At 39.5% G+C, this 72,089-nt stretch overlaps 1 protein-coding gene, 2 non-coding genes and 1 pseudogene across 5 annotated transcripts; 1 reads left to right on the forward strand and 3 right to left on the reverse strand.

Annotated features, from left to right (window-relative positions):
• Window positions 1-36,514: 36,514 nt before the first annotated feature.
• Window positions 36,515-39,807, forward strand: LOC145114601 (Cation efflux family protein). Of its 3 annotated transcripts, none has more exons than XM_079050648.1 (13): window positions 36,515-36,642; window positions 36,745-37,175; window positions 37,445-37,514; window positions 37,737-37,834; window positions 37,906-38,036; window positions 38,125-38,240; window positions 38,308-38,404; window positions 38,474-38,558; window positions 38,658-38,720; window positions 38,796-38,901; window positions 38,972-39,084; window positions 39,285-39,376; window positions 39,472-39,807. In XM_079050648.1, the coding sequence occupies exons 2-13, from the start codon at window positions 36,831-36,833 to the stop codon at window positions 39,611-39,613; spliced, it is 1,458 nt and encodes a 485-aa protein (XP_078906774.1). In that variant the 5' UTR covers window positions 36,515-36,642; window positions 36,745-36,830; the 3' UTR covers window positions 39,614-39,807. The 3 variants fall into 3 exon arrangements, with proteins under 3 accessions (XP_078906774.1, XP_078906773.1, XP_078906772.1); XM_079050647.1 differs by having other exon boundaries at window positions 36,767-37,175; XM_079050646.1 differs by lacking the exon at window positions 36,515-36,642 and having other exon boundaries at window positions 36,727-37,175.
• A 249-nt stretch (window positions 39,808-40,056) lies between these two features.
• On the reverse strand, window positions 40,057-40,164 carry LOC145118147 (small nucleolar RNA Z103; annotated as a pseudogene).
• A 187-nt stretch (window positions 40,165-40,351) lies between these two features.
• Window positions 40,352-40,453, reverse strand: LOC145118144 (small nucleolar RNA Z103). Its single transcript, XR_013713123.1, has one exon. It is a non-coding gene; the product is annotated as a small nucleolar RNA Z103 (small nucleolar RNA).
• Window positions 40,454-40,738: 285 nt separating this feature from the next.
• Window positions 40,739-40,833, reverse strand: LOC145118150 (small nucleolar RNA R41). Its single transcript, XR_013713127.1, has one exon. It is a non-coding gene; the product is annotated as a small nucleolar RNA R41 (small nucleolar RNA).
• Between the last annotated feature and the right edge of the window lie 31,256 nt (window positions 40,834-72,089).

Here is a 72,089-nt window from a genome sequence, read left to right on the forward strand (position 1 = left end):
TCCTTGTCCCGTAGAATTTTCTTCTTCCTTTCTAAAACAGCCACAGGCCTCTCCACATAGTTCAGGCGCTCATCGACCTGAATGTCATCCAACGATACCACTGCCTCCTGGTCCATGATGCATTTCCGCAATTGCGAAACATGAAATGTGCTGTGGATCCGGCTAAGTTCCTCCGGAAGCTCTAGCCTATAAGCCACCCTGCCAACCCTGGCAACAATCCTGAACGGCCCGATGTAACGGGGACCCAATTTTCCCCTCTTCCTGAAGCGGATCACTCCCTTCCAGGGTGAGACCTTCAGGAGAACCATGTCACCCACCTGAAATTCCAGCTCAGATCGGCGTCGGTCAGCATAACTTTTCTGCCGACTCTGAGCGGTCTGCAGTCGCTGTCTAATCTGCTGTATCATCTCGGTAGTTTGCAGAACTACCTCTGTCCGACCCATCACCCTGTGCCCAACCTCGCCCCAGTAGACTGGGGTCCTACACTTCCGCCCATACAACAGCTCGAAAGGCGGGGCGCCAATACTGGAATGATAGCTGTTGTTGTAGGCGAACTCTACAAGCGGTAGGTGGGAATCCCAACTCCCACCGAAATCAATGACGCACGCCCTCAACATATCCTCGAGGGTCTGGATGGTCCGCTCACTCTGCCCATCATTCTGCGGATGGAACGCTGTACTAAAATGCAGCCTCGTACCCAGTTCCTCGTGGAACTTCTGCCAAAAACGGGAAGTAAATCGGACGTCCCGATCGGAAACAATGGAAACTGGAACCCCGTGGCGAGAGACAATCTCGCGGACGTACAGGTCGGCCAACTTCTCTGTCGACGAACTCTCCCGTATGGCTAGGAAATGGGCACTCTTGGTCAATCGATCCACGATGACCCATATCGCATCGAACCCCTTTGCCGTCTTTGGCAACTTCGTGATGAAATCCATCGCGATCCGTTCCCATTTCCACATGGGAATCTCCAAAGGCTGCAGCTTACCATGCGGCCTCTGATGCTCAGCCTTGACCATCCTACATGTCAAGCACCTCTCAACATACCAAGCGATATTTCGCTTCATGCCAGGCCACCAATAACTCGAACTCAAATCACGGTACATCTTGGTGGCTCCAGGGTGAATAGAAAAACGAGACTTATGAGCCTCCTCCATCACTGTCTGCCGGACCCCTCCGGACATTGGAACCCAAACCCGACCGTAACGGGTTAAAAATCCGCGGCTATCCTGAAAAAACCGGGCGCTTTCGCCCTTAATCTTCTCCAACTTCCAGTTTTCCGGTCTCATACCCTCAATCTGAGCATCCCTGACCAAACCCACCAGCGGGGAATCCACCGCTATCCTCATACACCTGGCTGGGGTCGAGGACCCAGCCGACTTGCGGCTCAGAGCATCCGCAACCACGTTCGCTTTACCAGGATGGTAAAGGATCTCACAATCATAGTCCTTGAATACATCCAGCCACCTGCGCTGCCTCATATTCAGGTTTGGCTGATCCATAATGTGTCTCAAACTCTTGTGATCCGTGTATATGGTACAACGGACCCCGTACAGATAGTGCCTCCAAATCTTGAGAGCGAAGAGCACCTCTCCCAACTCAAGATCGTGCGTGGGGTATCTCGTCTCATGCGGCTTTAGCTGCCGCGATGCATAAGCTATCACTCGTCCCCTCTGCATGAGGACTGCCCCTAAGCCTGTGATGGACGCATCACAAAATACCACAAAATCCTCCACTCCCTCGGGGAGTGTCAACACCGGCGCCTCGCATAAACACTGCCGGAGGTTCTCAAACGCCCTCTGCTGCTCCGGGCCCCACCGAAAATCCACCTCCTTCCTCGTTAGACGGGTGAGGGGTACGGCAGTCTTGGAGAAATCACGAATGAATCTCCGATAATACCCTGCTAAACCCAAGAAACTCCTGATGTCTGAGGGAGATCTCGGAGTCTCCCACTGCATAATCGCCTCCACCTTGGCCGGATCGACCAAAATCCCCTCCTGGTTAACGAGATGTCCGAGGAACTGAACCTCTCGCAACCAAAACTCGCACTTCGAGAACTTGGCATACAGCCGTTCTCATCGCAGTACCTCCAGCAGCTCCCTGAGATGCTCCTCATGCTGCTCTCGGGTCTTGGAATATACCAAGATATCATCTATGAACACAATGACCGAGCGGTCGAGCATCGGTCTGCAGACTCGGTTCATCAGATCCATGAACACTGCTGGCGCGTTGGTGAGCCCAAACGGCATCACCACGAACTCGTAATGACCATAACGAGTCCGAAACGCGGTCTTCTCCACGTCTTCCTCCCTTACCCTGACATGGTGGTATCCTGATCTCAAATCAATCTTGGAAAACCAAGACGCACCCAGCAGCTGATCGAAAAGATCGTCTATCCTTGGAAGCGGATAACGGTTCTTCACCGTTAACTTGTTCAGCTCCCTATAGTCAATGCACATCCTGTGCGAACCGTCCTTCTTCCTGACGAAAAGGATCGGTGCTCCCCAGGGTGAACTACTTGGACAAATAAACTGCTTACCCAGCAGCTCCTGCAATTGAGATGACAACTCCTGCATCTCTGGCGGTGCCAATCGGTACGACGCCTTAGCGATAGGGGCCGCACCCGGCACTAGATCAATCCTAAACTCGACCTGCCTCTCCGGAGGCACTCCGGGCAACTCCTCCGGAAACACGTCAGCAAACTCTCTAACTACTGGGACCTCCGGAACCGAGGGCTGATCCCTAGTCCGCGTATCTACCACATACGCCAAATAACCGGCACACCCGTGCTGTATATACTGTCAAGACTTGGCTGCTGAACAAAACCTTGATCCCAACCTGGTGCCCTTACCATATACTACCAGTTCTCCCCCACTTGGGGTTCGAACCACCACCCGCTGTCCCTCACAGTCAATCATGGCGCCGAAACGACTAAGCCAATCCATCCCTACAATCACGCATACATCCCCCATGGGGATAGGAATCAAATCTATCGGGAAGGACAACCCGAAAATCTCTAACTCGCATTCCCGGTAGACCGAGGAAGCAGAAACCCCGTGCTCGTTGGCGATCGAAACTCGCAACGGACACTCAAGATCATCCATCGGCACACTGAACCCTCCAGAGAAAGTCCGAGATACAAACGACCGACTCGCCCCCGAGTCAAATAATACCAAAGCGGGCAAAGAATTCACTAAAAACGTACCTAACCACATGTACAATCAATAAGCATAACACCAATACAATAACTGAGACAGAGAATAGAAACGTACCAGCAACCACATCCGGTGCTGCCTTGGCCTCCTCGGCCGTGAGCTGGAAGGCGCAACCCTGAGCCTTCGGAGGCTCCACCCTGACTGGCCTCCCATCTCCAATCCTCATAGTGGCTGGCGCGGGACCCTGTGCTGACTTGGCGGCGAGCTGCGGACAGTTGGTATTCACATGACCAACCTGATGACAATGGTAACAAATCCGCATATCTGCTGGAGAGGCGGACTGACGGCAGTCCCTGGCATAGTGCCCCTCCTTGCCACATTTGTGGCACCCACCTCCTGCTCTACAAACTCCCGAGTGAACCCTGCCACACTTTCCACAAGTGCGGCTCTGCTGACCCCCAGACCGTGCATCAGCGGTCTTAGACCGCTTAGGCGCCGGCTGAGACTGTGTCAGTGCCTGATGCTGCTCCTTCAGTTGCAGCTCTATCTCCAACTCACGCCGCCTCGCGGCTTCCTGTAGATCCAGGAGGGTCTCACAACGCTGTGTAGCCACAAACTGTCGTATATCCGTCTTGAGCATACTCAGATAACGAGTCATCTGAGACTGCTCCGACGTAAACTCCAGGCAAAACATAGCCCTCTCAGTGAACATCCGAGTAATCTCCATCACAGACTCCCCATCCTGTATCAATGTCAGAAACTCCTGAGCAAGCCGCTCCCGTTCCACGCGCGGAACGTAGCGGGTGCGAAACATATCCCGGAACTGCTCCCAAGTAACAGCAGCCCGCTGATCATCAGAATATAAGCCTGTCGTCAATCTCCACCAGTCCTTTGCCCCGAGCCTAAGTAGGTTCAGAGCACACCTGACCTTCTGGTCAGCAGGACATGAGCACGTGAAGAAACAGCCCTCCACGTCAGACAACCACCGCATAGCTCTGATCGCATCCTGAGTACCATCAAATGTCGGGGGCTTCGTATTATCGAAGTCCCGATACTGGAAAGCCCTGCCGGCTCCTCCTCCAACCCCTGCCGCAGTTACAACCGAAGTGGCTGCAGCGGCTGCTGTCTCCGCCAGAGCTGTATATCGCTCATCAAAATACTCGACCATCGCGGTTTTGATCGACCCAAACATCTCTGGTAGCTACGCTCGGAAAGTCGCAGCGACCTCATCGTGCAGAATCTCCCGGATCCTGGCATCCAGCTCCTCAGTCCCCATCTGCACCACGGGCTCAGGTGCTACCGGCACCTCTGGCCCTCCGTCCCCTGACCCTGACCCTGATCCGGATCCCGATCCAGACCCAGCAACAAAACGTCTCGTCACCACCATACTGAAAGGTACATTCAAGACATCAGATAAACAACATAATATCGGGAGACCAAAACCCACAAATCCTAGGGGTTGTGACTTCCTTGCTACGCGTATGGGTCCTGTGCTTCCAGTAGTACGGGCCCATACTACCTTCCACACCTACCCATATTTGTCTCAAGTATCACCACAACGCCCTAATACTATACTCAACATAATGTGCGCTCAACCCTCACTACTAGGGGACATCGCCTATCTCACAACTGATCCCACAACTCTGCACAACTCACACCTCCATGGAACTTCCATCAGCCCCTGCAGCGCTAGTGTATGCTAGCCGCACATAACGCTGGACCCGATAGACTTTCGAATATCCAATCCTACCCTAAGGTCGAATCAGACATTCTCAGGCTATAAGATCTTGACTATACACAGCCGTGATGCATATACTAAACATCTACAGTTATGATGTCAATTCCATATACAAGAAACCCTAGGCTAATAGGTATCATATAACTAGGCAAATCTATCATGCGATTCCTGGAGATCCCTAGCCTAGCACTAGCATGTTGTTCTAACATATCAGAATATCAAATAACTGTATGGTATTTTGGGGTTTACTTACAGGCTCCGGCTGATCGTACCCTCCACATCCTCCATCCTTTATTTTGAAAACCACTTTTAAAACTTTCCTTCCGAAAATCCCCTTGATTTGAGACTGGATTCACACGAGTGTTCCTCCAATTCACTCAAACCAAGGCTCTCATACCAACTTGTAACATCCAAAAATTTTACGCCAAATTTAAACTTTTCAACCATAAATAAAAGTCAAATAGTATTGTTTACAAAATGTTTTCAAATCAATATCCATCAGAGTGTCCCATAAACAGATCATAACATAAGGATGAGGAGCGGTACGGTCACGCCTTCGCCTTGCCACGATCTCCTGAAGTACCTGAAACAATAAACTGAAAACTGTAAGCCCAAGGGCTTAGTGAGCTACCCCCAAAATACCAATACCACACTGACAATACCATGTTAGTAACAATCAGTCAATCAATCAATCAACATGCATATTGGGCCATCGGCCTGACTGGACCGCCCTACTGGGCCTACAGTCTATCTGAATCTATCCCGAGCCTTCGGCATAACTGGTCCGCCTTGTGGGCCTGCAGTCTCCCCGGACCGCTCATAGGGTATGTTGGCCTTCAGCAAAAAGCAGGACCGCCTCAACCCAACCAACAAGTAAATAACCATGTTCGCATAGCTATCATATACTGGCATATACAAACATCAAACATATCTGTCACTCTGATCATCAATCATAGAATCCTCTCGTAAGTAGAGTACCGACCTAGCAGGTCACTAACATACCAATCCTTACGGATCATAAAAGCATTACATACTGTCTACCCTGATTCCGATCTAGCAGATCAAATCCATATGTAGCATACCATAACAATAACAACTAAAGGGTCGGCCTTGGTGCCGTAGACCCTATCGATATAGTGAGGATAACTCACCTCGCAGATGTCGACTCGAAAGGATAAACTCCAACTCTCGGATCACTTGACACAGGCTCCACCACCTATGACCATAGTACAATATACCCATAAGTCCTTAACTTTATAAGGTACTCCATAACCCACCAGTCAACCCCTGGTCAAATTCAAAGTCCTCAGTCAAGGTCAACAGTCCATGTTGACCCCAACTCGCCGAGTACCCTCGGCTACTCGCCGAGTTCCTTGAAGCACAATCCAACTCGCCGAGTCATTGGGGTGACTCGTCGAGTTGCTTCGATTCTCGTTCAAACTTTAAGGCCACCCGTCGAGTTCCCTCCTTGCAACTCGACGGATACACCCGCATACACATCCTAGGGAAAACTCATCCGACTCGCCGAGTTGTTCTTCAACTCGTCGAGTCTTATGGTAATCTTCATCGGACTCGCCGAGTTGTTCATCCAACTCGTTGAGTCCACAGCCATCTTCATGCGACTCGTCGAGTCCATTCAGTCCCTTTTCCATACAGACTTGTTTTGAGCCATGCAGCGGCTCCAAATCACAGATCCAGGCTTCTAGGGCATGCTTATCACGTAAAGTTGCAAACTTTACGTGCATGCATGGCTATAAAGGCTCTAAATGCCTATTTTAAGTTCTTAATGGAACTTTATGCTCAAAAGGGACCTCAATCATGACCAAGACTGTAACTTTATGCTTATAGAATCCAAGGAGGGTCCAGATCTGAAGTCACAAACTCAGATCTAGCCCATAACTCATCTTTCCAACTTAATGTCTCACCAAAAACCCTAAAACTCAACCAATAGAAAAGATTCACAAGGAAAAGGTGATTTGGTTACCTCCAGATGATGATAACTAAGATAAGAGTTGATTCCCACACTCCACTTGCTCCAATATCCTTCTCCTCTAAGCCTTCTCCCTCCAAAGATCCTCTCTTCAAGCTTCAATCACACAATGGGCACACACACACGTATTAGGGTTTTAAGGGGCTCTCAAAGACTGTAAAGAGGCCAAAGGAGGCTGAGGTTCCTTTAAATAGGGGTGCAAACCACGGGATTTAGGGTTTCATCTGCTAGCTCATACTCGTCGAGTCCCAATATGGACTCATCGAGTAGGTCACTTAACACGCGATCCCACCCCGCTGCTACTCGACGAGTAGGTCAACCAACTCGTCGAGTAGAGCCAAACCCAAAAATCTTATTTAAACACTACCTAAAAATCGGGGTGTTACAGAATGGGTGTGCTCCTAATTGATGAAGAACATCATTGTGACATCCCCATTTTTACGGCCAGAAAAGACCGATTTTGTTTATGCTTTTTAATAAAAATCAGAGTAACTTCTTAAGAAAAGTATTGCGGAATTTGTTCCCAAAACAAAATATGATATAAATTTTGTCAAAGCATTTCTTAAAGAAATGTATTTTCATTACATTACAAAAACTCGAGATGTCAATCATCGATACAGACCATAAGCATAAACCAAAAAGAAATAAACATCTTAGGCCACAAAACACAATCTGGTCTTAAATCCATAATCTCTCGCAAGTCATCCAACTATGCTTTTGCCACTACCTGTAATACAAGAAAACTAAGTGGGTCAGGCTGGGGAGCCTGGTGAGCATATAGGGTTTTCAACCCACAATAATAAGTTCATTAGACCTATCCTAAGGAATTTCATCGGGATGGACACTACTGCTAAGGGGATTCCTCTGCCATATGTGTCCGTAAGGCAACCATGGGGGGATGGAGTACATCTTCGAAACACCTACAGGTTGCGAGCCTGCTAGCGTTCCACTGGACTGCCTAGAAAAGTCCGTGGTCGTCATCTATACTCCGCTAGACGACTGGATCATCTTAAACATCGTAAACATCGAGGCCTCTCATCATTTTAACGCACATCATTTATTTCATCTACCCATTGTTCTACCCAACATAATTGTAGATATAAAATACATACATGGTCTAGATCTATAAAACAAAGCTTACATCTTTCATCCAACATACTTTCAAAGCATAAAATATTTATACAGTCTAGATCTGAAAAATAATGTTTACATCTTTCATCCAGCTTGACTTTCAAAGCATAAAATATATATACGGTCTAGATCTGAAGAAAAAGTTCAGATCCGAAGGAAAGAAGTTCAGATCTTTCATCTAACATAGATCTCAAAGTACACAGTTTAGATCTGAAGAAAAAAAAGCTTAGATCTGAGGTGATAAATTGTAGATCTGAAAGAAAAGGTCTCAGATCTAACAGAAAAGTCTTAGATCTGAAAGATAAAGTGTAGATCTGAAGGTAAAAGTTTCAGATCTGAAAGAAAGAAGCATAGATCTTTCATTCAGCAACATCTCAAGTAAATAGCTAACATATACCTATACACATAGCATATAAAATACTTCATATCTACGTATAAGATGAAAGTGACTATACACTCACCTGATACGGAGTGATTCGGCCACCACTTCGCTTCCAAAAATAATCTTCTTTGACGAAACTGGGAAGTTTGCTTGAAAATCGGGCTCTGCGCGGGCAAAGTTTCAAACCGAAAAACTCTTTTTCTTGGAGACTCCGGGAGCCTCGGGGCTTCCTTCGGGTGCTAGGGGGTTTACCTAGGCTTTAGGGGGCTTAAGATACGCTAGAGAGAGAAGTGATTTTGGTGCAAGAAAGTCGGCTGCCTTCGCAGGGTATTTATAGCCGCGAGCCTCGGACGTACGCTTGGCATAGTCCTTGGCTACGCGGGGCGTAGTTCGCTTCGGGCTGCCAGATGGCTTCGTACGAGACACGTGTTGGACATCGGCTGGAGCTACGCGGCCATCTTTCGGACCGCACAACACCAAGTAAGCCGGGCGTACCCAACTTCGGACGCGGCGTAATGCGAGGCGACATGTCCTTCATCCAGAGCGAGGCGTGATCAGCAAGCAACGGCTAGGATCTTGCCACGTCATCAATCGAGCAACAGGCTTCGCAAATTCGAGTCTAAACTTTAAAAATTCGTATCTTTCGCATACGAGCTCCGTTTTTGACGTTCTTTATATCCACGCATAGGCGGGAATGTACTCTATAACTTTCGTTTAGACTCCGTCGGCTAATTTTGACTTTATTTTAAAAGTTATATTTTTAACAGACCGGGACAGGATTGGTCCGTTAAAAATTCATAACTTCTTCATCTGACGTCCGTTTTCGTCTGTCCTTTCATCGTTACGCTACTATTAACGAGATCTTCGATTCTCGTTTACGTTGTGTCGGCTAAAAACCGCTCGATCTAATATTCGAACTTCGGGTTGTACACTGCTAAGCCGAAACTTCGAAAAATCATAACTTCCTCATACGAAGTCAGATTTGGGCGTTCTTTTTATGGAAGCTCTCGGTTTAACATATTCTACGACTTTCGTTTAGATCGCTAAGTCTAAAAATTGCTCTATCGTAAATTCACTATTTACGCTTTCCCCGTGTCGTGCCGATTCCGTCGCGAAACTTCGACCGGTCATAACTTCTTCGTTATAACTCGGATTTCGGCGTTCTTTATATCTCCGGAATCCTTGTTTTGATCACTATAACTTTATGTAAAGATATCGGGTTTATCTCACACTTTAATTTTGACGCTTATTTTTATCCTTTATTTATTATACATTTATAAATAAGTAATAAGCACATAAATGCACATAATTCACATAATACTCAAAGAATTCATCTTTATTACTTCAAAAAGTGTTACAATAGTTGACCTAGACTATTACATCGCCTAAAAATGCTTAGCCCCAAAACCCGGACGTTACAATTCTCTCCCCTTAGGATGATTCCGTCCCGGAATCATGCATCAGCAAACAGATGTGGGTAGCGACTCATCATGTCACTTTCTGTTTCCCAATTGAGATTCGGCCCATTCGTATGTTTCCAACGGACTAGCACTAAGTCGACCATCTTGCGTCGTAACTTCTTAGTCTTACGGTCAACGATATCCTCGGGCTCTTCGATTAGCCTCTTATTCTCATCTATCCTTAACTATGAGATTGGAATTATGTCGGGAACTTCTCCCGTGAACTTCCTCAAATAACACACATGGAATGTGTTATGAATACCATTTAGTTCTTCGGGTAATCCGAGCTTGTAAGCTTGGTTCCCAATCTTCTGAAGAACTTTGAACGGTCCAATAAACCTTGGACTCAACTTTCCTCGTTTCCCAAATCTTATAAGTCCCTTCCACGGTGAGAGTTTGAGCAAAACTAAATCCCCAACTTCGAATGTCACCGGTCGCCTCTTCTTATCAGCATAGCTCTTTTGACGATCATGAGCTGCTAACATCCTTTCCCTAATCACCTTTAACTTCTCAGCAGTCTGATGGACTATCTCGGGGCCCATAAACTGCTTCTCTCCGGCTTCAAGCCAACAAGACGGCGTACGACACTTCTGTCCGTACAAGGCTTGATAAGGTGCCATCTTAATACTCGAATGGTAAGTATTGTTGTAGGAAAACTCTACCAGAGGTAAGTGTTCATCCCAGTTACCTTGGAACTCTAGGGTACACACTCTTAGCATATCCTCCAACGTTTGAATCATTCTTTTGCTCTGACCATCGGTTTGCGGATGATAAGCTGTACTTAAACACAATTTCGTACCCAATTCCTCTTGTAGACTCCTCCAAAACCTTGACGTGAAACAACTATCACGATCTGATACAATCGTTAAAGGAACACCGTGAAGTCTTACCACCTCCTTCACGTAAGCATTTGCGAGCTTATCCATAGACCACTTCTCGTTGGCTGCTATGAAGTGTGCACTCTTAGTGAAATGATCCACGACCACCCAAATCATGTCGTGACCGCTCTTCGTCCTGGGCAGTTTAGTCACAAAATCCATGGTGATATCTTCTCATTTACCCATGGGTACAGGTAAAGGTTCTAAACTCCCATACGGTTTCTGATGTTGCGCCTTAACTCTCGCACATGTCACACACTCGGCCACATACTTCGCAACATCGAGCTTCATCGTCGACCACCAGTAATAGGGTTTCAGATCCCTATACATTTTTGTGCTGCCGGGATGAATCAAGTACATGGTCTTGTGAGCTTCTTCCATCAGAAGATCTCTCATTCCTCCCGTTTTAGGTACCCAAATCCTATCTTGGAATACCTTTAATCCTTGACTGTTTGTACCGAACACTAACGTTTTGCCCAAACGTTCCTCCTTTTCGGTCATTTTTCTCTGAAGCTTCTTCCTGAGCTTTCTTGATACTTTCCACAATAGTCGAGACAACTTCTATTCTCAACGCCCTTGGCCTTTTTCTTTCAAGTCTCATTTTTCGGCTCAAAGCATCGGCTACGATATTTGCTTTACCAAGGTGGTAAAGTATCTCGCAATCGTAATCCTTAAGCAACTCTAGCCAGCGTCGTTGCCTCATATTCAACTCTTTTTGATCAAAGAGATACTGAAGACTCTTATGATCGGTGAAAAGCTTGCACTTCGTGCCATAGAGGTAATGCCTCCATATCTTTAAGGCAAAAACTACCGCTGCCAACTCCAAATCATGAGTGGGGTAGTTCTTTTCGTGTTCTTTCAATTGCCTCGATGCATATGCAATCACCTTATCCCTTTGGGTCAGAACGCAACCTAACCCAATTCCAGATGCATCGCTATAAACTGCGAAGTCTTCAACTCCATCGGGCAGAGAAAGAATCGGTGCTTCACACAACTTCTTCTTTAACTTCTCGAATGCTTCTTCGTGCTTCTCACTCCAAGTATAAGTGGCTTCTTTATGGGTCAAAGCTGTCAATGGAGCAGCTATCGAAGAAAATTGTTGGAAAAATCTTCGGTAATATCCGGCTCCCAGAAAGCTTCGAATCTATGTGGGACTTTTCGGTCGTTCCCACTTCATCACAGCTTCGATCTTTGTTGGGTCAACCATTATCCCTTCTTGGTTAACCACATGACCCAAGAACTGGACTTCTCGAATCCAAAAATCACACTTGGAGAACTTTGCGTACAACTTCTCCTTCTTCAAAACTTCTAGCACCTCTCGTAGATGCTTGCCATGCTCCTGCTCACTTTTAGAGTAAACCGGAATGTCATCTATGAACACTATCACGGATTTATCGAGGAACGGTTTACAAACCCTGTTCATCAAATCCATGAACGCTGTTGGAGCATTGGTTAGTCCAAACGACATAACCAAGAATTCATAGTGCCCATATCTTGTTCTGAACGCGGTTTTCTCAATATCTTGCTCTCGCACCTTCAGCTGATGATATCCTGACCTAAGATCGATCTTGGAGAAATAACTCGAACCTTGCAGCTAATCGAACAGGTCATCAATCCTTGGCAATGGGTACTTGTTCTTTACCGTTGCCTTGTTCAGCTCTCGGTAGTCTATACACATTCTCATGCTTCCGTCCTTCTTTTTCAAGAATAACATCGAAGCTCCCCAGGGTGATGAACTAGGTCGAATGAAACCGTTGTCCAACAACTCCTGAAGTTGTGTCATAAGCTCCTTCATCTTCGTCGGTGCTAATCGGTATGGTGGTTTTGCTATTGGTGTTGTTCCTGGTAACAAGTCGATTCGAAACTCCACTTGTCTATCAGGGGGCAATCCAGGAAGATCTTCGGGGAAAGACTTTCGGATAGTCACACACCACTGGTATATTTTGCATCTCCTTTTTCTCCTTCTTAGCATCGATCACAAATGCCAAGTATGACGTGCATCCTTTGGCCAAACATTTTCTGGCTTTCATTAGGGAAATGATTCCAGAATTCACTCTACGTTTGTCTCCATAGACCACAAATGACTCTTTCCCAGGCGGGTTCACTCTTACTATCTTTTTCTTGCACAGTATCTTGGCATCATTGGTGCCAAGCCAATACATTCCCAGTATGGCATCGAAACCGTTTAGCTCAATAGGTAACAGCTCCTCGTGGAATTCGTTTCCGTTCAAGTCGATGACGATATTCCTAATGCAATTGCTAACAGGTATGAATTTGCCACTGGCAACTTCTACAACTAGGGCATCATCTAGTTTTTCTATAGGCAATGCTAGTCTTTCACCAAATTTGTGTGATATAAAGGAGTAATTCGCTCCAGAATCAAACAATATATTGGCATGCAATCCATTTACAAGAAAGGTACCTGAAGCGACGTCCGTTGCTTCCTTTGCGGCTTCCAGGGTCATCTGGAAAGCTCTGGCTTTTGGCTTTGGTGGGACATTGGGCCTTGCCTCCTCCTTCTTCTTCGGGCAATCCTTAGTGATGTGCCCTTCCTCATTACATCCATAGCACACCTTCTTGTTGGATGTGCACTCGTTGGCGTAATGCCCTGTCCTTCACATTTGTAGCAAGTCACCTATTCGCTACATTTCCCTGAGTGTTTCTTTTTACACTTTTCGCACCACTTTGTTTCGTTTCCTCCTCCTCCAGATTTCTTTGAACTAGACTTGTTCCTTTTGTTAGGTTTTGACGACCCCTCAAACTTCCTCTTTTCGCCAACCTCAACCTTGATGACGGCTCTCCCCTTGATCATTTCCTCAACAGACTTGGCGGCCCAGATAGCTGCCTCCAAAGTAGGTGCCTGGCGGACTGGCACAGCGTACTCCCATGGAAGTCCCTTTGCATACTTGTCAACTTTCGTCAGCTCGTCTGGAACGATGCGCAAAGCAAACTCCATTTTTTCAGTGAAGGCATTGGTGTATTCATCAATGGACATGTTTCCCTTCTTCAATGTCAGGAATTTGTTCTCTAGCTCGAGCACATTTTGGGCTGAGCAGTACTTGCGCTTGAAGTGTTCCAAAAATTATGCCCAAGTCAGCTGCAGTGGCTCATTGGGGCTTAGGGTCTTCCCCAAAGTGTTCCACCAGCGAACAGCGCCACCTCTGAACTGACGCACTGCAAATGTGGTATGTAGCTTGCCTTTGCAACCACATGTTATGAAATCCAATTCCATCTCCGATATCCAGTCCATGACTCCAATTGGATCCTCTTTCCCTGTGAAAGTTGATGGCTTACAGGTTGTGAAGTCCTTATACTTGCATTCGTTCCTCTTGTCTCCTTCATCATGGTTGTTCCTCCTAATCACCGGGGGTTCCACCTGACTGACAGTGCGACTGTTATTCCTTTCTTCAGACTCTCCGTTACTTCGCTCTGGTTGTTCAACAGGCATTGAAGGTTCACTTCTGTTATCCAGCAACAGTTGTCTCATTTTTTCCCTCTGTTCCGCCATCATAGCCCGAATCATGGATTGAACTCCAGCCATTGTGACTGGCTCAGGTGCAACTTCGACTATCAGCACCCGCTCAATCACTTCGGGACGAGGCCGCTGGTTCCTGTTTTCATTTGTGTTTCCAGCTCCACTTTGAGTCTTTTCCATTTCGATCTATACACCAAATTAGGTGGATTTAGATCTTTATTCACGATAGACATTTAAATCATCCTTATCTCTCCAAAACGTTACATGCTAGTTCTAATATCGTACTCGTACGCTTAGAATCCTAAACACATAAGGTTTCAAGATCCGGTCGGCAACAGACCATAGATCCGAACAAATAATAGCACATAAGGAAAGCATAAAGCATTTACCACATAAAAGCATTTTAGGCATCTTTCCTAAAATAAACTAGTGTTCATGTCTAAAATATGGAAGACACTCATCTCACGGTCATTGCTTAGCATTCTAAGTTTAAGTCTAGAAATCCTACAAATTCCTAGTTCGCTTAAACTAATGCTCTGATACCAACTGTGACATCCCCATTTTTACGGCCAGAAAAGACCGATTTTGTTTATGCTTTTTAATAAAAATCAGAGTAACTTCTTAAGAAAAGTATTGCGGAATTTGTTCCCAAAACAAAATATGATATAAATTTTGTCAAAGCATTTCTTAAAGAAATGTATGTTCATTACATTACAAAAACTCGGGATGTCAATCATCGATACAGACCATAAGCATAAACCAAAAAGAAATAAACATCTTAGGCCACAAAACACAATCTGGTCTTAAATCCATAATCTCTCGTCAAGTCATCCAACTATGCTTTTGCCACTACCTGTAATACAAGAAAACTGAGTGGGTCAGGCTGGGAAGCCTGGTGAGCATATAGGGTTTTCAACCCACAATAATAAGTTCATTATTTATTTTCATCAAATTACTAACCCGATTACCCGTTCCCGTTATCCTCACTTTACGTCCCTAAAGCATCTATTATAAGGGACCTATCCTAAGGAATTTCATCGGGATGGACACTACTGCTTGTTGGATAAGGTGTCTAAGTCCATAACTATTTCTGGTATGTACTTGACCCGGCTCGGCATGGTCCATTTGGGTTGCATGGCACCATGCAATTGGATAAACTTAAATGAGAGAAATAACACTTATGGTTTATTAATATATTATAAGTTCTAATATATTAATAATATTATTTAATTAGTTTGATCAAGAATTAATTTAGAATTAATTAAGTGATCAAAAGATAACTAATTAAATATATGGGTAGATTATGTAAATCTTCCATATCTTATATAGTGGGCTAAGAGGCTCCATGGATTATCAAGTTGGGTTCCACCCATAGGATGCTCCATGGATGCTCCATGGGAGTTACAAACCCATGGGTCATGGAAATGAAGAGTCATGACAAATTAGGGTTTACATGGTGTAACCCTAGATGTGTCAACACTATATAAGAAACCCATTCGCCACCAAAATAGGCTACACTAAGAAACAAGAGGGCTAGAGCCGATTTTGCAAGTGTAAGATTCTCTCAAAGTTTACTCCTTTGCATTTGGTGTTGTGTGAAGCATTTGAGGCATCACACTTGGGGTGCTAGGCTCACAAGGTTTCAAGGATCATAATCAACAACAAGGTAAGTTATTCTATCTTTCATTCAAGTTAAAAATGTTCCCCATGTATGCTAGATACGAATATAACCTTGGAATTCAACTTTGCATGATTATTAGACAAACATAGATCCAAGGTTATTAGGGTTGCATGTACACTTAGGAAGTGTTAGAATGCTCAAACCCCATCAGTGGTATCAGAGCCAGGTTTGTTTGTTGTTTTTTTTTTGTGTGCAAACAGCTTGAAAAAAAAAATCGTTTTTCTGTTTTCTGCTCGTATGAAAGTTTGCACATTTGTTGCTGGAAATGGACTACAAACATTACCCTAAACTGTTTTGATGTTTTAAAGCTTGTTTTAGATGGTGTAATGTTTATGCTAATCCATTTACAATGACAATTATTAAAATTACAAGTTTTTTTAAGTGTAATTTTTTGATTCTTGAAAGTGTTCATATTCATGTTCTTGAACTTATGAAGATTAGATGATCATAGGAATTGTTTGTAACCTTCATGGTAGTTTAATTCATGATCATAATGTGTTTTAATGGAGTCCATAACTTGTCCTCAAGTTATGGAAAACCAAAAGTCTCACTTTTATTAAAGCCATTAAAAGAACACAAGAGTTATAAAAATGAAGAGTCTTCATTTTTATTACTCAATTAATTCATAAGTTATAAGAAATGAAAAGTTTTGGAAGTTTACAAAACTTGCCCTCAAGTTTTGCAACATGTAAAGTCTTGATTAAAACTTTAGTTCCAACCCTTAGAATTTTAAAAGTTAAAATTCAACCCTTATACTTTATAATATTATAAGTTACTAATATATATATATGTATAACGTCAAGTCGTCTTACCGCTAGTACGCCTCATTCACGAAGCCGGTCTATAAGGGGGGTATAAGGTTGTTGCCTATAAAATGGCAACTTAATGGGTGTCCACTCTCACCCACCGCTTCCTTTATCGGTGGAGGGTCGTTAGTCGAACGGGTAAGACAAGGACTTATAAATTCTCATTAAAAGTATGATGAATATTATAAAGTAACTAAATGCTTTTATTAAATTCTCAATCTTAGTTACTTTAGGAAAATGTGAATAAGGTGCTAATCCATGAAATTACACTTTACACTTTGTTTAAGTCGTTGGTGGAGCGTGTGTGGTTAACCGGCACACTAACTTGGACTTAACAAGGTAGGTAAAGGGTGACTTAAGGTTTACCATAGCATCGGTGGAGCGTGTGTGGTTTACCGGCACATCGATTGAGTGATAAACCTTGAGGGTACCAAGTGATTTGCATGGTTACTTCACACCTCGTTTTGTGATCCTCGGTATCCCAGTCACAAAACTTGGAGGGCACACTCGAGATTGAAACATGTCTTTGAAAAGTTCATTGAATCTCAAAAGAATCTAGGAATTTCTAAGAACCAATTAAAAACCTAATATTTATATTTCGGTTTTCATGGTGGAAATTGGTGAATCGTCATTCACCTACCTTTTAAATATGTTATAACTTGGATTACGGCATACCTCTTCTAAGTTATAATATATTGTGATTGGATCCTAGCCTTAATATTACATTTGGGTGTTTTATTAAGGACTCTCTTAATATCTAAACTAATCTTGTTCTCTTCTTTCAGATGTCTTCAAACAATGCTGCTTCTGGCTCTAATCCTAATGGCTCCTTTACCCTTATGAACTTGTGTGGGAAAGTCACTTTTGATGGATCCAACTTCAATGAATGGATCAGAAACATCAGGATGATTACCCGCTACGAGGACAAAGAATATGTCCTTGACAAGGAGCTTAAGGAGATTGATGAGACCACTGCAACTCCCCAGGAGATCGCTGACTTCCGGGCACATGAAAGGGATGCTACAAAAGTGGCATGCATCATGTTGGCCACCATGACAGCGGAACTCCAAAAGTCCTATGAGGACTTCTACCCTTTTGAAATGCACCAAGATCTGATGGAAAGATACCATCAAAGTGCACGACAAGAGAGGTATGAAATCATATGCTCTATCATAACAACCATGATGAAGGACGGGGAATCCGTCACGAGCCACATGCAGAAAATGCAAAGGTATGTGGATCGGTTGCTGAAGCTTAATGTGAACTTCCCTGAGGAGCTTGCAATAGATATCATTTTGCACTCCTTACCATCGTGCTATGATCAATTCCACATTACATATTACATGAATAAGGAAGAGGTCACACTCAGCAAACTTCAGGGACTCCTCAAGACCGCAGAAACAGGTCTTAAGGGTAAGTCGGTTGTTAACACGCCTACTCCAAACTCCGCCCCGGTTTTGGCAATCGGGAAAGGTAGAGGGAAGAAGAGGAAGAGCTCTTCGAAGGGTACCAAGGCTAGGACCCTTGATGGCTCTTCTTCAATTGGAACCAAGAAAGGTTTTGTCACTCCTTCTTCTAACCCTAAAGAGGCTGAATGCTTCTATTGCCATGAAAAGTCACATTGGAAGCAGAACTGCCCAAAGTACCAGCAAGATGTGAAGGATGGGAAAGTTAAACCCAACCATGCAGGTATTTACACTATCTTATCTAATAACTCACCCCATTCTAACTCTTGGGTCCTTGATACCGGTTGTGGTATTCATATCTGTTCTGATTTGCAGGGACTAAGAAGAAGTGAGAATGTGGAGCATGGAAGAATAAACTTAATCATGGGGAATAGGAAAGCTTTACCTGTCACCAAGATTGGAGTTTATACTTTATCGCTAAGTAGTGGGTTTAGTTTAGATTTGAATAAATGTTGTTATTCGCCAGAAATGGCAAGAAATATTATTTCCTTTCATGCATTGTATAAACAAGGTTTCACCTTTTCATTTGATAATGAAGTTGGTTCGATTAATGCTTTCTTTAATAATGTTCTTTATTTTAAAGAATTACCTTGTGATGGTGTGTATGAAACTGTATCTGTGGTTGATAACTTAGGAAATAATGTATTGTGTATTGATTCTGTTAATGATAATAACTTGGATAAAGCATCATTATGGCATTGTCGTCTTGGACATATAAGCAAGAAATGCATAGGCCAACTCCAAAAGGATGGAGTATTGGAGTCATTTGACCTAAAGTCAGATGATAGTTGCGAATCATGCTTACTTGGAAAAATGACAAAGTCACCCTTCACAGGTTCTTGTGAGAGGGGTGAAGGTTTGTTGGATCTTATACACACGGATGTGTGTGGGCCCTTCAAACATGCCACAAGGGATGCTAATCGTTATTATTTGACTTTTACTGATGATTACAGTAGATATGGATATGTCTACTTAATCGAGCATAAGTCAGAGACTTTTGAGAGGTTTAAAGAGTTTAAACAGGAAGTCGAGAATCAATTGGGCAGGAACATTAAGATGCTTCGATCCGATCGAGGTGGTGAGTATCTTAGTTCAGAGTTCCTCGACTATCTTAGGGAATGTGGGATTGTCTCACAATTGACACCTCCCAGGACACCGCAGTTGAATGGTGTAGCTGAGAGGCGTAATCGAACCTTGTTGGATATGGTTCGTTCCATGATGAGTCGAGCTTCGCTACCAATCTCATTTTGGGGGTATGCCTTAGAGACTGCCGCCCATATCCTTAATCTAGTTTCCACAAAGAAAGTTGCCAAAAATCCTCATGAGATGTGGACTGGTAAAGTACCCAAACTAGACCACATTAAGATTTGGGGTTGCGAGGCTTTCGTGAGACGCGAGACTCATGATAAGCTCGAACCTCGAAGTGAGAGGTGTATTTTCATCGGCTACCCACAGAAATCCTTTGGTTACCTCTTCTACAGACCTAGTGAGAATGTGGTCTTTGTAGCTAGGAGGGCTTTCTTTCGAGAGAGAGAGTTCATAAGCCAAGGAGACAGTGGGAGGCAAGTTGACCTTGAAGAAATTCAAGAGTCAAGTGGTGAAGGAACTTCAAACCCTAGCACTCAACTTGAGGAAGAAACTTCTGTTGAGCTAATTGGCAAGTCTGTACCTCTGAGGCGTTCCACAAGGGTTAGGAATGCACCTGAGCATTACTATGGATTCCATATTACTGCGGAAGGTGATACACTTATCAGTGATGAGACACTGATAGGTCTGGATGAACCTAACAGTTACGCGGAAGCCATGGCAGGCCCTGAGTCAGCCAAGTGGAAAGAGGAAATGGACAGCGAGATACAGTCCATGTATGACAATCAAGTTTGGAATTTGGTTGAGAATGTACCAGGTCGTAAGACTGTAGGGTGCAAATGGATCTTCAAGAAGAAGACCGACATGGATGGTAATGTACACACTTATAAGGCACGACTGGTTGCAAAGGCTTTCTCACAAACTCCAGGAATTGATTATGATGAGACCTTTTCTCCAGTGGCCAAGATTAAGTCTATTAGGGTTCTGTTAGCCATAGCCGCATTTCATGACTATGAAATATGGCAAATGGATGTCAAAACCGCTTTCCTTAATGGAGAGTTGGCTGAGGATGTTTACATGAGTCAGCCAGAGGGTTTTGTCAACACAGAGTACCCTAATAGAGTGTGTAAGCTTGAGAAATCCATTTATGGGTTAAAGCAAGCACCTCGCAGATGGAATCTTTGCTTTGATGAGAAAGTCAAGGAATTTGGCTTTTCTAGGAGTGAAGATGAATCTTGTGTATATGTCAAGGCTAGTGGGAGTATAGTTAGCTTTTTGGTATTGTATGTGGATGACATACTACTCATAGGAAATGACATCCCAACTCTGCAGGAAGTTAAGTCCTGGCTTGGGAAGTGTTTCTCTATGAAGGACCTAGGAGAAGCTGCCTATATTCTAGGGATAAGGATCTTGAGAGACCGGAGTAAAAGACTAATTGGACTTAGTCAGAGTACTTACTTGGATAAGGTGTTGAAGAGATTCGGCATGCAGGACTCCAAGAAAGGAGAGTTACCCATCCAGAGTAACGCCAGATTGAGTAAGACACAAAGCCCTAGTACTGAGGCTGAGATAGCAGAAATGAGTCGAATACCTTATGCTTCGGCTGTAGGATCGATCATGTATGCTATGACGTGTACTCGACCTGGTGTAGCCTTTTCTTTGAGCATGGTTAGCAGGTATCAGGGGAACCATGGCAAGGCACACTGGACTGCGGTAAAGAATATCCTCAAGTACCTACGGAGGACTAAGGACTGGGTCCTTACCCTCGGTGGGAGTGAAGACTTGAGAGTTGTAGGGTATAGTGATGCTAGCTTTCAGACTGATAGAGATAATTCCCGCTCTCAGTCAGGCTGGGTCTTTACCTTAAATGGAGGAGCAATTTCTTGGAAGAGTTCCAAGCAAGAGACAGTGGCTGATTCAACTTGCGAATCAGAGTATATAGCAGCTAGCGAGGCAGCAAAGGAGGCGATATGGCTGAAGAACTTCATTGGAGACCTTGGAGTTGCCAATGGAAATTTTCTGTGATAGTGAAAGTGCAGTTGCCTTAGCCAAGGAACCAAGGGATCACGGGAGATCCAGACACATCGACAGAAAATACCATTTCATCAGACATCGAATAGAAGAAGGACTCCTCGTGGCAAAGAGGGTATCATCGGATGAGAATCCAGCAGATCGCCTCACGAAGGGACTGACTCGGGTTAAGCATCTCCAGCATGCTCGGAGCATAGGGCTGAAGGATGATATTAGATTTAGTAGTTAGATAACCTTGAAATTTGTAAAGTGTAATTGACATTAGATGATGAATAAAAGGTGTTTTATTTATGAGTAAAGTGTTGCTATCTCTTGTCGATCGTTTACTATATTTCTTTTGCATGTTTTGACTTCCAGAATAATTATGTTTGGTATATCATATTATTCGAACCTCCACAGTCGGTCATATGTCGGAAGTAGGTATGAATCAAGACTGTCATGATTGGTTGCAGAGGTCTAAGTTGTTGGACATGGCTACAACACTCATGAGTGCTCATAAGTTCTGAGCATTGGACTCAACCCACGCTCACTGGAATCACTTCATGGAATTTATCTCGAGTGATCGTGAGACAGTAATATCATATAAGTCTTCAAACCTAGAGATATGATTTGTTACTTATGAGTTGGTTATGCATTGATTGTACGTTAACGCATTGGTAACTCGATGTTATAAAACGTGCTTTTGTGTATAATTCAATGAGTGGTAGAACAAACATATGAGTCGAAGTTTATCTGTTCCTTCTTGGATTAGAAGCAGATATCTGGGCCCCTCGATGATTTTGTTTTGACCTATGTACCGGGCCCGGTCAGAACTAAGTTGATGTGTTCAATTAAGTTCTTTGTCAAACAAATCGGAAATCGGGAAACAAACTGCTGGACAATAAGTAAGACACTGTTCCATGTATTTGTCCGGCTGATATCTAGAACAGAGGATTATATGATCACTTATCTTAAATGGCGTATCATCATCTTCTCAGTTCCGAGAGACCTTGAAAGAGCTACGATTGCCGATCGGTTCCTAAAGTATTGCAGTTATAGTTATTAGACTTATCCAAGTGGGAGACTGTTGGATAAGGTGTCTAAGTCCATAACTATTTATGGTATGTACTTGACCCGACCCGGCATGGTCCATTTGGGTTGCATGGCACCATGCAATTGGATAAACTAAAATGAGAGAAATAACACTTATGGTTTATTAATATATTATAAGTTCTAATATATTAATAATATTATTTAATTAGTTTGATCAAGAATTAATTTAGAATTAATTAAGTGATCAAAAGATAACTAATTAAATATATGGGTAGATTATGTAAATCTTCCATATCTTATATAGTGGGCTAAGAGGCTCCATGGATTATCAAGTTGGGTTCCACCCATAGGATGCTCCATGGATGCTCTATGCGAGTTACAAACCCATGGGTCATGGAAATGAAGAGTCATGACAAATTAGGGTTTACATGGTGTAACCCTAGATGTGTCACCACTATATAAGAAACCCATTCTCCACCAAAATAGGCTACACTAAGAAACAAGAGGGCTAGAGCCGATTTTGCAAGTGTAAGATTCTCTCAAAGTTTACTCCTTTGCATTTGGTGTTGTGTGAAGCATTTGAGGCATCACACTTGGGGTGCTAGGCTCACAAGGTTTCAAGGATCATAATCAACAACAAGGTAAGTTATTCTATCTTTCATTCAAGTTAAAAATGTTCCCCATGTAAGCTAGATAGGAATATAACCTTGGAATTCAACTTTGCATGATTATTAGACAAACATAGATCCAAGGTTATTAGGGTTGCATGTACACTTAGGAAGTGTTAGAATGCTCAAAACCCATCACTGCTAAGGGGATTCCTCTGCCATATGTGTCCGTAAGGCAACCATAGGGGGATGGAGTACATCTTTGAAACACCTACAGGTTGCGAGCCTGCTAGCGTTCCACTGGACTGCCTAGAAAAGTCTGTGGTCGTCATCTATACTCCGCTACACGACTGGATCATCTTAAACATCGTAAACATTGAGGCCTCTCATCATTTTAACGCACATCATTTATTTCATCTACCCATTGTTCTACCCAACATAATTGTAGATATAAAATACATACATGGTCCAGATCTATAAAACAAAACTTAAATCTTTCATCCAACATACTTTCAAAGCATAAAATATTTATACAGTCTAGATTTGAAAAATAATGTTTACATCTTTCATCCAGCTTGACTTTCAAAGCATAAAATATATATACGGTCTAGATCTGAAGAAAAAGTTCAGATCCGAAGGAAAGAAGTTCAGATCTTTCATCTAACATAGATCTCAAAGTACACAGTTTAGATCTGAAGAAAAAAAAGCTTAGATCTGAGGTGATAAAGTGTAGATCTGAAAGAAAAGGTCTCAGATCCAAAAGAAAAGTCTTAGATCTGAAAGATAAAGTGTAGATCTGAAGGTAAAAGTTTCAGAGCTGAAAGAAAGAAGCATAGATCTTTCATTCAACAACATCTCAAGTAAATAGCTAACATATACCTATACACATAGCACATAAAATACTTCATATCTACGTGTAACATGAAAGTGACTATACACTCACCTGATACAGAGTGATTCGGACAGCACTTCGCTTCCAAAAATAATCTTCTTTGATGAAACTGGGAAGTTTGCTTGAAAACCGGGCTCTGCGCGAGCAGAGTTTCAAACCGAAAAACTCTTTTTCTTGGAGACTCCGGGAGCCTCGGGGCTTCCTTCGGGTGCTAGGGGGTTTACCTAGGCTTTAGGGGGCTTAAGATAGGCTAGAGAGAGAAAGAAACTAGAGAGAGAAGTGATTTTGGTGCAAGAAAGTCGGCTCCCTTCGCAGGGTATTTATAGTCGTGAGCCTCGGACGTACGTTGGGCGTAGTCCTTGGCTACGCGGGGCGTAGTTCGCTTCGGGATGCCAGATGGCTTCGTACGAGACACTTGTTGGACATCGGCTGGAGCTACGCGACCATCTTTCGGACCGCACAACACCAAGTACGCCGGGCGTACCCAACTTCGGACGCGGGGCGTAATGCGAGGCGACGTGTCCTTCATCCGGAGCGAGGCGTGATCAGCAAGCAACGGCTAGGATCTTGCCACGTCATCAATCGAGCAACAGGCTTCACAAATTCGAGTCTAAACTTTAAAATTCGTATCTTTCGCATACGAGCTCCGTTTTTGACGTTCTTTATATCCAAGCGTAGGCGGGAACGTACTCTACAACTTTCGTTTAGACTCCGTTGGCTAATTTTGACTTTATTTTAAAAGTTATATTTTTAACAGACCGGGACAGGATTGGTCTGTTAAAAATTCATAACTTCTTCATCCGACGTCCGTTTTCGTCTGTCATTTCATCGTTACGCTACTATTAACGAGATCTTCGATTCTCGTTTACGTTGTGTTGGCTAAAAACCGCTCGATCTAATATTCGAACTTCGGGTTGTACACTGCTAAGCCGAAACTTCGAAAAATCATAACTTCCTCATACGAAGTCAGATTTGGGCGTTCTTTTTATGGACGCTATCGGTTTAACATATTCTACGACTTTCGTTTAGATCGCTAAGGCTAAAAATCGCTCTATCGTAAATTCACTATTTACGCTTCCCGGAGCCGTGCCGGTTCCGTCGCGAAACTTCGACGAGTCATAACTTCTTCGTTATAACTCGGATTTCGGCGTTGTTTATATCCCCGGAATCCTTGCTTCGACCACTACAACTTTATGTAAAGATATCGAGTTTATCTCACACTTTAATTTTGACGCTTATTTTTATCCTTTATTTATTATACATTTATAAATAAGTAATAAGCACATAAATGCACATAATTCACATAATACTCAAAGAATTCATCTTTATTACTTCAAAAACTGTTACAATAGTTGACCTAGACTATTACATCGCCTAAAAATACTTAGCCCCAAAACCCGGGCGTTACAATCATAAATGTGAAGAAAGAGCAAGAATTTACATCTTTGAATTGGTGGTGATATAGTGATGGTTGCAGAACAATTTTGGATGGTTTTGTTTGATTTTGAGTTTGTTTTAAATGTAATGTAATATTGTGATGAATTTAGTTTTTCATATTTGATTGTATGATATGATCTGATTTAGTGTTATGAGCTTACGTAAGATTTTAATTTTTCACTATATTGGAGTTTTTTTCCCAAACAATTTCAATTTTTTTGGCATAGATTTTTGGGTTTTGGGTCGGGGTTTCAGGTCTTTATCGGGTTTCGGGTTTAGGGTTTGGTTTGGGGAAAATTTTAGCCCCGACGGGGCGCCCCGATAAGAAACCCGTCGGGTATCGGGTCGAGGACAAATTTAGATATCGGGTTCGGGGATGGGATACGCTGCCCTGCCCCGAACCCGCCCTGTTGTCATTCATAAAACCCTCCAAGGTCTTATACCCTAGTGCCTCGGGAACCCCCGAGGTCTTTACTTTGGATGCCATGGAAACCCTCCAAGGTCTTACACCCAAGTGCCTCGGGAACCCCCCGAGGTCTTTCATGCAAGTATCACAAAACAACTGGCATACCATATAGCATACAACCAACCAGTATAACACATATTACTGCATCACTAGTATACCACATATCACAAAATGGTCGGGCCTTGGTGCCTTCGACCCATTGGTATGGTGAGGAGGCTCACCTCTGTCTGCTGAACTTGAAACTTGCTCGCCTAACAGTTCGAAACCACCCGTGCTGACAATAATGCCATTACCCCAAAATTAGGATTGAATACAATCTGATTAAAGAGCCTAATTACCTAAGCCCAAGTCCTTCCATAATGGCCCAAAAGTCTTTCTTCTGCTAATGGGCTTAAAGTCCATGTCCAAAGCTATTAATGGGCCACATGGCCCAATAAGGCCCAACCATATCAACCATGGCCCAAAACAGATAAATTGGACCACCAACTCAAAACATGACCATGACCGATAACTGATTAAGGCCCAAAGGGCTTACAAGCCCATAACAAGTCCAAACCCATCTAAGTGCGTACGCCTTGCGTACCACTCCTGTACGCTCAGCGTGCTGGCCCCGTTAGCCGTACACGTTGTGTACATGCTTCTACGCGCGGCGTACTAGTCTGGCATGCATAAATGACCATTAAGTTCTTAATGCTTGGGATATAAACGTCAAGCTTCAGATCTGAGTCCATTAAGATGTTCTAAGGCATAAAGTTGGCAACTTTATGCCCTTGCATGCTCCATATACTCCCAAAAACCCCTTATAACCCATTAAGACCTTTCCAAGGGTCTTAACTCATGCATGAGGTCAAAACACCCATCAAGATTACATTTTTAGGGTATGAATGAACTAAGGGACCTCATATCTACTCTTCCTAAGTTCTGGAGTTGCTCAAACTCCCAAGAGATGATCCATGAACATAAATGGGACAATAAAGCAAACCCTAGCTCAATCTAATGAATAAGATGGCAATATTAAAACTTTATACCTCCAGAAGCTCCTCAAGGTGAACTAGATGCAGGATCTTGAAGCTCAATACCACACCAAGCTTGCTCACTAACTTCTTCTTTTTGAATAAACTCTAAAATGGCTACAAATACACTCCTTAAGCTCAAGAACACTCTCACAAGGAAACTCTAATGTAAAAGGGCGAAATGAGGCTATGGAGGCTGATTATGGTTTGGTCTAAGAGGTTTAAGGATGTTTAAATACGTGTCAAGTCCGAAAATTAGGGTTTTGCTCCTATGTCACGTACGCCCCACGTACGCGGCCACCCTCCGCGATCATTCATCCTTAGTACGCTAAGCGTACTCCTGGAGTACGACCCACATACTAAGGGATTATGATGCCATATAATTTCAATTCAAGGGTTCAAATGGTAATACCTGATTTGGAGCGTTACAAAAATCACAAGTGAATCACGTATGAATTACATGTGATTCAAATGTAAATCACATGAATTACATGTGATTCACATGTAAATCGCAAGTAATTCACATATGAATCACATGTAAATCACATACGAATTACGTGTGATTCATATGTAAATCACAAAATGAATCACGCATGGATTACATGTGATTCACATGTAAATCACAAGTGAATCTCATATAAATTATGTATATATGCACACATGTATTTTGTGTGAGTGTTCTTCATTAACTATTTTTAAAATTTTTCTTGCGAATTCCATATTTGAATCTTAAAAGATGCAATTACATGTGAATATCACATTATATAATCATATGTGAATCTTACATGATATATACATATGCATTTTTGTGAGTGCTTTTGCATTAATCAATTTTTTTTTTAATTTTCTTGTAGATTTTGGAAGAATTTGTGGGAAATATTGAAGAGGTGAAAAGTGATAAATTGAAGAAAATATGGAAATCTTGACATGAAGACATGAAAACGCTTTAAAATTTTGTAGCATTTTTTGTTTTTTATATTTTATTTTGTATCGAATAAAATACTTTTACTTTTTTATTTATAGATTAGTAAATAAAAATAAGTTTTTTATGATTTACTTACGAATATTATACTATAAGAAATATGTGTATATGCGCTTGAAAAAAATATGCATATAATGCATCTCAAACGTTGATTTTTTTGGTTGAGAAAATTATAGTTTTTTTAAAAACAATTACTGGTTTTTAAAAAGTACTAGTTATAAAAAAAACTGCAGTTTATATATATATATATATATATATATATATATATATATATTCAATTTTTTTAAATAAATATTTTCTAAAAAAAATTAAAAAATCTGCATTTTTAAAAAAAAATCGAAAATTATTATTTTTATAAAAAAGATCCGAAAATTTGATTTATTATGTTAATTTTTTGTAACATCCCAATTTTCAAGACCAAAAATTTTATTTTTAATTAACTTATAAAATTATTTACTGAAAAACATCATCGAATCATATCAGTTCATAAAACCATAATCATATGCCTCAACCATATCATCAAAATAGTAATAATGTCAGAGTACAATCCCATGGATCTCAAAATGCTACCGTGTCGGCTCCTTCCCCTTCGGTGAAGAGGTACCTGAAACAAAATTGACAACTGTAAGCACGAAGCTTAGTGAGTTCCCCCATCATACCACATACCATAAACATATACTGCCTATCCCTCGGTATCTGACTGGCATGATCGGAAGCTGGACTTCCCTTTGGTATCTTTCAACCGGTAGCCGGGAGCTGGCCTCCCCTTTGGTATCTTTCAACCAGTAACCGGGAACTGATCTTCCCTTCGATATCTTTCAACCGGTAACCGGGAGATGACCTCCCCTTCGGTATCTTTCAACCGGTAACTGTGGACTATTTCACCCCTACCACTACCATATAATAACATATCATGAACATACTGCTAGACATGCATGGGTGCTGTCTACCCCTTCGGTATATTTCAACCGGTATCCGTGAGCTATTCTACCCCACCTACTACTAACACATATAATAGAGCATCCGAGAACATAAAGCATATCAGATAGTGGCAACCCAGACAATTATCACAAAGACAATCATCTAATCAAAAAACTCCTACTGGCGGGCCGACATTGTGGCCGTAGACCCACTCCTACTGGAAGGTAACTCACCTCAATGATGTGAAGTGTCCGAACTGTCCTCGATGCTGGGATCAACTCCTCTCAAACTCCTACACATAACATGTAACGCCCGCAGATTCGGGCTACTCAATTTAGAGACGATAAGCGTCAAAAATGAATTTTTGATAGAATATTATTTAGAATAAATATTCTTAACTAAGTTGTAGTATATGTCACAAAGTTTCCGTACATATAAAGAACGCCGAAATCCGAGTTATAACGAAGAAGTTATGACCTGTCGAAGTTTCGCGACAAAACCGGTACGACATCGGGAATCATAAAAAGTGAGTTTATGATAAAATAATTTTTAGCCTTTGTTACCTAAAATAAAGTTGTAGAGTACGTCTCCACCTACGCGTGGATATAAATAACGTCGAAAACGGAGTTCGTATGCAAAAGTTATCGCCTTCCGAAGATGTAGTTGTCTTAGGGCATGACACGTGGCTGAAACCCTAGCCGCCTCAAGTCCACGATGTAAACATTAGATTCACGACGTGAAACTAGTCAAAGACACTAATCGAGGCTAGAAAACATGTTCTAAGTCTACTGGAGTGATGTGTTAAGAGTCCACGGCGTGGACATTCGATTCACGACGTGAAAATGTCATCCGGACACCTTTCGGGACTAGAACGCAGATGGCAAGCCTACGAAGTGATTCAGCCATCCGTGAACATCAAGTCCACGATGTGAATGGGCCCAGAACACCCTATAAATAGCAAGTTTAACCTCAGCCATTCTTACACCTAAAACTCTTCTTTCTTTCTCGTTTGCTGAAGGCATTCCGCGTCCTGAGCCCGACGATCACGAACCGCTGACCGTTTCTAGATAGATTCTATTAAAGCACACTACAAGTGAGTTCATATTTACTTTCATCTTACACATAAATATGAAGTATTTTATATAAATTACGTGCTATGTATGCATATTGTCTGAATACTTGTTGTCTATGTTGGATGAAAGGTTTTATACATGTTTTAAATGATGTAAACTGTATATGTATTTTATATCTACAAAATATGTTGGGTAAAACATGGGTAGATGAATGATGAGGTATGAAAGCTTATATAGAGGAACGTTGGCGACTATGCAGACTTAGTGCCTAAACCCTGGCGACTATGCAGACTTAGTGCCTAAACCCTGGCGATTATGCAGACTTAGTGCCTAAACCTTGGCGACTATACAGACTTAGTGCCTATTGTATAAACCCTGACGACGATGGACTTCGTGCCTATTCCTTAGTATAATCCTTAGGAATGAATGAACGAGGAATAGTTTATTCTTAGGAAAGATCCTTAAGAGTAAAGAAGATAATGGGGATGGATAATTGGGTTGATTGTTTGATGTTTACACATAATAATTATATTATTGTGGGTTGAAAACCCTATGTACTCACCAGGTTTTCCAACCTTGCCCACTCAAGCTTATTTGTATCACAGGTGTCGATATAAAGCTACATTACACTGAGAGATTAAAGGATATGTAAATCACTAGTGTAAATGAATGTAAGTTCTGTTTATGATTATGTTTCAGTATTGACAATGACATCCCAAAGTTTTAATATGAACAAAATACATTTATTCGGAAATGCTTTGATAATATATTTATCATGTTTTTCTAGGAACAAATTCCGCAACATATTTCTTTAAAAATATACTCTGATTTTCAAATAAAGCATAAACAAATCGGTCTTTTTTTGCCGTAAAATTGGGGATGTCACATAACAACCTTCCTTAATTACCATTTCATACTCTTAACCCTTTTGAGGGTCAGCTCAAGTCAAGGTAAACTTTTGGTTAAAGTCAACATCCGCTTGACTCAACTAGCCGAGTTGGTCCACCAACTCGTCGAGTTCCATAATCCACTAACATCCTGGAACTTCGCTCCTACTCGTCGAGTCTTTCAAGAACTCGTCGAATTCTCCTTCATGCGGAATCGGGACCTTTAGCCAATGACTCGCCGATTTCATCCTTGAACTCGTCGAGTCCTTCTTCATACAAGTTGGAACGTCAGTCCTTGACTCGCCGAGTCTTTCCTCGACTCGTCGAGTTCTTCTTCATGTACATTGGGACATTGCCTTGAACTCGCCGAGTTCATCCTTGAACTCGTCGAGTTCTTCGATCTTCAAGTCCATATTCAAGTCCATCTTGTTGAGTCATCTTCTATACTCAACCAGATTGATCAGAAATAGAAAAGGTTGGGGAACCATAACCCGACTCGCCAAGTCCTATGAGCGACTCGCCGAGTCCCCCAAAGTCCAAGTCTACCAAGTCGATTTCAATCGGGCTTAATGCATCCAGAACATATATCTGACCTCCTAGGGTCGATATAACACGTAAAGTCACGAACTTTACGTCCATGCATGGGTCTTCAAGCTCAAAAGGCCCAAAAATGAAGTCTACAAGATGCATGGGGCTCTCATGGCCATAAAGTTGGCAACTTTATGCCATGAGAACCCTCCAAGGTTCAAGATCTGAAGTCATCACTCTACTATACACTATACACCCGAATGTGGCTTAGAAATGCCCCAAAAATGACAATATTCAAGCCCTAAAGAAGATTTAACAAATGAAAAGTCAAGGTTGAAGCTTTTTACCTCAAACAAGCTGGAATTGCAACCAAGACTCTGGATCTACTGCCTTCTTCTTGAACCTCCAAGCCTTTCCTTCCTTCTCCAAGCTTTAAATCACAAAAATGGCACCAAAATAGCTCAAGAACACTCACAACTGATTAGGGTTTCGAGAATGGGGTCTGAGGGTGATGGAGGCTGGAGTGGAGGCCAGGTAAAGTGTTTAAATAGGGTGCAAACCCTCAAATTTAGGGTTTCATCCAGACAGGTCTACTCGTCGAGTCGGGGCTTCCGACTTGGCGAGTAGACACTTCCACCCGCGTCCCAAAACTCGCATCTACTCGACGAGTTGGGCCTCCAACTCGTCGAGTCCCTGTGTAGATATGCAAAAACTTGAAATAAAAGTACGTACGGGGAACTGGGTGTTACATTTTTAGACATTTTTATTAATATTTCCAATAACACAAAAAAAATTAAACATTAAATGAGATTGGTAAGATGACGATCATGCCCTTAATGAGTTAATTTCGATCTAACGCTCCACCTTTAGTTATTGGGAAACTATGAGTTCTCAACAGATCTCTCTCTCTCTCTCTCTCTCTCTCACACACACACATACACACACACACACACACACATATATATATATATATATATATATATATATATATATATATATATATATATATATACACTTAGGTTCAAATGAGAACAATTATCCAATCGAGAACACGATAACAAATTTGAACCACTAATTTTAAGAATAATATTTTTTAAGGTTTATTAAAAAAATTATTATTTTAATAATACCCCCACCCCCACCCACTCTGTAACACCATGTTTATTTAATAAATAAATAAACAAATTAATGAATGAATAGTAGCCCTAAAATCAATAATTACATAGCAAGGTGTTGGTCTCGAGGAGCTAACTGTCACAATTTTAGAAGTCGGGGGTTAAAAGTGTAAGTTTCGGATTGGTTTCGTCAATATTTATGAAGGCAGGGACTACTTGGTAACTTCTGGGACTTCTTTTGAAGAGATTTTGGAGACTAAGGTGTTGTTTGGTAAATTATGGATCGAATTTGAGAGGAATTACGGAAGCTGGGGTGTAATTGGTAAATATTGGAGCTAAATTGGAAACACTTCGGATAGGAGGGACTGATCTTGTCATTATGGAAATGAGTTTAAGTGGACCGGGTATATAAACCTGTCACCCTTCCGGAACCCTAACCCTAACTCATGGTTGCATCCTTTCTTCGTCGGAAGATCAACGAGGGATTGTATTATTTCAGTCGTGAGTGATGAAGAACGCACCACAGCCGCCCTGCCGCTGCGGTTTCTGCCGCTCGGAGACGCGTCCATCGTCGGATGCTATGTCATTGCTAACCGCCACCAACCTTCTTCACTCCTCCCGTCAGCCGTCGTTGCCGCCGTCAGTACCGTTGTTGTCCGTTTTCTTGGGTCTCCGCTGCCGCCATACGCCACCAGGTGGGTGGCTGGGGTCGTTTTATGAACAGATAGAGTGCGTTTTGTGTGGTCGGAAAACCAAGAAAGCCACCACCACCACCGTGAGGTGGTGGCTGCCACCATGTGCCACCGCCGGCCACCACAAGGGTGGTTGTGTGTATGTTTATCTTAGTGTGTGTTTGTGTGTTTATTCGGGATTTTGTGTTGTAAATTGTAATCAGTGTAGGAATAATAAAAAGAAAACTCATAACCACCACCATGAGGTGGTGGCTGCCGCCACCAGTCGTCGTGTTGGGTGGCGATGTGCTTTGTTTGTGTTTAGACTTCGTTTGGGATTCTTGGACAAAAATGGACTAGAACCATAACCACCACCGTGAGGTGGTGGCCGCCGCCGTGAGCCGTCGTTGACCACCACTACCCGAGGTGGTAGTGGGTGGTGCCCGACTTATGAAACCCTAGTGGGCCTAATGAAAACCCTAATGGATCTACAGACTTAGCTATTGGGCCTATTGGGTTGTGATTGGGTTGAAATCCTAATTAGGGTTTAGAAACCCTAATTTTGGATTATATGGGTTATGGGTTGTCGGGAACCGCATTTTGGATGACCGGATTGGGATTATGTATTAAGCCGGCCACACTACATGATTGACCCAATAAATTGATGGACTTAATGGATTAAGTACTTAATGGGTTAAGTGAGAAACACTTAACCCTAATTGTCATTTTATGTGAATCCCTAATCTTACTTGGGCCTTAACTTAGGCCTTTCTATTGGGCTTTGGTGATTGGGCTATTGATGGGCCATCCAAGAACAATCATATGGATTAAGAATATATATGGACGAGCTTTAGGGTAAGGCCCATGTGGGGGGGTTTGGGCCCAATTTGGAAAATTGGGCCATAGATGGGCCATAATTGGGCCTTTATGATTATGAGGTATTGGGCCATTAGAAATGTCAAATGTTGGACTGGACCAAATGGTTGGGCCTTAGGATAAGACCATGTAAAGGTTTGGGCCCAATTTGGAAAATTGGGCCATATGTTGGGCTTTGATTCATAGTTGGACTTTTGGGCCTTTGGATTGGGCCTTGAATTTGAATCAAGCTAAGATGGGGGTAAAGTAGTCTTTTACCCCAAGCATGAACTTATGATTTTGTGTTGGAACCCAATTATTAATTGGGTATTGTTTTGATATTGACAGTTCGGGAAGCTGTCATCCAGTAGCCAGAGTTTTATCCGCGGGACTTCAGCTTTGCGAGGTGAGTTACCTTCCAGTAGAAGTGGGTCTAAGGCCACAACGTCGGCCCACTAGTAGGAGTTGTTTGTTAGATAATTGTCTTTGTGATAATTGTCTGGTATGCCACTATTTGTTAGATAATTGTCTTTGTGATAGGGTGCAAAACCCCGGGATTTAGGGTTTCCTCTGCCAGCTCCTACTCGTCGAGTCCCTTCGTGGACTCGGCGAGTAGGTCACTAAACACACGTACCAAGCCCATTGCTACTCGACGAGTAGGGCAACCAACTCGTCGAGTGGGCCTTGAAACCAATTAAACTCTTATTTAAACAATACCTGAGAATCGGGGAGTTACAATTCTCCCCCACTTGAACTAGACTTCGCCCTCGAAGTCTGCTGGAATAAACAACGTCGGGTAATGCTCCCGCATTTCCGCCTCCGGCTCCCACGTCCACTTGGATCCTCTCTGATGCTCCCACTGCACTTTTACCAAAGGTATTTCTTTGTTCCGCAAAATCTTCTTCTTCCTTTCCAAGATGGCTACAGGCCTCTCCACGTAATTCAGGCGCTCATCGACCTGTATATCATCCAGCGATACTACTGCCTCCTGATCTGTAATACACTTTCGCAACTGCGAAACATGGAACGTGCTATGAATTCGGCTGAGCTCCTCAGGTAGCTCTAGCCTATAAGCCACTCTGCCAACCCTGGCAATGATCCTGAACGGCCCAATATAACGGGGACCCAATTTTCCCCTCTTCCTGAAGCGGATCACACCCTTCCAGGGCGAGACCTTCAGAAGTACTATGTCACCAACCTGAAACTCTAAATCCGATTGGCGTCTATCGGCGTAACTCTTTTGCCGACTTTGAGCGGTCTGCAACCGCTGTCTGATCTGCTGGATCTTTTCGGTAGTCTGCAAGACTACCTCCGTCCGTTCCATCACTCTGTGTCCAACTTCACCCCAACAGACCGGGGTTCTACATCTCCGACCATACAACAACTCAAAAGGCACGACGCCAATACTGGAATGATAGCTGTTGTTGTAGGCGAACTCTGCCAGCGGTAGGTGAGAATCCCAGCTCCTACCGAAATCAATAACACACGCCCTCAACATATCATCGAGGGTCTGAATGGTCCGCTCGCTCTAAGCGTCGGTCTGCGGATGGAATGTTGTACTAAAGTGCAGCCGCGTACCCAGTTCCTCGTGAAACTTCTGCCAAAAACGGGAAGTAAACCTGACATCTCGATCGAAGACAATGGAGACCGGAACCCCATGACGAGAGACAATCTCGCTGATGTACATATCGGCCAATCTCTCGGCCGACGAACTCTCCCGTATGGCCAAGAAATGGGCACTCTTGGTCAATCGATCCACGATGACCCATATAGCATCAAGCCCCTTCGCCGTTCTCGGCAACTTGGTAATAAAGTCCATCATGATCTGTTCCCATTTCCACATGGGAATCTCCAGGGGCTGCAGTTTACCATGCGGCCTCTGATGCTCGGCCTTAACCATCCTACAAGTCAATATATATATATATATATATATATATATATATATATATATATATATATATATATATATATATATATATATATATAGGGAAAGTTCAATAGAGAACCATAATTATTGGTTCTTCAAGGAACCAAATCTTTTTTTTCAATTTCTAGAGCTTATTCTTTATTGAAAAAAAAATCTAAAAATATCTAAATTCATATATTAACATTGTGAATGTGAAAAATATTTTTCGGATTCATCGTGTGAATCCGGATTCACGTTGTGAATTTTCAAAGATTCACATTGTGAATTTGACGTAAAAAAAAATCGAAATTGATATCATTGAAAAAAGGATAAAAAGTTATGAATTTTTGTATTTTTAGTTTTTTTTTTTATAAAAAATAAGTTGTAAAAGTTGAAAAAAATATTGGTTCCTTGGTTAATTATGGTTCTCTATTGAACCTCACCTTTTATATATATATATATATATATATATATATATATATATATATATATATATATATATATATATATATGTATATTCACATGTGAATAATATTTATATATGAATATAATATGTAATATTTACGAGTGAATATATGTCATATAATGTTTACATACGAATATATCAACTATGTATATATATGGGGTGGGTGAGTTGGTGGGATGAGTTGGGTGGGTGGTGAGGTGGGGTGGTTTAATGTTAATGGGGGTGGTAGTAGAAGTTGAATGTTATTTTTAAATTTTAAATTTAAAAAATACATTTTTTAAAAGAAAAGTTGGTGGAAAAAATGAATTGCCAATTAAATTCAATAACAAATTAGCAATCGGGTCAAATACCCATAGACCAATCACATTGCACAAAAAGTTCTCTCTTTTCTCACCAAATGCTTAACAATGGTAGCGTAGCGATCCCCCCAAGCGAGCGCTAGGGGGTGGTGTTCATGACCCCTTAGCGAGCCTAACGAGCATTGGTAATACCTCCACTCCGTTTAGCGTAGGTATCACCACTCCTTGTAGCCTTAATTCTCTTTATTTTTGTGATTACTAATTAGGCTAATTTTTTATTTATTTTTAAAATATTGAAAAAAAAAATCCAAAAGAACTGTTGGCATCGATGTGCAGAGATGGCAGGGAAAACATTTGAACCTGCTTGAAAAATATCGGATTCCTTTATCGCTTCAGGAACATGGGATTCAGATCCTTGAGTGTAAATCTCCTCAAAAGATTTCACAATTCATCGGCACGATCCATTCCTCCATCATTTGCCCATAAAAAACTGGTGTACCCTTTGATTCCTCGGTTGTACGATCGATCTTCCCCCTACCCTGAAAATCATAGCTTAAAGATCTCTAAGAGGTGGCATGTCGGTCATTCTCATCACCACCACGAGCAAACCAGTCAAGAAGGCGAGAGGATTTTCAGGCTCGGACTACTCTCCGATATTGGGTTAACTGCCGGCAAAGTATTGACGGGTTATTTGTCCGGTAGCACCGCCATCATCGCCGATGCTGCTCATTCTCTCTCCGATGTGGTAATATTTAAATTCAGTAATTATCATTGCTTACAATGTTCTGACTTTCATGTCCACATAATAACTGCCATGGGCAAAATCGATTTCAATTTTGTTGCAGCAAGTAGAGGTTACACCAAACATGATTCGCTTGCTATAATAGATCTTGAATTTGAAATTTGAAACTAATTTTGCTAAGAGTTAATTTTTTTGGGTTGTGTTATGTGGCATTGAATTGTTGTTAATGAGAGAGTAAAGCAAGTAATGGTTTTGATGTGATGCTGATGCAGGTGCTTAGTGGTGTTGCTTTGGTATCATTTAGAGCTTCAAGGGTTCCCAAGGACAAAGAACACCCATATGGTCACTTTTGATTTGTACCGACTCTCTACTCCTTTGATATATATAGATAAAGTTTATTTGTGTTGCCTGATTGATTGTGTTTTCAGTAACAAATAGTATTTCATGATGATATGTGTTTGAGATTCTGTAGTGGGATTAAGGATTTGAATAACAACATTAACATCTGTTTGACATTCGTTTAATTTATGTATGTTATAATTTGCAAAGTAATTTGATTTTCAGGGCATGGTAAGTTTGAGACTTTAGGCGCACTTGGAATTTCTGGCGTGCTTTTGGTAACGGCTGGGGGTATTGCATGGCATGCTTTGGATGTTTTAGTGGTATATATAAATATAATCTTGTTTTTCTTTTTTCTATATTAATCATTAATAATAATATATACATATTGCAGGGGGTACTGTACTCAGCAGCTTCTGATCAACATATTGCAGGTGGGGGGCATGGGCATGGGCATGGGATTGACATGAATCATCCTGTGCTAGCTTTGAATACTACTATTGTTGCAATTGCTGTTAAAGAAGGGTCTGTACTCGTACTCTATCTAATTCTAATAGATCACATCCCTTGAGAGATGTTTTCAGTTTATGAATTCAATGGTTGCAATGCACAGGTTGTATTGGATAACAAAGAGGGCAGGAGAGAGGTCTGGCAGTGGATTGATGAAAGCAAATGCATGGCATCATCGTGCAGATGCTGTTTCATCACTTGTTGCTCTTATAGGGGTTGGTAAGAAACATTAAGCACTTTGATTTAACATATGAAAAATGGGGTATTCATTCATTCATTCTTTCAGGTGGATCTATTCTTGGGGTGAGGTTTCTTGATCCCCTTGCTGGGCTTGTTGTCTCTGGCATGATACTAAAGGCTGGACTCCAAACTGGTTACCAGAGGTAATATTTAACAAATTGTACTGAGGACTAGAAACCTATTATTTATAAGAATCTTAATCCTTTGTCCAGTATTTTGGAGCTGGTGGATGCTGCAATACCATCTCATCATTTGGACCCAATCAGAAAGACAGTGTTACAAGTCAAAGGAGTGGAGGCAAGTTGACTTCATTTTGACCTGTTTGTTGTATACTTTTGGTCTGATATATATATATATATATATATATATATATATATATATAAAATACTATTACAGGGATGCAGACACATTAGGGGAAGGAGAGCTGGTTCATATCTGTATCTTGATGTAAAGATCCAGGTGACTTACCTACGATTTCATTTTACATACAATGATCGGGATTCTTTGTTTGATTGCATTGAAATTGAATTGCAGGTTGATCCCTTGTGTAGTGTGAGAACAGCACATGAAATTGGTGAAACTGTTCGTTACCAGATTCAGAATTGTCATCCTCAAGTCTCTGAAGTCTTCATACACTTGGGTATGTTACTTGATTATTGCATAATTTATAACTACACTAGGATTCATTTACTTGATGTTTGACTTTGCAGAGCCTAACAATAAACTTTTTCAACCTTCTACTACTCATGTTCATGTCCAGCAACAACAAGAAAATAGGATTGAAGAAATGATTACTAATATGCTCACTTCCAACTTCTCTCAGGTAATATTTATTTGTTGAGCCTTTTTTTCTATATGAAAGTAATGTTTCTAATTCTCTAATGGGTTCCAGAAAAATACATATCCAAATTCTAAATGCTTTATTTGTGAAAAAGCTCTACCAAAGAAAAAAAAACTCTCCTCAAGTGCTTGTAAGAAACATGGATTTGTTGTGTTGTCAATTAATTAATGGTATATTCTCAGAAAATGGTTGTGAAGCACGTAAAAAAACAGAAATTGCAAGCCAAGATTTTGGTCCAAATCGAGGTTTCCATGCCACAAGATAACACTATTAGGTATGATTTTTATTTCAATCAATTGCATAAATAATAATGGTAATTACTAATTACAAATTAATACTAGTTTTGTTGTGTTTTGCTGATTACAACAGTGATGCAATCAAAGTGGCAGAAGAAGCCAAGCGCCATATCTTGCAGTTGCAGGACACCTCCGACTCTAACCCTAACCCTAACCCTACCCCTACCCCTACCCCTACCCAGGTTCAGGTTACCTTCATCTTGCAACTTGCCTAATGAGTCCCCATGAAATGAATCGTCAATAAAGAACCAAATTTAGTTTCAATTTGTAACCAATGCCAGATCAGTTCAATGAAAAAAAGAGTCCATAAATTCCTATACACAACAGAATTACAAAACTGTTTGATTAAAATATGTACTTTTATTGTAAATTTTTTTACACAAGCAAAACAAATCACGATTATCATTCATTAACTTTTTTTACAATTAGAGTTGTTTTGCATTTATATTGATGACATAATAAATTTGGATTTGTGTAACATGATTATTGGTGTGTGGCGGTTGTTTCGACAATGGTAATGGTAAAAATGTGTTGTTCACTTCACCATTTAGATTTGCCACCCGACAATTTTTTTTTGCTGGGGTGGTGTTAAAGTAGGACACCGTTCAGTCTTTAACATCACTGTCTCAAGATAATTATCAACAGGGAAAAATAAAAAGTGGATCAGATTTCTGGCTTGGAATCTTCTAAAAATTTAGAAGAATATTTTAAATAGCGCACAGTATAATCAGCTTCGATCATCTGGGGAAATAATCATCATTTTCACCTTTTTATTCAACAGAATCTACAATTCTTATGAATCGAACAAAATTACCAAAAACACAAGTCAGGGATTAACTTGGTTAGTGCTTTACGAATACACCATCAAATATTTGTCGTCCACAAGTACTTTTCGACTTTAAAAAGGCATTTTGTTTAAAATACAAAAATTAAATGGACAAATTGGAAAATAGATGGATCAGATTTCTGGCTTGGATTCTCCGAAAAGGAGAATGTTTAAATAGCGCACAGTATAATCAGATTCGATCATCTGGGGAAATAATCATCACTTCCATCGCTTCCCTTTTTAAACCTAATAAATCAACTCTGGGAAATTTACTTTTATCTTTAAATACAAATCCAAAATCCAGAAGACGTTAAATAAATTATTAATAATAAAAACCAATAAACTTCACAACTCTTAAATTTAAGAAATACTAGAAACATAAGTTTAAACAGTTGATCAGATAATTGTAGTCTGGAAGTATTTTTAGATCGACATTATGTTTTCCGACAACTTGCTCATCACCTCAATGACAAAAATTAAAATCAATATACTAAATAAGATAATAAATAGTAGATGATGCTCAGAAGGATCCATTGGTAGTTTCTAATCACAAGGAGAAAATCAAGTTTTCCCTCATAAAATAGGTAGTTTTCAGCATCACTGCATCTCCACTTTTTTCTCTCCTTGGAGAGATTACTAACTAAAACAAAAAACGAGACGAAGCGAAGCGAAAGCATGTAACAAAAGAGCTACCTGGGCATCTGGTCAGCGATGCCGATGGCGATATAGAATGAATCGAAACGGTTGTGTGTATTTATTTATAGTGTAGCTTGTGTATATCTGCGGCGGCTGTAATGTGTATAGTGTGTTATGTGTACGCTAGGGCACAAAAGAAAAACCAAACTTATAGTTTATCACCTTCAAATATTAATGTTTACTTTATACGCCTCCTTTCATTTTTATGGTTAGGTACGTTTTAGTCCCATCAATATTTTCTATTTCAAAATCTCTTTAAAACCATAACATATTTTTCCTTGAAGACGTTATTGTTGAATATATCCAAATTTCTCATTATCTTTCCCATTAATATTTTTTCTCTAACTCGTCGTATGAAAAATGTTATCACTTAAAATTTAAATGGGATTTTTGAAAATTGAACGATCTTGAAACATAAACTTTTTCAACATATCATTAAGACATTTAATTGTATTTAAAAACTAGACGAATATATATATATATATATATATATATATATATATATATATATATATATATATATATATATATATATATATATATATATATATATATATATATATATATATAGGGTTAGGTTCATGTGAGACGGCCTAATTTTGTGAGACCGTGAGACGCATTTTTTTATTTTTTTTATTTTTTTTTAGTTAATTCAAGTTCCGAAAATAATATTTAAAAAAAGAATTTTTGGATTTTTCCATTTATTTTGCATTTTAAAATTATTTTTTAGAATATGTACAGTGTAATATTCTATTAGAATATTTCATGTATTTTTCAAAAAAAATGGGATTTTTTTTTATTTTTTTTTAGTTAATTCAAGTTCCGAAAATAATATTTAAAAAAAGAATTTTTAGATTTTTCCATTTATTTTGCATTTTAAAATTATTTTTTAGAATATGTCAGTGTAATATTCTATTAGAATATTTCACGTATTTAAAAAAAAACGGGATTTTTTTTTATTTATTTTTTATTTTTTTTAGTTAATTCAAGTTCCGAAAATAATATTTAAAAAAAGAATTTTTGGATTTTTCCATTTATTTTGCATTATAAAATTATTTTTAGATTTGGTCTCACGGTCTCACAAAATTAGAATGGTCTCAAATGAACCTGAACATATATATATATATATATATATATATATATATATATATATATATATATATATATATATATATATATATATATATATATATATAAATGATCAAATGAGAACACCTAAAAGGTTGAGAACGCGAGAACAGTTCTAGACCAATAATTTCATAAAGGTAAAAAATGAATTTTACGATGTAATTAAATATGGATAATTAATAACTCCTAAAATCATGGGATGTTATCTAATTAATTATTTTTTTACCTAAATACTAGAAACGTATTTAATCTATTTTTAATCAATAATATTATTTAGAAAAACATTTTTACCCTGATTAAAAAGCGTTTTTTTATTACCAATCTATCAAAAATATTGATGAGTTATTCATTTAATCCGAATATGTGTACATATTCATCAGTGAATAAAGATGTTCATTAAAAAAATACTTTTTTTCCAGAATTTCCAGAAATTACATGATACCATATTAATCATGAATGATTAGAAAATAAACAAAAAAAATTGATCTAATATTCATCTAACAACAATCAATAGAAATATATTAATCTAGTAGCATTCATAAATGAGTAAAGTCACATTACTTTTATTCAAAAATACATACATCTAATATTCATCAAATTTTATTCTTAAACGAATAAAACTAAACTTAATTCTACTCATAAATGCATATTTGTTTCTTTTTCTCGCTGCCACATGGGTTTCTTTTTTCTTGTGATGAATCTTTTCATATGAAATACGATGCTTTGGTATTAACTTGTTCTGTTTTTTTACAGCAAAAATTTGCAAGCAATATTTTGTAAGGGTCATAACTATTTCGAATTCACCTGCCTTGAATACCTATCACAATTTTAGACAAGTGAAAAACCAGCCTTGATTTTTCATATTTGAAATGCAGATAAAATAGATATAATCATAAAATAAATACAATACAATAAAAAGATAAATAAGTCCAATACATTTGCAATCCTAAATGAATAAAGCATAGTTATGATATATAAAAAGAATCTAAAAACACGTATAATCATAAATAAATAAATCACGGTTTCAATCATATATAAAAAAAAGTCAAGATACAAATATAATAAAACATGAATAAAACATAGTATAGAGATAAACAAATCTGATATATCACAAGCACAAATGAATAACGTATAACTGTAATCGTATATAGTAAAAATCAAAATTCAGTACTAATCGTAAATGAATAACACAAATTTCTAATCAGATATAAAAAAAATCTTTGTAATCATAAATGAACAAAATATTATAAGAATCAGTTTTCAAAGTCAACTAAAGCATTTGTAATCATACATAACATCTAGAAATTAAAAATAAATTGTTGGAGCAATGGACAGTAAAAAAAATTAAGATAACTAAGTAAAAAAAGGAACCAAATTTGTGTGTTTACTGTCCATTGCTCCAACAATTTATTTTTAATTTCTAGATGTTATGTATGATTACAAATGCTTTAGTTGACTTTGAAAACTGATTCTTATAATATTTTGTTCATTTATGATTACAAAGATTTTTTTTATATCTGATTAGAGGGGAAGGAAGGGCGTCGATTAAAGAAAAAAAAAGATTACCCTAGGGATCAGTTGAGGCTACGAAAAAAATCTTTGTAATCATAAGGAAGGGGAAGGAAGGGCGTCGATTCTCCGGCGACCCTTGTGGCTACGAAAATCGAAGGTGCAGACGATGGAGGCGGTGAACTGATTCAACCCTAGGGGGAGAGAGAGAGAGAGAGAGAGAGAGAGAGAGATGAAGAGGGATACGTAATTGGAAATAAGAGTGGCAATGAGAAATTATAGGATTGACCTAAATTTCATTTACTGTTATACCCTTATGCCATTTTAAAAGTTACACTTTACTACAAATAGTTTTAGAATTAACATAAATTACCCGTTTGATAATAGCCTTAGATTTGAATATTTATATGGATCAGATGTGTTCTCGCGTTCTCAACCTTTTTGGTGTTCTCAATTGATCCTACTCCTATATATATATATATATATATATATATATATATATAGTTACTTAAATAAACAAATATACAATATTAGATATATTTATGTTATTACTAGATTATAATCCATGGAAATCACGGTTCGCAATAATAATAATAATTTTTATATTAAGTTAATAGAAAAATTATAATTATTTTAAATACATAATAAATTAGGCGCATATTAAAACCATATTTATATCAATGGCTATTAAACATACAATAAGATAGACCTATAATAAAAGCAAGTCGTCTCATTAGTCTATACTCATAGGTTGTACATGAACAAAATAAAAGTAAAATATTATCGAATATTTATTCACATTATCGAATTCAAAACAAGTTAATACATCTTAGTTATCATCGTACAACGAATGAGAATGCCAACGAGCAACAATTTGCGTCGTTAAACCTTTTTGTATGGTAAAATCAATTCTTTTGAAGACTACATCCATAGATCTAAGAGATATAACATTGTTATGCATGATCCGTTGTACTCTACTAAGAAGCTCCACCGCATCCGACGCAAGAAAACCAAACGTATCAAATGCAAATGGTATGAACACGTGTAGATTTACAAAGTTTAACAATTGATCTAGTTTAAATTATATTTTAACTAATATTGCATTCGAGAACAAAAAATAAAGTATAAATTCATATAGCTAAACTAAAAGCAAACACACAAATATAACTAAAAACTAAAATTTTATACAACATCAAATATGATTGTCTAGAAATAAGAGGGTGTTTGGGATTGCTTTTCAAATGACTTTTTGGCTTTTGGTTTTTTCAAAATGTCAAAAAAATTAAAAATGATGTTTAATAAGTAGAAAAATTCTTTTGAAAATAATTTTTTGCCAAGAAGAAAATGATGGTTTTCAAAAAGTGAGGAAATCAATCTTTTTGTGACATTTAGTCATTTCAAGGTAAATTACATTCAAAATGTCATGAAACCTATGACAATCACTTTTTAAAAACAATTTTTGGCTTTTGTTCCTTTAAAAGCTAAAGACAAAAATGACTTTTACAAAAAAGTCTTTTGAGGAGTAAAAAGTAATCACAAACAACCCCTAAATATTTACTTGTTAGTTATCATACATGTATCTACTTTTCGGTTTAACTTATTACTCAACCCTTGACTCTTTCAAAAAAAACTTATTACTCAACCCTCACGAAACACATATGTAAATACATTAAATTGATATGATTGTAATAAATATGCTAAAAACTTCAAAAGCTTCAAACATCAAAGAAAAATAATAAAATTAAATATAAACCTCTAGATACCCATTAACCTTTCAAGCTTTAAAAACTTCATACACAAAATAGAAACATATAAATGATATTTGATCATTAATCAAACAAACCAATTGAAAATCCTAATAACATAATCTACATCCACCAACTATATATATTATTATATCAATCATTGATGATCATAAGTATCATATGTTATAAAACTTTTGAGTTGTAGTGGTCAATTACTATTAATTATAGTAGATGAAAAGTTTTGTAAGTTTCAAATGAATATGGATGGAGTATTTTGGCCTCTATGATTGAAATGAGAATGTTAAAAGCTTTAAAGCTTCAAACATCAAATCAAAGGAAAATAATAAAATTGAAAATAAAACTGTAGATACCCATTAACCCATTCAAAAACTCCGTACACGAAATAGAAACATATAAACCATATTTGATCATCAATCAAACAAACCAAATTAAAATCCTAGCAACATTATATATATATATATATATATATATATATATATATATATATAACATTCAAAAATATGGTCCCAAAAATTTCATTTTAATAATAGATAAAATAATATTTTCCAATATCATCCAAACATTTAAATAAAAACCAATGTATCAATTGCCATAAAATTAGAGTAAAACATCATAAGCGGAATCTCAATGGTGTGTGCGATGCAGTCATCCCGAGCTCTTCCTTTTACAACCGGAAGTACCTGAAACATAAACTAAAAACCGTAAGCACAAAGCTTAGTGAGTTTCCTCCAAAATACCACATAGCAAACATACAATAAACATATAGTGGGCCGCGCCCGACATCGAGCTGAGCTCGGTAAACGGGCCCCGCCCAACATATAATAACATATATCAAATAAACACATACACATGCAATAATCACATAGATACATAGCATACAAATATTCACCAGGCCCCGCCCGACATCGGGCCTTAGCCCGGAAAACATATAAACACAAGCACATGCAAGAGTCACAAAGACAGCTAGCATACTAACAGTCCCGGCCCGATACATGGGCGAGTTGGGCCTAGGCCCAGGGCATCAAATTAAGGTGGGCATAATTTTTGTATAAGTAAAATTGTATGCATATTAAGTCCAGTTTTCAGTCCAAGAAAGAATAGGTCCGACCATCCGGAGGCAAGTGTGAAAAGCGGGAGCGCCAAATTAAAGCTTTTTGAGAACTGCAATCGTTGAAATCGGTAATAGCTACCCTTGAAAATTGAGGAGTCGACAGTGGTTTGGGAGGAGTCTGATGGGTTTGAGCCATAAGAACTTTCCTATGTGCACATACAAACCCTAATGCTTGGATCTAGGTTTCTCTAATTGAACATGCATTGTATCCAAGATTTACAATACTAGATCTAATGTAAACAATTGAATCTAATCATATGAAATCAGATCTAAAAGAATACCTTGAATTACTTGCTTGATACTTCTTCTTCTTGGAGCTTAGAGTTACAATTGTCACTCCTCTAATGGCTTACAAACACCAACTAGCAAGAAGATGATCTTGAGAGAGATAGGAGGGAGAGAAATCGGCCCTAGGGTTTCTTGCCTTGCATGAGTGCCGATTTCCCCACCCCAAGGGATCTATTTTATACTATGAGCTACTAGGGTTTCACCTTTAACCCTAATTGAATGACTTAGGCCCTAAGCAATCCAAGATCCTTCTAGATAATAGGCTTGGACGATTTTATGGTATCCAAACCCTAAAATTCGTCCACCCTCATATCCATAAGGATACATAGCCCAAAATACAACTATCACACATTTGACAGTTTATGCCCCTTTATTCAATTAACCTCTTTAAGTCACCAAATTAATTCTCAATTAATATATGACTTATATTAATTAAATAACATTATTATTTTTTTAATATATTATTCTCATAATATATTAACAATAATATATCTTCTCTCTTAACAAATCATCCTGTCAAGTTGCTATGGTGAAGGCAACCCAAAAGGACCATGCACAACCGGGTCAAGTACTTACCAAATATAGTTACAGCCTTAGACACTAATCCAACAGTCTCCCACTTGGATAAGTCTAGTAACTATATATGCAAATATAATCCGATTAGCAATCGTAGCTCTCAAAGACGCTGTCAAACTCTGATCTTATCAGTATCCTGTCCTTCAGATAAGGGATCGTATAATCCTCTGTTCTAGATACCGTGCGGACAATTACATGGAACATGGTCATACTTATTGTCCTGCAATTTTTTTCTCGATCTCCGATTTACTTGACTTAGAACTTAATTGAACACATCAATTCAGTCCTGACCGGGCTCGACACATAAGTCAAATCAAATCATCGAGGGGCCCTGATATCGCTTTTACCCTCTTAGGATAAAAGGAACAGATAAACTTCGACTTATATGCATTTACTATCCACTAATCAAATTACACACAACAATACGTTTTATAACATCAAGTTACTGATGCGTTTGTGCATTATCAATGCATAACCAATTAACAAACAATAAACCATATATCTAGGTTTTAAGACCATATGATATTACCATCTTGTGATCACTCGTGATAAATTCCATGAAGTGATTCCAACAAGTGTGGGTTTATTCCAATGCTCAAATCAAGTTCACAAGCACTCATGAACGTTGTAGCAAACCTTTGCTATGTCTAATACACTTTAGACAATCTACACACTAATTCATGACAGTCTTCATTCATATCTACTTCCAACATATGAACGACTGTGGACTATTCGAATAATTCGATTATTATCAAATAACTTAATTATTCAGGAAGTCAAAACATGCAAAATGAAACAATAGTTAAAAAATTAACATAAGACAGTAGCTTTACTTATAAATAATACTCCTTTATTTAATCATCAAATGTCAATTACATTTATCTATTACATGTTTCCAAACTATCTAATCTAAACTAATATCGTCCTTCAGCCCAATGCTCCTAGCGTGCTGCAAATGCTTAACCCTGCTCAGTCCCTTCGTAAGCGGATCTGCTGGGTTATCCTCTGACGATACCCTCTTCACCACGAGGTGTCCTTCTTCTACTCGATGTCTAATAAAGTGATATTTTCTGTCGATATGCCGAGATCTACCATGATCCCTTGGTTCCTTGGTCAAGGCAACCGCTCCTTCATTATCACAGAAGATTTCCATAGGTTCCTTTATGGCAGGCACAACTCCAAGATCACCAATGAAGTTCTTCAGCCACATTGCCTCTTTTGACGCTTCGCTTGCTGCAATGTACTCTGATTCGCACGTTGAATCAACTACAGTTTCTTGCTTGGAACTTTTCCAAGTCACTGCTCCTCCATTGAGGGTGAAGACCCAGCCCGACTGCGAACGGTAGTTGTCCCTGTCGGTCTGAAAACTGGCATCACTATACCCTCGCACCTTTAAGTCATCACTCCCTCCGAGGACTAAAAACCATTCCTTGGTCCTCCGAAGGTACTTAAGTATATTCTTGACCGCAATCCAATGAGCTTTGCCCGGGTTCCCTTGATATCTACTGACCATGCTCAAAGCAAAGGCCACATCAGGGCGAGTACAAGTCATAGCGTACATGATAGAGCCAACTGCGGAAGCATAGGGTATTCGGCTCATCTCAGCTATCTCGGCTTCTGTACTTGGGCTTTGAGTCTTACTCAATTTGGCATTACTCTGTATCGATAGTTCTCCCTTTTTCGAGTTTTCCATACTAAAACGTTTTAGTACCTTATCCAAGTAAGTATTCTGACTAAGTCCTATTAGTCTCTTACTTCGTTCTCTCACTATCCTTATTCCTAAAATATAGGAAGCCTCTCCGAGGTCCTTCATAGCGAAACACTTCCCGAGCCAGGACTTAACCTCCTGCAGAGTCGGGACGTTGTTTCCTATGAGCAGTATGTCATCGACATACAAAACGAGAAAGCTAACTATACTCCCACTGGCCTTGACATATACACATGATTCATCTTCACTTCGTACAAATCCAAACTCTTTGACTTTCTCATCGAAGCAAAGATTCCATATGCGAGACGCTTGCTTAAGCCCATAAATGGACTTCTCAAGCTTACACACTCTATTGGGATGCTTTGGATCGACAAAACCCTCTGGCTGAGCCATGTAAACATCCTCAGCCAACTTCCCATTAAGGAAAGCGGTTTTTACATCCATTTGCCATATTTCATAGTCATGAAATGCAGCAATGGCTAGCATCACCCTAATAGACTTTATCTTTGCAACTGGTGAGAAGGTTTCGTCGTAGTCAACTCCAGGAGTCTGAGTGAAACCCTTCGCAACCAATCGCGCCTTATAAGTGTGCACGTTCCCATCCACGTCGGTCTTCTTCTTGAAGATCCACTTGCACCCGACCGTCTTACGACCTGGTACATTGTCAACCAAATTCCAAACTTGGTTGTCATACATGGACTGAATCTCGCTGTCCATCGCCTCTTTCCATTTTACAGACTCTGGGCCTGCCATGGCTTCCTTGTAGCTATTAGGTTCATCTAGATTTATTAGTGTACCATCACTAATATACGTGTCCCCCTCGGTAGTAATATGAAAACCATAAAACTGGGGATGAACTCTAACTCTTTCGGAACGTCTAAGAGGTAAGGACTCGTCAATTGGTTCAACCGGAGTTTCCTCCTCGGGTTGAGCGCCAGCGTTAGAGGTTCCTTCATCGCTCGACTCTTGAATCTCTTCAAGATCGACTTGCCTCCCACTGTCTCCTTGGCTTATGAGTTCCCGCTCTCGGAAAACCCCTCTCCTCGCAATGAAGACAACATTGTCACTTGGTCTATAGAAGAGATATCCAAAGGATTTCTGTTGGTAGCCGATGAATATACATCGCTCACTACGAGGTTCGAACTTGTCGTGAGTTTCTCGTCTTACGAAAACTTCACATCCCCAAACCTTGATATGTGCCAATGAGGGAGCTTTCCCTGTCCACATCTCGTGAGGTGTTTTGGCAACCTTCTTTGTAGGTACTAAATTGAGGATATGGGCGGCAGTCTCTAAGGCATACCCCCAGAATGAGATAGGTAGTGAAGCACGACTCATCATGGAACGAACCATGTCTAGCAAGGTTCGATTACGCCTCTCAGCTACACCATTCAATTGTGGTGTCCTAGGTGGCGTCAATTGTGAAACTATTCCACATTCCTTGAGGTAGTCGTGGAATTCAAGACTTAGGTACTCTCCACCTCGATCAGATCGAAGCATCTTGATTTTCCTGCCCAATTGATTCTCCACTTCTTGTTTAAACTCTTTGAATTTTTCAAAGGTTTCTGAATTGTGCTTGATCAAGTAGATATACCCATATCTGCTATAATCATCTATGAAAGTCACATAGAAGCTATTTGCATCCCTTGTGGTGGATCTAAAGGGTCCATATACATCTGTATGTATGAGATCTAATAAACCCTCACCCCTCGCACAAGTGCCAGTGAAGGGTGACTTGGTCATCTTTCCAAGTAAACAAGATTCGCACGTGTCATCTTCCTTAAGGTCGAACGACTCCAACACTCCATCCTTTTGGAGTTGGGCTATGCACTTCTTGTTGACATGTCCAAGATGACAATGCCACAAGGATGCTTTATCCATACTATTGGAAGAATCCATGCACAACACATCATTTCCTAGGTTATCTACAACCATAACAGTTTCATAAATTCCATTACAAGGCATTGCTTCAAAATATAAAACACCATTTAGATAAGCATAAATCGAACCATTCTCATTATTAAACGAATATCTAAATCCTTGTCTAAATAAACCATGAAAAGAAATGATGTTTCTTGCCATATCTGGCGAGTAGCAACAATTATTTAAATCTAAATTTAATCCATTTCTAAGCACTAAAGAATACACTCCAATCTTGGTGACAGGCGACGTTCTTCTGTTTCCCATGATTAGATTTATTCTTCCAAGCTCCACATCCCTATTTCTTCCTAGTCCCTGCAAATCAGAACAAATGTGGTAACCACACCCTGTATCAAGAACCCAAGAAATAGCATGAGATGAATCATTAGATTTAATTGTGTAAATACCTGCAAAAGATGGCTTGATCTTCCCATCCTTGATGGCTTGCAGATATTCCGGGCAGCTTCTCTTCCAATGTCCTATTTTGTGTCAATGGTGGCACTCTGCCTCCTTTGGGTTTGGGTTGGGCTTAGCAGGATCAACCTTGGTCCCACTAGAAGAGGAACCATCTTGGGACTTTCCTTTGCGGTGGTTCTTTGAAAAAGCCTTCCTCTTCTTGCCCCTTCCCTGTCCAATAGCCAAAACAGGAGCAACGGGTGGATTGGGAGTTGGTGCAACAGACTTGTCCTTGAGGTTGCTCTCAGCAGTCCTCAGGAGCCCTTGGAGTTTGCTTAGGGTGACCTCTTCCTTGTTCATGTGGTAGGTCATCCTAAATTGGTTGTAGCATGAGGGCAAGGAGTGAAGAACAATGTCGATAGCCAAATCTTCCCCAAAGTTGACATTCAACTTGCGAAGACGATCAACATACCTTTGCATCTTTTGCAAGTGCACAGTTAGAGACTCTGCACTTCCCATTTTAGCAGTGATCATATTCGTTATGATCTCATAGCGTTCTTGCCTCGCGCTTTGGTGATATCTCTCCATCAAGTCTAGATGCATCTCATAAGGATACATGTCCTCATAGGATTTTTGGAATTCTGAGTTCATTGTGGCTATCATGATGCAATGGACCTTCGTTGCATCATGCTCATGGTTCTCAAAGACAACCATTTCTTCAGAGTAGCAGTTTCTGGATTGACCTTCTCGAGCTTCTCATCGAGAACATACTCTTTGTCCTCGTAATGCGCGATCGTGCGAATGTATCTTATCCATTCGCTAAAGTTCGTTCCATCGAAAGTCACTTTTTGACAAAGGCTCATTAGCGGGAATGAGCTAGCAGTAGCGTTGTTTGCGTTAGACATCTACAAATAGAAAGGAACAAAGTTTGATTAGAATTAAGCCCCTAATTAACACCCAAAAAGAAAATTAGGGCTAGGACCCAACAACATTATTTACACATTAGAAAAGGGATGCCGTAATCCAACATGCAAATAATTTGGAGGTAAGTGAATGACGATTCACTAATTCTTCACCATGAAAAACATAAGCTTTAAGTTTTAAATGTATTGAGAATTCCTAGATTTCATTGAGATTCATTGAACCTTTCAATGACATGTTTAAATCTCGATATGCTCCTCTCGTTTGTGACTGGGATGCCGAGGATCACAAAGTGGGTGTGAATAACCATGCAAATGTACAAGGTGCCCCCACTGTTACAGTTACATATTCAATGTGCTGGTTAACCACACACGCTCCATTGAACTATAACAAACAATGAGTCACCCTTTGCCACCTTTGCTTAGAACCCAATTAATGTGCCGGTTAACCACACGCGCTCCATTAATGTCTTAGCAAGGGTACAAAGTGTAATTTCATGGGATTGCATCAATTCACTTTTCCTAAAGTAACTAAGATTGGGATTTTTATAAAACATGTTTAGTTACTTTATATAGATTCATTATACTTATTAATGAGAGGAGGTTTGCCCTATCCTACCCGTTCGGCTAACGACCCTCCACCAGTCAAGCAAGCGGTGGGTGTGAATGTACACCCATTAAGCGTCATTTTATAGGCAGCAACCTTATACCCACCTTATAGACCGGCTTCGTGAATGAGGCCTACTAACGGTAAGACTAGCATTTTAAATTATACATATATATATTAAGCTTGTAATAATATAATAGTATAGAGTTGAATTTTAAACTTGTAAAATTCTAGGGATTGAAATTTAAATTATCCAAATTAAACATTTAATCATAAAATATAAAATTTCAAAGCTTGAGGACAAGTTTAGAACTTTTTCAAAACATAAGGATCAAATAGCAAATAATATAAATCAACTAATTAGATTATCTCAATTTGATCTTATTTAGAATTACTTGCAAGACAATTTACCAATTCAATTCAAATAATCAATTATAATCATATAAGGAAATTATTATTCAACTAATTGACAATTATCTTTTTTTTGGTCAAGAATATACTCATATATATGATTAAAATCAGATTTTAATGACCCAAAACAGTTAAGGCAAGTATCCTCAAGTAAAACAACAAGAAATCCCGAAACTTCCTCCTTCTGACGCTCGAACTCGCCGAGTACCTCTATGGACTCGCCAAGTTGGAGCTACTCGCCGAGTCCACAGTGGAACTCGCCGAGTTCATCAGGCAGTCTCACAAAAATCGAATTTTTCAAGCAACAAGCAATCAACCAATGCAACAATTCAATAGAAATCAATCAAAGCTCTGATACCACTGATGGGTTTGAGCCATAAGAACTTTCCTATGTGCACATACAAACCCTAATGCTTGGATCTAGGTTTCTCTAATTGAACATGCATTGTATCCAAGACTTAAAATACTAGATCTAATGTAAACAATTGAATCTAATCATATGAAATCAGATCTAAAAGAATACCTTGAATTACTTGCTTGATACTTCTTCTTCTTGGAGCTTAGAGTCACAATTGTCACTCCTCTAATGGCTTACAAACACCAAATAGCAAGAAGATGATCTTGAGAGAGATAGGAGGGAGAGAAATCGGCCCTAGGGTTTCTTGCCTTGCATGAGTGCCGATTTCCCCACCCCAAGGGATCTATTTTATACTATGAGCTACTAGGGTTTCACCTTTAACCCTAATTGAATGACTTAGGGCCTAAGCAATCCAAGATCCTTCTAGATAATAGGCTTGGACGATTTTATGGTATCCAAACCCTAAAATTCGTCCACCCTCATATCCATAAGGATACATAGCCCAAAATACAATTATCACACATTTGACAGTTTATGCCCCTTTATTCAATTAACCTCTTTAAGTCACCAAATTAATTCTCAATTAATATATGACTTATATTAATTAAATAACATTATTATTTTTTTAATATATTATTCTCATAATATATTAACAATAATATCTCTTCTCTCTTAACAAATCATCCTGTCAAGTTGCTATGGTGAAGGCAACCCAAAAGGACCATGCACAACCGGGTCAAATACTTACCAAATATAGTTACAGCCTTAGACACTAATCCAACAGAGTCGACAGTCAATCGATTGATATGTGGTCAGTTGACTAAACTATTGGGTCCGACTCCTATTCCCAATTTCTTATTCGTAATTTCTCATTCTCTACATTCAATCGATCATTCTCTTAATCTACTGCTACATTGAGTTCGATTTTTTTTAATCCTCTCATTCGATCACCTCTCATTGTGAGTGAATGGGTTGGATTTCTCTTCAACTGATTTCTGATTCATCTAAAACAAAAGAAAATACCTATTGGATTCTGATTTTTTATTTCTCGTCAACTGATTTGGGTGAATTCGATTTTTCTTAATTTGTTTCCAATGTCTTTCTAAACCTGCTACCATCTATCATCATCTGACCTCTTAATCTGATTTTTATGGTTTGTTTTAGTAGCTTTATTTTTTATGTTTACCTGTTAGAGCTCGAAATTTGCTTCTTTGAATCTGATTTTAGTGGTTTTATTTAGGTAAAATTTCTAAGTATATATAGTTTTCTTCTGGTACAAATTTCTAAAGTTCCTTTCTAAATTTTTGTGTCCTTTCTAAATTCTTGTGGTTTTATTTAAGCACTAAATGATTCATTCCAAGTGTTTGATAGAATTACTATGAAAGATTGTGTGGTGACACTTGATTTTAATTTTGTTATTTCTGATTAAAGATATTGGGGGGTGGGGTAATTGTCAATTTTACAGTTTAACCAATTCAAATATTATTACATGTGATTATGTGAACCAAGTTCAAGAGCATCTACCCCATTTTCATTTCCATTAAAGAAATGCAACCATGCTACATTTTTACAGGTGAAACATTTCAAATATTATAACCTATTGAAATATTATTACATTAATTTTTATTAGATGTTATGAGTTTTTAATACAATGCTATTTGTCAACTTATGTTTTTATTTCCGTGTAAAAATTTAATTCCTAACAGAAGAATAAAACTCAGAACATGTTTGTGATATTTATTTTGTTTCTTGTTTATGGTATTTTAATGTTTCCTTTTAATAATGAGAATTTTCCAATACATATTGAAGGGTTGAAGGACAAAAGGGAGAAGCTATCAAAATCACAAATCACACTATGGAATGGAATGGAATCTCCAATTCCAATCTTGCAAAATTCCATCAGAATAACAAATCGAACATCCTTCTCCGAAAAAAAATTGTATTTATATTTTTTTTTACTAATTGTATAGTTTATAGCACTTTTGTTATTAATTTTTTTTATATATGTGCCTTGTCGGTAAAAGTATAGGGCATTATTTTATTATCTAGCCCAAAGCATGGAAAACCAATGGACCGGCCCTGCATACTAACAACGTAACATAAACATGGGCCGGCATTGGTGCCTTCGACCTGCTAAACCCGGTAAAGAAACTCACCTCGAATACAAAATGATAGTTGAACATATCCCAGGTCCGAATATCGACTCTACTCAACCCCTAAACAGAAACGATTTCCTTAATTATAACTCAAAATGCCCAAAAGCCCCTTATAGGTAAAACTTGGTCAAATACTAAAGTCAAAGTCAACGACCCGAGTTAACCCAACACGTCGAGTTGTCCTTCAACTCGCTGTGTTTCTCCATTAATTTGCAAAGTCGGGAAAAAACCGATCCAACTCGCCGATTTCGCTAGAAACCCAACATCGTAATTCATTAAGTCGACACTATCGAAACTAAGAGCTTCACAGCTCATATCTCGACTAAAATGGCATCCAGAAGGGTAAAGTTCAAAATTTAGCCCTAGGAACCACCAAAATGGGTTCAAAACCCAAACCCTAGGCTTAAAAAGGTGAAGACTTAATCATTAAGCACAAAATCACCAAAGGCATAGCCCTAAACTGTAGATCTGACCCTTAAAGCTGAATGGCCACATAAAGTTTCCAACTTTACGCTCATGCATGACTAGGAGAGTCTCAAATGCTCAAAAGAGGCCAAAATAAGGTCTTAATGAATGCATGAAGCCTTTAAGACCATAAAGTTGGAACCTTTATGCCAAAAGAGCTCATGAAGATCTTAGATCCAAAATACCCATACATGTTATTTGTTATGCTTTGATTTGTGAATATATGAAATTGCATGCTAGTTAGGGCTAATGGATATGCTCATATTTTTTCATGATAGAATTCTAGGAGAGATGCCTTTATATGCCTATTGTATGAGCTTGTAGACTTGCATGCTAGTTCTGATTAGACAGTGATAGGTTGGCCTGATATGTGATTCCTGGTAGCCTAGGAAGCATGGGATGCTGGTTTGGGTATGATTTATATGCATAAGGAAATTAGTAGCGGGAGTGGGAGCTCGTAGTATGAGTTGTAGTGTGTGTAGGATGGCAGTGTTGCTGCCCGAATGCTACTTGCTTTGTGCTTTGTGGAACTCTTAGGTGATAGGATTTAACTACCAAGTGAATATGTCAAGTCACATGTGACGAGGGTTGAATAATCTCAGAGTGACGAATTTGACCCTATTGCGCAACTCTTGTTTGAGTCCAACCGTTGTAGGGATGAGTTTGTTACTCGAAGGATTATCTAGGCTTTGTTGCATGTGATTGTATTCATGAGGTGGGTGACTGGTATTATGAGGAGTTCTTCAGCAGCTGATGGCAGGGTGAGGTCGGGAACCTAGGAAAGCCTAGGGGTTGCTTCTTTAGGTTTTGTTGCGCTGGGTCACGAGTGTCTGGTGAATGGATTTGAGAAGGTGACTTAGATGATTTAGGAGGATTCTTGAGGAAAGTATGGATAGGTGTGAAAGGTAGTATTGGGCCCGTACTACTGAAAGCACATGATCCATACTTGAATCGGGGAGAGTCTTAGAGAATCTAGAAAGCCTGTGGGATGAGGATTCTTGGGAATATTCGGATCTGTTGCATGATGTTTCGGTGTGGTGTTGAGCACTAAGGAATAGGATTCAGATTCTTGTTATGGCTCTGTATCAGGTATTGAGTCGATCGATGTGCGGTCGTGGGAGTTCATCTCACTGGATATTTCTCGTAGTGTTTCAGGTTGGACCCTGGTGGTCTTTGGTTCGGCCAAGGATGGGAATTTGGAGTTCTTGGATGGTCACCTCGGGGCCTTTCGGGCCAAGTTTGTAGCAGGACAGTTGGGGGCTCATTTGGAGCCCAAAGCGTGTGGATCTCTAGAATCCTTCAGGAAGGAGGATTTTTTGTTATTTTTAGTCATTTGGACGGGAAGGGGAGTTTTGTATCGTATCCTCAGGACGGTCAGGGGAACTCGGGAGGAGGTTGTCACACCCCCAAACCGGAATGACGGAAACGTTCAGGGGCGGATGACTTCATGTATAGTATCATAACGATTGAATCATAGTAATCAAAGTAAACACAACCATTACATTGAATATATATATGATAAGTGTTTACATCAATTTGCTTCATATTTTTATACATCCAAAAGTATAACAAAAGTAACAGACGAGACTCTATACGCTCCGTCTTCTCAAAAGTCTGTCGAGGTACCTGTCTAATGATTTCGTGAGAATACAAGCAGTTTTGAAAGAGTATCAGCATAAAGTTGGTGAGTTCATAAGTATCTTTTTGTAATAAAAACTTGTTAATGAATCAGTAAAAATGTTTGTATGTTTCCAAGAAAATCCAATATTGTCTTTAGTAAAAGTGAGATATTATCAGTTCCATCTATAATCACTTAGTTCATGCAAGCCACGTATAAACCAATATTGAACAGACAGTCGACGATGTGGATCTGCCCTAAGTCCCCAACCAAACAAGGAACAGGAAATGAGGCGGAAATCACATATCCCAGAGTCTATCGAGTATTCTTCATACGTAACACTGATGCATAAATTAAAGAGTTATAGAACTAACTATGAATGTTTGTTATTATATCCGGTTGTAGTATATAAAACATATTAGTTTGTATGTTTGGTTACTAGTAGATGTATTGTATGATGAATTATGTATGAAAAACCTCTGTGTAGAATGTTCTATTTGAAAACTCTAGTTACTACCAGTATGTACGGTAGTTTTATTTCTCATAAAGAAACCATGTATTTTCCATAATTATGCTAAATAATCATTGTTCATGTATAGTATATTAGCACATAAGTAAATCGTTGTTATCTATTTGCGAGTTTTATGACCATACTAAATTTGATATGGCGCGAATCGGGCACCAGTATCCTTTATGACTTTGTCACCCGTAGACCTGCCGGTCCTACTGTAGCTACCAGCAAGGTGCGGGATAGTCAGTCCCATATAGATCTATACACAAAAATCACGCTCTCCTTCGAGGAGACTCTGGATCATAAGGGGTAGTCTTCCACTAGTACATGTAATTGTACCCAAAGACGTGTCTCTCAAGATAGAATAACGATATTACAAGTAATAATACGAGAAAAACCTTTTATTAAATATTATTCATAAAAGATGTGTGTATGTATATATAAACCATGTATTGAATTCCCGAACTATACTTACTATAGTTTGTGTGTTTGTATATGTATAACCTTGTATGAATTCCCAAACTATACCTATTATAGTTTGTGTGTTTGTATAACTTGTATGAATTCCCAACTATACCGATGATAGTTTGTGTGTTTGTATATGTATAATCATGTATTGATCTGAAAACTGTGTGGTTAAGCTTGTAAGTTGAAAACGTCCCTTATGCTCGGCATAATACAGAAGGGATAAAATATCTAAATATTTTATAAAAATATAGAAACTGTATGTTTGTATCGATTGCATCCGTTTTAAGTTTATTGAAATCCTTTTGTATAAATTTCATAAAATCATTTATGTTTGGCTTGTATTCCCCCCTGAAAACATTAAAAACTCGGAGAAATGTAGGGGTATGAACTCACAGTTGTTGTGTGAAAACGTCGACTGGAAACGAAGATCCTCGGGTCGTTGTACGTGACACCTAACGGAGTCCTAATATCAATAAATACATATATGCATTTAAATTAGCGATTTCGTTAAGTAAAGTGTTAGAAAAACACTTGTGTTCGGTTAAAGAATGTTACCCGGACTTGATTGAATCGAGGAAAACGGGTTTTCAGCACTTAGGAAGGGTTTGCGGCCGTGAAGGAGGGTTTACGGCCGTGAACTATTTACGGCCGTGAACAGCCTCTTGAAGGGTTTACGACCTTTGAAGATTCGATGAGTGTAATTTGAATATTTGAAGATATGAAGTGTGTACGACCGTAAACTCAAGAACAGTGATGTTGGATTTCGTTGAAAATGTGTTCTAAATGCTCCGAAATGACTCCCAATGGTGATTCTCATTGATTTCCGGAAGAACAATGGCGTTTTTGGTGTTTACGGTCAAGAGTCTAGAGAGAGAAGGAGAGAGTTTTCGGCCAGAAAAGTATAAATGAAGGGTAGGGACACGTATTTATAGGGGGTTTTCGTGGTCGGTGGAGGTCCACCTGGCATTGACCGCAAACGAGTTTACGGCCGTAAACAGGTTTACGGCCATGAACTCCAGTCAGGCCGTGAACTGCTGTTTTGTTCGAAGGAAAACTCGAATTTCGCGTGGTTTTTGGTTCCTACTCGTATATAAAGTTCAATTATATAACTAAATGATTTTCCAAACCGAAGGAATTTGACGAGACTCAATAAAAATTCAAATTTTTATTAACGGAAGTTGATTAACGGAAACGAAAAAAGTTTCAGGTTGTCACAGAGGTCGGGATTCCTTCAGATGTTTTGTGGGTATGTTATCTTCTGTTTTCTTCTAGGTTGTTATCGGGAGTTTATATTGCATTGGATTCTGCTTGGGTTGCGTAAGTGATATCTCGAGTTGATTCACTGCTATTTTATGGGTTATCGAGGGTCGCTATATGCCTTTCTGCATGCCGGAAGTCTTCAGAAAATCTTTAGAGGGTTGTAACTTGTTGAGTGGGTTCAGCGTGTCCTGTTGTTGTTCCGGGTCCTTGTCGGTATCAATTCAAGAGTATTGCTTGGAGGACCTTTGATCAAGGCTAGCGGGTTAGCTATCCAGTGAGGTCAAGATTCAGTGGTTTTATCATTTGTTTGGGCATGAGCGGCGGTTGCCCATGGAAGAACCTTTGAGTTCCAGCACTACCGTTGCTTAGAGAGGGGCGGTAGTAGGAAGATGGTGGTGTCAGTTGCGTGATTTGTGTTGACCATTGGATGTGTCAGGGGAGTTGTATTTTCGCATGGACTATAGTTGGTTAGAGTTAAGTGATTCTTTGGGGATGGAAATTGGAGTGGATGTTCGTCAGTGCATGGCAAGGGCTGTGGTTTTTAGTCGCGAGCATAAGAACTTAAGGAATTAGAAAGGTATCATGGAAAGTGAATTGGATTATTAGATGGGTTAAGATCTCGAGAGTATTCTTCAAAATGTTAGGAATTAGGCGATAATTGAGTTTGGCTTACGATGGGACGTTAGTATTGATAAGAACAGGTCATATGCGGTTCATGCTATAGAAGATTGGTGGGTTGGGAATCCATCGGATTAAAGGAATAAGAAGCTTCGTCGAATCCAAGCGAGGGAAGAATTGATCAGGTTTTTCTGTAAGACGGGAAGGGTGTGAATTAGGGCAAGTTTCATGTCCTGGCCATGAGGAGAGACGAATCGAGTAGCTGTTTATATTGAGGCGGTGTAAGTGGGTGTTCAGGAAACTTCCAACTATTGGTCGGCGTCTTACTTATTACACATAGCAGGCTTGTGGTTGAGTTCAGGTTGAAGGCTTCAGAATTCGAATTATGACCCAAACACCTGATTGTATGCAGTTGGGTGCAGGTGTCGGCTCAGGGTGAGTGGGGTGTGATGATTTGAGTATGGTTAGGCCATGGGTGGTGACTGTGGTTGGATGAAGTGTTGTAAAACTACGATGGGGTCGTAACATTCATCAGTCTGAAGCGGTCTGTCGGGAAGTCAGACCATCTCGAGACATCTGATTTCAATTTGAGTTGTTGCAGTTAATTCACAAGGGATGATTATTGGATGGTGACTGGGATTCGTTCATCTGCGGATTGGAGAGCCCTACGGGGATTGGTTTCGGTTGCCTTAGGAAGGTTGTGGTATGCTCAGGGGTTGTGGCCATGTTGCTCATGTTGTTTCGCTTGCTGGGATTGATAAAGAATGATTTCAGGGACAAAATCTAATCTAAGTTGGGGAGAGTTGTAACACCCTATTTCAGGTTGTTTCCATTTAGGGGTGGAGATCAAGGATTGGGATATTATCAGGCTTAGGATCCTTGAAGAAGTTAGTTTTGGGCTTAATTGGAGATGGATGATGTGTTTTGGATGATCCGGGTATTCAGTTTGTGTTTTGGAGTTAAAGGGTAGTTTGGTAATTTGTTAGTTTGTGTTTCTGTGGAAAATGGATGTTTGTTTGGGATATGGTAAGGCAGGTATGAGTTGATTAAAGCATAGAGCTTCATGTTACCTTTTCATCGATATATGGATCGTTGGAATCGGATACATATCGAAGAAGTTATGGCCTTCGGAATGTGTAGGGTTTGAGGGGAAGTTCTAGTACGCAGGACGTACTGCTGCGGAGGAGAGTACGCTAGGAGTAGTGTGACTTACGTTGAGCGTAGTGCGAGGGCTGATCGGGAATGTGAAGCCTCGTACGCTGGGCGTACGAGGAGTACGCAGGGCGTACGAGGGCAATTAAGAAACCCTAATTTTTGGTATGGGACCCTATATAAACACATTTAGTCATTAGGGTTGGCCTCTTTACTAGCCTCCAAGTCCTTAAAACCCTAGAAATTGTCTCTAAGCCTCCATGGTTGTGATTTTGAGCTCATGATGTGCATTTTGGTGTTTTTGGATCATTTCAAAGAAGAGGGAGTTTGATGCAGGGTTGTGAATCAAGGATGAGCTTTTGGATCTGGATTATGTGCTTCATTTCCAGCTTGTGTGAGGTAAAAAGCTTGAATCTTGTTCATTGATAGCTTAGATCTCTTTTGTTTGAGTTTTGGACCCATTTTCGTCCCATAGATGAGATATTGTGGATTATTATCATTTCTGAAGCTTATAGTTGCTACTCTTGGTGTTCTTTTGGTCCTTGGGTCATAAAGTTGTCATATTTGAGGCTTAGAACCATCCGTGCATGAGTTATGGCCATTGTTATGGAAGTAGAAGTTATATTTCGAGATTGGGTTCGTTTGGGTCATGCAAAGTCACCAAGTCAGTGACTTTATGGTTCTAGACGTTGTTTATGACGTAGATCTATGATTTGGACTTCTAGACTTAAGCATTAAGAGCTTAATGGAGAAAATGGCTTAAAGGAGGAGTACGTTGGGCGTACAAGTCTGTACGCGCAGCGTACAAGCCAGATTGCATGTACGCTTAGCGTACAACTGAGTACGCCCCGCGTACTCAGTCATTAGGGTTTTGGACTTTTGGGCTTCGTGTTGGGTTTCCTTTTTGGGTTTGGTTGTTTGAGTTCTTAATGGGCCATTTGAGTATGAGTGTCTTGGACCGGGAATTTTGGTTGGGCTTTAGGGTAAGGCCCATGTAAGGGGGGGGGGGTTTGGGCCCAATTTGGAAAATTGGGCCATAATTGGGCCTTGGTTGGTTATTTGGCTTTCGAGCCTTTTAGGCTATGAGTTTGGGCCTTGGTCTTGGATCAATCTAGGTAAGGGGTAAAATGGTCTTTTTACACCGAGTATGGATTTATGGTTATGGTTTGGAACCCAATTGGTAATTGGGTGTCGTTTTAATATTGACAGTTCGGGAATCAGTCAGCCAACAGCCAGAGATTGTTTGTGTGATTCGTCGATGCGGTGAGTCTCCTCACTGGGTTTAATGGGTCGAAGGCACCAATGTCGGCCCATGGGTTTATGTTAGGAAGCTAGATGTATGTTCGATTTTTGCTTGTGTTATAGGATGATATGTTTACCGGGCAAGGTCCGATGCCAGGCGAGGCCTGAGGAGGTTATCGTATGTTAATTATTAGTATGTGTCTGATGATTACCGAGCGGGGCTCGATGACTGTTTGGAATGTTATAGTCTTTGTGATTATTGCATGTGTTAGTAGGTTGTATGATTATATGATTATATGGTTATATGATTATGTGAGTATCGGGCGAGGCCCAATGTCAGGCGGGGCTTGGAGAATGACAGATCTGTAATCCGAGCGGGGCTCGATGCCGGGAGAGGCCCAAGGCCGAGTGGGACTCGAGACCAGGCGAGTCCCGATGGAGGGCGGGGGCCCAATATGTGATTTGTGTATGTGGTATCTTGGGGAACTCACTAAGTTTTGTGCTTACGGTTTCAATTTATTCAGGTACCTCGGTTTTCAAAAAGGAGGGGCTCGGGTTGACTGCATGACACACACATTTTATGTTCCGTATTTGACTTTGTTCTGGGATTTATACTCTGATTGTAATGTATCGATTTTGAAACAAGTAATTGATGATACTTCTTCTATAGTAAAAATGAAATTTTATGTCAGTATTTTTGGGGATGTTACATAACCTATATTAAAAAAGGAAATTTTCAGATTTTAAGGGATAATTAATTTCCTTATTTTTTAAAATCTAAGTTTTTTAAATTAATTCAAATTTAATTATAATATAACTTTTAATAATAACCGATTTTATTATGTCAGAATGACAGAGAGTTAACCATAAACTAGTACATATATTTTCGATTTTATTCTTGGAGAATATTGTTCCATTCAAAATATTTGTTATACAACATATTATCAAAAATAATATTTTCTAAAGAGTACAAATTTATTACTTTAAGAATCAGTAATTACATTAATTCGTAAGGAATAAGACTAAACAATTATTACATTAATTTTGAAAAAAATATGACTAATTATGGTTTAAAAATTACATTTATTCGTAAAGATTAAAACTAAGAATGGTTAAAAATGAAAAATAAAAAAAAAACATCAAAATCTAACAAAAACACTAATTTATTCTGAAAAAATATTATTGTTAAGAAACACTATATACATTCTGGTAGAATAGATTCTGCTAGAATACTCCTGTTCTTCATGTTTTCTTCTTTTTCTACATCAATGACACCCTCTTCAAAACCTAAATCCACAAAGAAAACATAACCAACTTTCAAATATTAAAAAATTCAATGTATTTTAAGAGAATAAAAACTATAAATTCTAATAGAATATAGTAGACATTATTAATTCATTTTTAACAAACGTTCTTAAAGAATCATTAAAACCTAAAGTGCAATTATCGATTTAAATTCTAACCGAGTGTATTCTTAACATAATACACTTTACAAAACGTAATGTATTCTTATCGTCAATGTAAATTTCGTACATCAATGAGTGAAACAATTTACTTGCATTATCTATAACGCCCGCATCTTCGGGTTAGACAAAATAAACAATAATTTAAATCGTCAATTAGGAATCTCATTAGTCGTGCGCGTTGTAAACTATGTATTATAAAGCCATTTTCGTAATTTATCGATGAACTATGAAATGGAAATCTCGATAGACGATTATTTATGACAAATAATATTGACGGAAAATGTAGGAGTTGTGATATGAATCTCGTACATATAAAACACACCCAAATCTGGCTCCATGTGCAAAAGTCATGGACTTTCAAAGTATTCACGATAAGTCAGTATATCGTAAATTGTGAATTAGATATAGGTTGCTTATTAGCCTAAATAACCTAAATGGAAGTCGTAGCAATCGCCAAACCGAGAGCGTGCATATAGAGAACGTCCAAATCTGACTTTGTAAGAGGGAGTTATGATTTTTCTAAGTTCCATTGTAACAGTGTGCAACACTGATATCGACTTTTAGATCGGTTAATGTTAGCCGAAACAATCTAAACGAGAATCGAAGAAATAAAAAGACATTCGGGAACGGACGTCGGATGAGAGAGTTATGAAGTTTAACGGACTTTAACAGTCAAAGCCTGTTAAAAATATAAATTTAAAAATAAAGTTAAAACTAGTCGACGTGGTCTAAATGAAAGTTGTAGACATCGTCGATAGCTACGTGTGGAAATAAAACTCGTCGATAATGGAGCTCGTATGAGCAAGTTATGAATTTTCTAAGAAAACGGAAATTCTCGTGCGCATATGTGCACAAAGATAGCATGCGCGGCACGCACTACCACACCACCCAGAATGCGACACGTGGCACCATACAGAAAGAGACACGTCAGCCTCTTCTGACCAGATGCGTGGCGTGCACTCCAATTTAGCCTATATAAACCTTCGAAAATCAGCTATTTCCTCACACCATTCTTCCAGATTCTTTGTGGAACTCCTTATAGCTTTTAGTCCCTTTTACTCCCGAGTTTCCGACCCCTTCGGCAAAGCCCTGTGGTGTCAGATAGTCGGTGAATAGAATCTCCCGGGTCAAAGTTATGCCCACGTAATTCCTGGTTTTCGCTAGATTACTCTGTAGTTAAGCTACACTTATTTTATTTAAGTGTAACTTTTAATTATAGTCATAGTCGTTATTATGAACATATAATTAAGATTTACCAGTGATTCCAAGTCATTAGACTAAATGATCTACTTACGGCAGTGATGTTTAGGTTGGATTTAGTGAGGTGTTTAAAGTGGGATTTCCAAACAGTATATTATATATACCAAACAGACTCTACCTCCGATATGATCCTACATGGTTATTCCTTTCTTGATAGATCTTGATATAGACATTGGGATTATTGAGGAATCTAGATTGTAATTATTATAGTCCACATGAATTATGAAACTACACTAAGGCTTAGAGTTTTATACGTTTGGGTCTCCTGGGAAGTGTGAAGCGAAGCACTGCTGAAATTGTCAGTCACCCATTTCATCAAGTGGCGCATAGTCCCTTTCATGAACATAATGTTAATACAAGTATTTATTGTAACGCCCGTAGATCCGGGCTAGTCAATTTAGAGACGACAAGCGTCAAAAATGACATTTTGATGGAAGATTATTTAGAAGGATTAATCTTAACCAAGTTGTAGTATATGTCTCAAGGTTTCCGAAAATATAAAGAACGCCGAAATCCGAGTTATAACGAAGAAGTTATGACCTGTCGAAGTTTCGTGACAGAACCGACACGACACAGCGCGACGTAAATAGTGAATTTACGATAGAGCGATATCTAGATTTAGCGATCTAAACGAAATTCGTAGAATACGTTAAACCGAGAGCGTGCATGAAAAGAACGCCCAAATCTGACTTCGTATGAGGAAGTTATGATTTTCCGAAGTTTTGACTTAGCAGTGTGCAACCCAAATACTCGATTTGAGATCGAGCGGTTTTTAGCCAAAACAATCTAAACGAGAATTGAATATCTCGTCAATGGTAGTGTAACGGTAAAAAGACAGACGAAAACGGAGTTCAGATGAAGGAGTTATGAATTTCGAACGGAGTTTTCCTGTCCTAGCCTACTAAAAATAATATATTTATAATATATTAAAAATAAAGTCAAAATTAGCCAACGGAGTCTAAACGAGAGTTGTAGAGTATAATCTCACCTACGCGTGGATATAAAGAACGTCGGAAACGGAGCTCTTATGCGAAAGTTATGAATTTCTGAAGTTCGGGGCGTGAACCCCAAGGCTGTGTCAGAGCTCATGAGGTGAGCATATGTGGCTCACGAGGTGAGCATTAGTGACTCACGAGGTGAACAGATGATGGACGTCTTCCAGGGCAAGTGGCCATGACGAACGCAATGACGTATCGAGCTCACGAGGTGAATATTAGAAACTCACGAGGTGAGCCAGTTCACGAGGTGAATATTAGAAACTCACGAGGTGAACCCATAAAATTCACCCTATAAATAGAAATCGAGGGTCAGCCGATTTTGGTTGCTCCTTCTCATCTCTCCCACTCCCGATACTTTCTCTAAGCCCTATTTTAACCCCCCCACCCCCCCCCCCCCCGAAGTCCCGGTTTCATCCCGAGACCCGAAGCGAGTCCCGAAGCCCCGAAGATCCCGAGAAGTGCAATTCCCGAGCCGAAGCTCTGCCAGCGAGAAGCCAATTTTTGTGAAGATCTCCCGGTTTCACCGAAGAGTTACTACTTGGAGAGCCGTAGTGCTGTCCGACAATCGTCGTATCAGGTGAGTGTGTAGTTACTTTCTTCTACCGCATAGATATGAAGTATTTGCTATGAAATACGTGCTATGTGTTTATACGTTGTTTGTTTACTTGAGATGGTTGTTGGAATGAATGTTTTATACAGGTTTTTAAATGAATTAAACCATATATGTAATTTATATCTACGAATATGTCGGGTAAAACATGGGTAGATAAGTGATGTGGTATGAAAGATGTTATAGAAAATCTTAGCAGATGCGCTTAATAGTGAATGTCATAATCCTAGCAGATGCGCTAAATAGTAAATGTCATATACTAGCAGATGCGCTTATAGGATAATCCTGGCAGATGCGCTTATAGGATAAGGTCGGCAGATGCGCCAAATAGAGAATGTCGTAATCCTGGCAGATGCGCTTAAAGGATAATGTTGGCAGATGCGCCTAATAGTGTATGTCGTAATCCAGGCAGTGGCGCCTAATAGTGAATGTCGTAATCCTGGCAGAGGCACTTAGAGGATAAAGTTGGTAGATGCACCTTATGTAGCAATGGATTTTGTGCCAATTCCTTAGGTCAATCCTTAGGAATGAATGAATGAAGGATAGTTGATTCTTAGGGTAAAACCTTAAGAAATAAAGAAGATAATGGGGATGGGTAATTGGGTTGATTTTTTGATGATTAAATATAATAATTATATTATTGTGGGTTGAAAACCCTATATGCTCACCAGCCTCCCAAGCCTGACCCACTCAGTTTTTCTATATTACAGGTAGTGGAAAAAGAGCATAGTTGGACGATGACGAGAGATTTTGGATTATAGATAAGTAGTTATAAATGACTGTTGTAAGGTCTATTTTATACTGTTTATGCTTTTGGTCTGTATCGGAACACGACATCCCGAGATTTTGTTATTTAATGAAAATACATTTCTTGTAAAGAAATGCTTTGATAAATTCTTATCATATTTTGTTTTGGGAACAAATTCCGCATCAGTTTTCTTTAAACGATTACTCTGATTTTAAAAACAAAGCATAAACAAATCGGTCTTTTCTGGCCGTGAAATTGGGGATGTCACAGTTGGTATCAGAGCATTAGTTTAAGTGAACTAGGAATTTGTAGGAAATTTCTAAACTTAAACTTAGAATGCTAAGTAATGATCGTGAGGAGTGTGTCTAAAATATGTTAGGTAGTACACCTAAATTGACACAAGCACTAGTTTATTTTAGGAATGATGCCTAAAATGCTTTTATGTGCTAAATGTTTTGTGTGATAGCTATATCGATGCTATTATTTCTTCGGATCCATGGTCTGTTGCCGACTGGATCTGGAAACCTTATGTGTGTAGGATTCTAAGCGTATGACTACGATAGTAGAACTAGCATGTAAACGTTTCGGAGTGATAAGGAGATTTATACGTCTATCGTAAATAAAGCTTTCTTATCTTAAATTCTCGCCCGGTACACCGAACGTCTGCTTGGGTGTACAAAATGTTATGGTGGAGACTCGTAGAGAATTAAGTAAATGGAGGAAATGAAAGGCTTATGATAGTGAATGACACCTATCGGAAGATATCTTAAGAGTGGTATCTTGCCTTTAGAATATGTCTGATAAAATAACAGAACATTTAGGGGAGTACGGTACGTCTGAAGTACACCTTCGATTGGCAGGATGGTGGAACGATTGGTGAAATTCTCGAAGTTGTCCCATCGTCTGGAATTTCCATCACCAACCGAGTCGAAGTAGAATTGCTGATTGAAGATACGCATGGAAGAATTCCTAGTAGAGTCTAGGAAATTTTTTATGATTAATTGGACACATTCTATACTACTGGAAGCACAGGACTCACGCTTGGATCAGGGAAAGTCACAAGGTTACCAAGAAACTAGTAATTGATTCCGTTTTATTCAAGTATGTCATTACCCTTGTTTCAGTAATGACTAGTAAGATGGTTGTTATTCCGACCCTAGTGGTCATATCAAATTGAGTCCGACTACGATGAGTTTGTTACATGGTTCAGAGGACCAAGTTCGATGTAGCATTTGACTTAAGTCAGAAGATTGAAATGCTACATGCTAAAATGTGATCATATCACATTAGAATATGAAGGAAGGTATATTCCATTTTGGAATTTGACTCTAAGAGACTTGAGTCAGAGCGTTGCATCATACAATGAGAGGTCATTAGAACATGACCCATCGATCTGTTACAATAGATAAGGGGAAGCACTTATCCTAAGAAGAAGAAGGAGCCCACAATAAGGACTTATTTTGTAACCTGAAGGTTATGGTTGAAAGTCCAACATAGTACGAAAAGCAGATGCAAGATTGAGCATCGTCTGCAGTCAAGAAAGCCATAGAGTTAAATACTCTTTCGAGGAAACATAGAAGTCACGGTTATTACCTAGGATGAAGAGATAACGTATGGAATCATTATACAAGTCCTATTTTCGTTGATGATTCCGGGACGTAATCATCCTAAGGGGGAGATAATTGTAACGCCCGTAGATCGGGGCTAGTCAATTTAGAGACGACAAGCGTCAAAAATGACTTTTTGATGGAAGATTATTTAGAAGGATTAATCTTAACCAAGTTGTAGTATATGTCTCAAGGTTTCCGAAAATATAAAGAACGCCGAAATCCGAGTTATAACGAAGAAGTTATGACCTGTCGAAGTTTCACGACAGAACCGACACGACACAGCGCGACGTAAATAGTGAATTTACGATAGAGCGATATTTGGATTTAGCGATCTAAATGAAAGTCGTAGAATACGTTAAACCGAGAGCGTGCATGAAAAGAACGCCCAAATCTGACTTCGTATGAGGAAGTTATGATTTTACGAAGTTTCGACTTAGCAGTGTGCAGCCCAAATACTCGATTTGAGATCGAGCGGTTTTTAGCCGAAACAATCTAAACGATAATTGAAGATCTCGTCAATGGTAGTGCAACAGTAAAAAGACAGACAAAAACGGAGTTCAGATGAAGGAGTTATGAATTTCGAATGGAGTTTTCCTGTCTCGGCCTACTAAAAATAATATATTTATAATATATTAAAAATAAAGTCAAAATTAGCCAATGGAGTCTAAACGAGAGTTGTAGAGCATAATCTCACCTACGCGTGGATATAAAGAACGTCGGAAACAGAGCTCGTATGCGAAAGTTATGAATTTCTGAAGTTCAGGGCGTGAACCCCAAGGCTGTGTCAGAGCTCACGAGGTGAGCATATGTGTCTCACGAGGTGAGTCAGTTCACGAGGTGAGCATTAGTGACTCACGAGGTGAACAGATGATGGACGTCTTCCAGGGCAAGTGGCCATGACGAACGCAATGACGTATCGAGCTCACGAGGTGAATATTAGAAACTCACGAGGTGAGCCAGTTCACGAGGTGAATATTAGAAACTCACGAGGTGAACCCATAAAATTCACCCTATAAATAGAAATCGAGGGTCAGCCGATTTTGGTTGCTCCTTCTCATCTCTCCCACTCCCGATACTCTCTCTAAGCCCTATTTTAACCCCCCCACCCCCCCCCCCCCCCGAAGCCCCGGTTTCATCCCGAGACCCGAAGCGAGTCCCGAAGCCCCGAAGATCCCGAGAAGTGCAATTCCCGAGCCGAAGCTCTGCCAGCGAGAAGCCAATTTTTGTGAAGATCTCCCGGTTTCACCGAAGAGTTACTACTTGGAGAGCCGTAGTGCTGTCCGACAATCGTCGTATCAGGTGAGTGTGTAGTTACTTTCTTCTACCGCATAGATATGAAGTATTTGCTATGAAATACGTGCTATGTGTTTATACGTTGTTTGTTTACTTGAGATGGTTGTTGGAATGAATGTTTTATACAGGTTTTTAAATGAATTAAACCATATATGTAATTTATATCTACGAATATGTCGGGTAAAACATGGGTAGATAAGTGATGTGGTATGAAAGATGTTATAGAAAATCTTAGCAGATGCGCTTAATAGTGAATGTCATAATCCTAGCAGATGCGCTAAATAGTAAATGTCATAATACTAGCAGATGCGCTTACAGGATAATCCTGGCAGATGCGCTTATAGGATAAGGTCGGCAGATGCGCCAAATAGAGAATGTCGTAATCCTGGCAGATGCGCTTAAAGGATAATGTTGGCAGATGCGCCTAATAGTGTATGTCGTAATCCAGGCAGTGGCGCCTAATAGTGAATGTCGTAATCCTGGCAGAGGCACTTAGAGGATAAAGTTGGTAGATGCACCTTATGTAGCAATGGATTTTGTGCCAATTCCTTAGGAATGAATGAAGGATAGTTGATTCTTAGGGTAAAACCTTAAGAAATAAAGAAGATAATGGGGATGGGTAATTGGGTTGATTGTTTGATGATTAAATATAATAATTATATTATTGTGGGTTGAAAACTCTATATGCTCACCAGCCTCCCAAGCCTGACCCACTCAGTTTTTCTGTATTACAGGTAGTTGAAAAAGAGCATAGTTGGACGATGACGAGAGATTTTGGATTATAGATCAGTAGTTATAAATGACTGTTGTAAGGTCTATTTTATACTGTTTATGCTTTTGGTCTGTATCGGAACATGACATCCCGAGATTTTGTTATTTAATGAAAATACATTTCTTGTAAAGAAATGCTTTGATAAATTCTTATCATATTTTGTTTTGGGAACAAATTCCGCATCAGTTTTCTTTAAACGATTACTCTGATTTTAAAAACAAAGCATA

Source organism: Lactuca virosa, chromosome 5 (genome assembly GCF_052849685.1).
Source record: "Lactuca virosa cultivar CGN04683 chromosome 5, Lactuca_virosa_CGN04683_v6, whole genome shotgun sequence".
Classification (NCBI taxonomy): domain Eukaryota; kingdom Viridiplantae; phylum Streptophyta; class Magnoliopsida; order Asterales; family Asteraceae; genus Lactuca; species Lactuca virosa.

Excerpts from the sequence above, each read along its gene's own strand:
- LOC145114601 (XM_079050648.1), top strand. The coding sequence starts at position 36,831 with ATGGGATTCAGATCCTTGAGTGTAAATCTCCTCAAAAGATTTCACAAT. Across the intron at positions 38,405-38,473 it reads CTCCAAACTGGTTACCAGAG|TATTTTGGAGCTGGTGGATG; the intron begins GTAATATTTAAC and ends TCCTTTGTCCAG. Across the intron at positions 39,377-39,471 it reads CCACAAGATAACACTATTAG|TGATGCAATCAAAGTGGCAG; the intron begins GTATGATTTTTA and ends TGATTACAACAG.